Genomic DNA, 72089 nt, shown 5'->3' with positions numbered 1-72089 from the left:
CCTTTAATACCATCTGCTTCTACTTTCCAAATATTAAGCGGTACCCCATCAAATACATTTTGAAAGACCACGGGTGGATTCTCTGTTCCCTGACAGCGAAATCGCAGCTTGCGCCGGGGGGGGATAATCCGTTTCCCTGCACGGAATCGGGACCAGCGCTGGTTCCCAATTCCCCGGACAGTATGCCGCGCCACATATCACATACCTGCGGCCATTGCTGGAGGACCGCCCCGCTATTCTCCACCCCCGACCGGCCAAAGTCCTGACGCTGTGGATCTAACATGGTCCTGCCAATCAGGATACCAGCGTGGCGGCTGCGGACTCAGTCCGCGGCCACCCTGGTCGGGTGCTGGCCAATCGGAAGGCGGGGGGAGGGGGGGGGGGCTTATACACGGCCAGGCAGTTTTTGGGTGGGCAGTCAGGGTCGGGTGCACGGCCGATCGGGGGCGCCATGTTCAGGGTCCAGCTCCGTGGTCTGAGTCCGCCATAGAGCACACGCGGCCGCTGGAGGCCGCCGCCATGTGCGTGCCTGGCCTCCGACCCAGAAGTGCGGAGACCCGTATCGCTAGTTTTACGCTGGTTCACTGCTCACCCCCGGCAGAGCTAGGAATATGGGGCCCTTTCACAACAGTTTTTCTGCCATGAAAGTCCACAGTTTTTACGATGGCGTGGGGACATAGTCCCAAAAAACAGACAATCCAGCTCTACATATGAAACATCTACGGCATTACCTTTATCAGCCCTTGCTGTTTTTTCATCAGAGAACTCAATGAGATGACTCAGGCATGATTTGCCTTCAACAAAAACATGCTGGCTATGCCTTACTAACCCATGATTTTCCACGTGAGAATTAGTTTTTATGTCCTTGCTAATGGCTCCCAGTTATTTTCAGATGTTGATGTCAGTTAGGCTGATTATCCAGCATTTACCAGCTTTATTCCTCTCCCCATCCTGTCAGTAGAAAAACATTAATAGTGCAGAAAGAGGACATTCAGCCCATCGAGTCTGCTTCAGCCCTTGAAAAGAGCACCCTACTTAAGCCTAGGCCTCCATCCTATCCCCTTATGCCAGTAACACCACCTAACCTTTTGGACACCAAGGGGCAATTTAGCATGGCCAATCCACCTAACCCGCACATCTTTGGACTGTGGGAGGAAAGCGAAGCACCCGGAGGAAACCCATGCAAAGTGCAAACTCCACACACAGTCCTTTTCCTTACTTACTCTATCAAATGGAAACATAAAATGCTGCAAAAACTCAGCCACTCTGGAAGCACCTGTGGAGAGGGGAAAGAGTTAATGTCTCAAGTCCGCATCCTCAGAGCTCCAGCATCCGCAGCATTTTGCTTTTACATAACTAATTTTGAATCCTTCTATTAAGTGTCTCCTTGATATTCCCTGTTCACCAAAGAACAATCTCTAGTCTCCAGTTATCTGAAGTCCCTCATTCCTGGTACCACGCGAGTAAATCTCCTCTGCATCCTTGCCAAATCCTTTTTTAATTATATTTTTTAAATAGTTCAACTTGAATTTAAAAACCATAGTCTCAGTTGACTGCCACTCACCTTGATTGCACCCCTGTCCAAGATTAATGCTACAAAATAAAACTTTTTAGGACTTAATGCATAATTTATTTGGCATTAAGAGAATGATTTCAGACTGCAGCCTATTGTTAATTTGCACAAATCCTCCTGAGGCTAATTTTATACCTTTAAATCAAGCTTTCTTTATACCATTCAAAATTTACTGTCAGAATTAAACACTAAGGTATAGCTCCCAAACCAGCATCATGTGATCACGCCTATCACTGTCCCAAAGAGGATATTCGTGGTTGGATTAATCTGCCACTCATGCATTTTATTATATAGCAAAGTCATTCAGTTGAAACATCGGTCGCGATTTAACCAAACCGTTTCTAAGTGTGATAGCGAGCATGAACTGCTGCAAGCTTCCGAAGCTCGGCCCGGTGAGGGGAGTCACCGCTATAAGACATTAATAGGTCTGCTTAATGAGGCCCTTCGAGCTTCACACCGCAAATGATGGTCCCATCGGTTGATTTGCCAGGACCATACTCACTGCCCCCCCCCCCCCCCCCCCCCCCCCGCTGACAAGGGAGAGCAGCATTTAAACCGATCCTGCACAGCCAACCCCACTCAGCTCTCAACCATGCCGCCAAGAGGACCACCCCCATGATTCAGCGATGCCGACCTGGGCAGAGTACTGGACGTGGTAGAGGCCAGACCTGATGCTCTGTTCTCGCGAGGGTCTTGGAGGGTCAGCCACAGGGCAGCCAATGCAGCCTGGGAGGAGGTGGCAGCAGCCGTCAGCTAGGGCAGTGTGACCAGAAGCACCAGCAAGCAGTGCCGCAAGATCAACGACCTCCACTGGGCTGCACGTGTGAGTTGAGACCTGACCCCCCCCCCCCAGCCTCCCTGAACCCCATTGCGTCCCCCCCGAGCCCCAAGCCCTCCCCCTTCCCCTACCAGTCCCAGGTGAATGACACATGCGGCAAACTCTGTGTCCCCACAGAAGACGTTGGCCAACAACAGGCGGGAAAGTGCCCAGACGCGGCGGGATGCCAGACATTAGAGTCCTCATCTCGTACAAGGAACTGGCTCTGGAGGCTGCGGAGATGGCTAAGGACTGATCTGTAACCAATGTAGAGGATGGCGTACTGCACAGAGGTCAGGATCCACCGCCCCCCCCCCCCCCCCCCACCAAGATTTTTTTTAAATTTAGAGTACCTAATCAATTTTTCCAATTTAAGGGGCAATTTAGCGTGGCCAATCCATCTAACCTGCACATCTTTTCGGTTGTGGGGACGAAACCCATGCAAACACGGGGAGAATGTGCAAACTCCACACGGACAGTGACCCAGAGCCGGGATCGAACCTGGGACCTCGGTGCCGTGAGGCAACAGGGCTAACGCACCGTGTTGCTCAACCCCCACCAAGATGACCTGTCACGTGTGAGTTGTTAATGTCATACCGACTGCCCCATTGCTCCAACTGACCATGTGTTCATTCCCCCGCATGATCTTTATCCAATTGCGACGGCCCATCCGGGGTGGTTCCCCACTGCCTCCCATGAGAACACTTCAGAGGAGGGGACCAAGGCGACCACCATCGATGCATCATGTTTGTCATCCCCACCCTCCACCAGCGCAGAGACACACACCAAGGTAGTGGTCAGGTTTCTGGGGCACAATCTGGTGATGCACATCAGGTGGAGGCAGGAATGCCCAGGTGAGACAGCAGTCGGAGGTCTGCTGTATCCCAGGATCCAGCTGGGTCACTGTCAGATGCTGAATCTCTAGTTCAGGTTACCTGGAGCTGATGCAGATGCTATCGTGCGATGTGAGATACAGAAGGGGATGGTGGCTGATGTGTTGGGCAGGCTGGGTCGATGTGGACTGCACTTGATGCAGTGCAGCGAGAGACAGACCTCCAACACTTGATAAGATGCAGCATGATTTTATTTAATGTCTTAACTATTATACATGTTCAACTGTGGGTAGACACTATGCTGACTGGACTGGAGACCTATGTACTAGCCTGACCAGACTTACTAGCTACCGCATGGTGTTTGCACTGACTAGCTCACGAACTCTGACTGTCTCAGTGGCTGGGTCCAGAGAGAATGGGAAACTAGTGCCCTCTGGCTTTATAGTGGGAGTGTCCTGTCTGGTGATTGGCTGCTCTGTTCTGTGTGCTTACTGGTCATCCTGTGTGTCAATCACTGCCTGTCTGCACTGCATTATATACATGTATGTATATTATGACAGTGGCAACACTCACGCAGGCCCATAGCCAAGTGGAGGAGTTCCAGAGGCTACAGGCGCAGGACATGGTGCCAGAAATGCATGGCACTGAGGCCAACACTGCTCGGGTAGTGACCGTAGTGGAGAGCCTGGTGCAGGATGTCGGCAGCATGAGTGGAGGTTCCCAAGTTGTGGCTCAGTCGGTGATGGCCATGGCTGAGTGCCTCGACAGCATGTCCCAGTGACCAGTACCTGGCGGTACTTGATTAGGTGCTGCAGGGTTTGTCCCAGTCTCAGGTGGGCAATTGCCAGGGGAGGTCTCCCAGTCCCATGTGGGCATAGCCAAGGTTCTGTGGACATGTAAACTTCTCAGTGGACATAGCCGAGGTGTTGCAGGGCTTGTCCCGTCACTGGGGGATGTGTCCCAGTCACAGGTGGGCATTGCCGGGTGCTCCACAGAATGGCCCAATCACTGAGGAGCATCACTGAGGGCGACCATACTGTGCTGCAGATATTGGGGAGCAAAGATGGCTACTCACCTTCTCAGATCGCGGCCAGCTCCGCGTTTTTTTAAAAAAGTACTAATCAGTGTCCATGTGACCACTTGCTAGAGAGGCCGTTAGATCACATTGGGGCAGTTAGATAGGGGGTCTTTTCCGTTAATTGAATGGAGATTGGCCTCAAGTGGAGTTGACTGGTTTCCCGCCACGCTACTGTGGGACCCTGATTTCGCCAATGGGAATGGGTCAGTTAGATCGCAAACTAATTGGCGCCCGGCACGGTTCTCAATTTTGACTTCTCCTGTGATTTAATGGCCTCATCGCGCTCTCTCTTGTTTCTCTCCCCACGGTTACTGCCTGGCCTGCTGAGTTTTTCCACCATTTTCTGTTTTAAACTTCAAAATGTCAGCATCCAATTGAGTTCTATTCCCATTTGGTAATGAATCTATGCTTAAAATCTATTGCTGACTCTGCACGGAATGTAGTGCATGTTTTGAATATTGGAGCTCCCATCTGCAAGGCTTTGCCAGCAGTGTGCCTATTGGAAGTGACGCTGAGGCATAGAGGTAACTGTGACAGATTTGCAGGGCACACATATTTCTATAAAATTCTGAAACTATAGAACTCAAAAAGGTATTCCCCTGTGTCCAAGCACATGTGTAGATTTATTGTCATCGCCTCTGTTCCCCCTTTTATTGGTCTCCTCCCCAGCTCCCTCTGTTCTAACCTCAGTGATACCCATCACTGGCTCTCCCACTGTGGCAATCCCAATTAGCTTACCCCTCGGCCAAACCCTTTCCCATCCCGCTTTTAAATCCGACTGCATTCGTACTGAGCCCTACAGACTGACCAACAACCTGACATGCTCCATTTCCTCCCAAAACTATAATTTCTTTCACCAGCAACATTTTAATATCTGTGATCTCATCGACGATAAACCACTTGGCATCCTACTATATTGTGTTTCTACTATGGTTGATATGTTCCTCCCCTCTCACCCAAATCTCTCTGCCAATCTACCATATTGTGTTGCTTGCCCCCCCCCCCCCCCCCCCCCCCCTCCCACTCCTCAGCAAACACCCCCTTCCATCCATGTTCAAACATACGAATGAGGAGCAGGAGTAGGCCACTCGACCCCTCGAGCCTTCTCCACCGTTCAATAAGATCATGGCTGATCTCATTTCAACCTCAACTTCACATTCCTGCCTGCCCCCGATAACCTTTCACCCTCTTGCCTATCAAGAATCTACCTACTCCTGCTTTAAAAGTATTCAAAGACTCTGCCTCAACCACCTTTTGAGGAAGAGAGTTGCAAAGCCTCACAACCTCTTCTCAAGCTCTTCCTCTTCTCTTTCCGTCAGTGTGCAACCTCCTTTTACCTCTCTGATATTTCATTCAATAACTTTGACATATTTTATCCTCTGAGGTCTTTGTCAAAATCCTTTCCCCTCTTCCCTCAGTCTGTGCACCAAGATAGTCAATTTCAGTGACTTGAAACACCCACTTGATTCCCCTCTAACTACTTGGCTCTTTAATCTTACCCTTTCCCTGAATTGCTCCAAACACATTCAATAGCCTAACCATTTCTGAGATTTCTGGAGCAGCTTTGGTTATCTTGTATCGCTTTCTCATTTTCTTTGTCATCAACATCCCTTTAACTGTCTTTAACCCCACCATCTTTGCCCTTTAGGGCAGCATGGCAGCACAGTGGTTATCACAATTGCTTCACAGCTCCAGAGTTCCAGGTTCGATTCCCGGCTTGGGTCACTGTTTGTGCGGAGTCTGCACGTTCTCCCCGAGTCTGCGTGGGATTCCTCCGGGTGCTCCGGTTTCCTCCCACAGTCCAAAGATGTGTAGGTTAGGTGGATTGGCCATGCTAAATTGCCCTAAGTGTCCAAAAAGGTTAGCTGGGGTTACGGAGATAGGGTGGAGACGTCGGCTTAAGTAGGGTACTCTTTCCAAGAGCCAGTGCAGACTCGATGGGCCAAATGGCTCCTTCTGCACTGTAAATTCTTTGATTCGGTGATTCTATCATTCTTTACCTCTAAAAAACCTCCCACCTGTTCCTTCACTGCATCACATTTCATCCTCCATACCTGTCTCCTCTGGTCCTCCACTGGTCACGAAAATTGATGGATACAGTTCTACCCTCACCAGTTCCTTTCCATCACCATTCCTTCAACTGAGCCCAACTCATTTGCCACACCTCGTCCTGTCACTCCCAGAACCATGATAGGATTCTCCTTGTCCTCAGATTCCACCCTACCAGCCTCCAGATTAAAAGGATTATCCTCCTCCATTTCCATCAACTCCAGCATGATGCCACCACCAAACACATCTTCCTCTCCCCTCCCTGACTGTCAGCAGTCCGACGGAACTGTTCTCGTCACGGCTCCCTGGTATGCTCCTTTATCACCCCAATACCTCATTCCCTGCCCATGGCAGCTTCCCATGTAATCAAATGAGGTGTAACACCTGCCCCTTTATCTCTTCCCTCCTCACTATCCAACGCCCCAAACACTCTTTCCAGGTGAAGCAGCAATTTACGTGTGCTTCTTTCAATTTAGACGACTGTATTTGCTGCTCACGGTGTGGTCTCCTCTCAATGGGGAGACCAAATGCAGATTGGGCGGTCACCTTGCAGAACACTATCGCTCAGTCCACAAGCATGAGCCTGGCCTTTCGGTTGTTTACCATTGCACTTCATCATCTTGCTGTCATGCTCACATTTCTGCTCCCTCAATGTTCCAGTGAAGCTCAGCGCAAGCTGGCGGAATCTTCAGATCAGGCACCTTACAGCCTTCTAGACTCAACATTGAGTTCAACAACTTTGGACCATGAAATCTGCCTTCCATTTTGCATTTTCCCCCAGACTTGCTAGCCTGTATCTCATGGTGTTATTTTCAGACAATGCTAATCTTTATTCTACTAATAGCACCTACTCTGGACCAAAGCTTTGTGTCTTTAATACCATTGTTCCCACCCCCTTTGCCTTGTTTTCTATGACATTGTTGCCATGTAATCTCCCATGCTCTTAACCTATCACTGACCTTCTATTTTGTTTTACGTGCTCCTACCACTTTATTCAACAGCATAAAACCCATCATATCCCTACCTCTCTTCAGTCCCAAAGAAACTGGGCACTTTTTGTTTTTATATCACCAGCTCCTTTAACTGGCAATCATCTCTACGGTATCAGGCAGCAAGTCTGAAATGATGCATTGGATATGATAGTTTTCTCCAAATTGAACAGCAGGGAGACAAGACATAATTTAAAGATGCTCCTAATAGTCCACACACTTGCCAATAGCTCCATCCCTTCTTTGGCTACAACCTTTGTAATCTGTTCAATTTTGAGCTGAACTTCAATACCACCACCCTATCTCCTAGCAAGGGAACTTACTTCCATTTCTGCACTATTGCTCCATCCTTACTGTACCTCACTGCTTCAAAAATCCTGGTGCTTGGCTGTGTCACTTCTGAGCTCAACTTCTCCAACTCCCTGCTCCGCTAGCCACCCAACCTCCATAGTTTCAGCGCCTGATGAACATTTAATCAGCAGCTCGAAGAACAAATTTGTCTCATTGCTGTTTGTGGGGCTTTGTTGTGCATCAATTTGCTTCCACAATTTGAAAGAACCAAGTGACTATAGTCAAGAAAATGACATCAGCTTTGGAGTGCTTTCGGAGGTTCTGAGGAAGGCATATGAATGCAAGTTTTTTTTATTAACCTGCCCACAAAGCCTTACTGCCTGCTAATTTCTCCTTGTTAAAGTCCCCTGCGATGGTTTTCCAGGTTAAAGCAGCTAAACGAATGTCAGTTTTTGCTGTTCACAGTTAATATGAACATGGCTCAGCAGCAGCAAGAGGAAGAAGGCTCAAGCCCCGACTAGAGATTTGAGTGCATAATCTGGCTGGCACTTCAGTGTAGTGACAAGGGAATGCTGCACTGTTGGAGGTGACATCCTTTGGACAAGACATGAAAGCCTCGCCCCATCTGTTAGTTTTAGAAATAACAGAAAAATCCCACAGTCTGCTCACCCATTCACAGCACACATAGGTTGCAGGGTTTTGGCCCAGAGAATAGATATGCCGATGACACTGCCATCTTGTCATTAAGTGTGAGTAGCATTGAGAAACATTTTGAACTGGAGTATGGATGTCCACAGTGTTGTGAGTGGAGTGGGGTCTAATCTTTTCCCTCAACTTTATTTTGGATTACCTTTTTCTAAAAAAAATGAAATAGATTGGTTGGGTTGATAAATGTCCAGAATATCATGCAGATTTAATCTTGTACAAACTGTTAAGTAGATGTAAGACTGAGTTGAATTCAGTAGAATGCAAATATGTCATTTGTGTTACAGGCCCTCTCTAGCTTTAGTGTAAGGTCATGGTGTACTTGTGAATAATTCCAAAGTGCTGTTAGTTCTGAGAGGAACATTGGTAGATACGTATAAGGGCATTGATTTCCTTCCCCGTATGGAAAAGGCAACAACTTTCAAATGGCTCTCACATAGTTAAATGTCCCAAAATGCTTTATCAGGGGCATTATCAATTAAACTTTTTACATTGAGCTACATAAGGAGATATTAGGGCAATGATTAAAAGCTTGTTAAAGAGAAACATCTTAAGAAATGTTTTAAAGTAGGGAGGAGAGGTAACGAGTGGAGAATTCCAGAGATTGGGGCCTAGACAGCCAAAGACGCAGCTGGCAAACGTAGAGTGATTAAAATGGGCGAGAGGCCAGAATAGGAGGAGTGGAAATATTTTAGTGAGATGTACATCTGGAGGAGGTTACAGAGGTTGGAAAGGGCAAGGCCATGGGAGGAGTTGAAAACAAGGATGAGAATTTAAAATTGAGATGTTGCCTAACTGGGTTTCAGTCAGTAAGCACAGTGGTGATTGGCGAACAGGACTTGGAGGGAGTAAAGACATATGGACAGCGGAGGTTTGGATGACTTGAAGGTTATTGAGGACGAAGATGGAAGGACTGTCAGGAGAGCATTCGAATGGGCGAGCCTAGAAGCATCAAAGGCATGGCTGAGGGGTTCAGCAGTAGATAAATTGGCACGTGAGGTGGAGGTGGAGCACCGGGGATGGGGGCGAGGTTGGGGCGACTCAGGTAATGTTACAGAGGTAAAAGTAGGCAGTCTTGGAGACACATCTGATCGAAAGCTCACCTATGACACCAAGATTGCGAGCGATCCAATTCAGCCGCAAAATTGCCAGGGAGAGGAATGGAGTCAGTGGTTTGGGAACATGGTGAGAACCAAAGACAAATACCAGTCTTTCCAATATTTAGCCGAGTAAATTTCTGCTGATTCAGTGCTAGATACTGGACAAGAAATGGGTAAATTCATAGACACTGAAACAATGGGGGTGAGGTGGGTGGATTTTCCAGCCATTCTCACCAGCAGAATCGCTGACAGAACATCTCTCCTGTGGGTTTCTTTTTTTAAAAATTTAGAGTACCCAATCATTTTTTCCAATTAAGGGGCAATTTAGCGTGGCCAATCCACCTAGCCTGCACATTTTTGGGTTATGGAAGTGAAACCCACGCAAACACGGGGAGAATGTGCAAACTCCACACGGACAATGACCCAGAGCCGGGATCGAACCTGGGACCTTGGCGCCGTGAGGCCACAGTGCTAACCCACTGCACCACCGTGCTGCCACCCCCCGTGGGTTTCTGAGTGGGGGAGGGGGTGGGTGGCGGGGTGGGGTTGAAGCTCCACCAATACTTGAAGGATTGGGAAGCAGGAAGTTGACTTGAGAAGGTTAGTGAAGGGAAGGCAAGACACATCATTAGTACTGTCAGCTTCTTGTGCTTTCACAAAGTATTTTAATGCCCTTACTTACAGATGCCATTTCTCCAAGTGGGAATGTCACAGTGTGCACAGATAACCAATCTTTTCTCTGTTTCACCTCATGGGAGCTACCTTCGAGATAGAAGCTGCCATGGTTATAACTATTCAGATTCACCATACGGCCAACTCCAGATCGTCATTTGAGCGATATATCCTCATTAGCTCAATCAAGGCACCTCATCTAGTTCAGCACCAACACCCACATGGAAATAAGTAATTAGTGAGTTACCATTAAAGGGGCTTTTAATGGGTGAAGCCTTGAATGTCATTGAACATGAGGACTTGGAAGCCTATCATTCCAAGAGGGAGGTTCGAGATAAAACCAACATTAGCTGAGGAGGTTTAGTTGTCAAAATTACTATAAATATGAGCCATCAATTCCATATTCAGGTCATGGAGATGACTTCCATGAATATAGTTGAAATGACGGAAGAGTGGGAATATTCTGTTATGCCCGGATTGCAATATATTACAAGAAATTTCTCATGGTATACAGAAGGCCCCAGAGAAAGTGTTACTCCAAGATTCCTTTAGCAACCGCGGGGAGCCAGAAGGAGGTGCCAAGGACAGTGGTGACTTCTGGAATGGTAGCTACCACTGCTTCAATGGATATCCCGAGGGTCAACCTGAGCAGCACATTTCCATGAAACATCCCACAACTGGTTGTAAATATTGAGTCATCAACAACACTGACCAGTCATAAATAGCAAAACCATATGCTCTGCACAGAGTGGTCACAGTTGTTGGAGGCTCAGTCATTGAATAAGTGCAAGATTGAGATTGATCGGTTTCTACATATTAGAACATCAAGGGATTTGTGGATAGTGATAGAAAAGGGCATTGAAGTAGATCAGCCATGACCTAATTCAGTGGTGGAGCAGGTTTGAAGGTCTACTCCTGCATCTTATGTTCCTATTTCACTGGAAAGTGACAATGTATCTCCTTCACTGAAGCCTTCTCCAACGCCTACACTTGAGGGAGCTTCAGGTATAGTCTCAGCCCTTCTTGATATTGCAATTAAAATGCTACCAAAGTTTGGTCCCTCTGGCCTAACAACTGCTTTTAGACAAGTGGCTAATGCGACATGTTAATTGTCCCAGCTGCACGTGACTCTCAGGGAGCCCCTCATAGGAGTGATATAATTAGAGAAAGAACAATTTAACACAAATGCAGTTGTAGATAGGGATTTTTGTGTGTGACATAGTCTAGTGAACATTGTTTGATACAGTAAACATAGTTTGATCACACAAGAGTTCTTAATTTATTCCTGTGTAATACATAGTTAGGTAGAATTCACAGTCCATTGGACCAGTGTTTATGTTTATGTTTCACACTATTTAATTAATCTTACCCTGTCAGTGCATTCTTCCATTCCTCTTTTCCTCATATACTTATCCAACTTCTGCTTAAATACATCTATATTTTTCACAACCACTCTATATGGTAGGGAGTCCCATATTCTCAACTCTTCTCAATTTTTTATTGGATTTATTAGTAACTATCTTTTATTTATGACCCCTAGTTTTGGACTCCCTCAGCAATAGAAGCAGATTATCTCTGATTACCCTGTCAAACCTCTTCGCAATTTCAATAACCTTTATTGTCACCTCAGTCGTATCAGTCTTAGTTCTGTATCATACTTGTAAAATCTTTTTTGCACCTTCTCCAAAGTGTATTGATGAAGCCACAGAAAGTCCAGCTCGTTAAGAGTTTGACTATTCATTTCAGATGTATTTGTGTCATGGGACATGGGGCACAATCTACCGGCCGCGTTGCGCCTGAAAGGGAGAGCGACGAGGCTGGTAGGTGCCAAGGCCTCCCACAGCCTTCCCGACAGCCAGTGGGACGTACGAGATCTCCCCAGACCTCACAAGGTATCGCGATCAGGAACCTGCCCACAATGGGTGTGACCAAGTCTCACACTCCTAAGTAGGTTTAAAACCCACTTAAGTGTGCTGACCCGGGATCTATTAGGCTCCCGTCATCCACCGGCCTCCCCAGCGACTCCCCAGCTGGGCGCCGTTTCATACTGGTCCACACAAACATGGACCAGGCGGGAAGGCACCTTGGGGCCTCCCGGGCTATCGGACGGCCTGGACGTCAGGGACAGGGCAGGGTGGCCCCCTGACCCTCCACCTAGAACATGAGCGCATTGGCACTGCCACCCTGGAAAGGTGAAAGTGCTCAGGTGGCACTGCAAAGCTGGCAAGAGCACTGTTAGCGTGCCAGAGTGGCAGTGCTAATGTGACTAGGTGCCATGGTGGCACTGCCAAGGATCAGGGCCTGAGGGACCATGCTTATCAAAGGAGGGGTGAGAGGGTATCAAGGGTGGGGGGGTGCAGGGCAGGAATGAAGGGGCCTCTGGAAGGTTAAGGGAGTAAAGGGTGGGGGTCCTGGAATGGAAGGGGGCTGAAAGGGTGCTTGGGAAGGTATGAAAAGGGCGGGCCCTCAGCGACCCTATAGCGGCTGTCAGCACTTGTGGAGTGTGGGGTAATGCCCGTCAGTATGGGAGGGTGACATTGCCCAATGATGGGGGCGGGGGGGGATCCCACATGTCAACTTAGAGATTGGGGCACCTTTTCAAAATGGTGGCCCGATACCTGAGGAGCCGGTATGGCCATCAAGTTCAGCTCTCCAGTGATAAAAATTATTGTGGGCTTGACCGGGAAGAAACACCCCAGGGCCCAGAAAAGTGCCCACGTGTGGTTAGATAGCGGTGGGAACTCGCTGACAGAGCCAGCGGGAAACTCCCAGAAAAATACACCATTAATGAAAGTTAGATGGCGTGATTTATTGCCCGGCCCGACGAGGCCGTCACCGCTATAAAATGTTAATTGGTCCACTTACCGAGGTCCCATGGGATTCATGCCGCAATTCATACTTCGTCGGCTGATTCACCCGGGACCATGCTCACGAGTCCCTTGCTGACAAGTGAAAGCAGCCCTTAAACTGCTCCTGCACAACCAATCCACAACTGCACAACTCAGCTCGCAGCCGTGCCTCCACGGAGACCAGCCCTATACTTCGGTGATGCTGACGATTGCTAGTCATGGTTGCGGCCAGTCAGGAGGTCCTGTTCCCCCGAGGGTCCAGCAGGGTCAGTCACAGGGCATTCAGTGCCTCCTGGTACAAAGTGGCAGCAGCTGTAAGCTCGGAAAGCATGACGGGAAGAACTGGGGTAGGTGTTGGCACATATGTTCACTAATAAAAACTGTTGACCTCGAACATTATGATGCCTCTGCCACCTTCTTCCGCAATGTGGGCCTAGCAGCAATCCTATGCCTCAGCTCCCCGTACATAGAGGTCCTGCGTGCCTCTTCTCGTCACACCCCCCCGCTCTCCCCCCCCTCCCCCGAAACCCACTTCCCCCATCCCAGGCACAGGTGCAGCAGATGGGTGTGAGCAAACACTCAACAGACAGGCAGGGGTCAGACTATAGTATTGATTGAGGAGCACCAGCACTTAGCTCTCTGTGGATTATCATCATTCCCCCTCCCCCTGCCCTTGACAGTGACCCGCTGACAGTGCCGACACCGTCCCTTCGCCCTGGTGTGATGTTACACAGACCCTGTGAGGGTGAGAATGGGAGGTGAGGGGTTTGGGGAATGGGGAGGAAGGGGGAAGGATGAGGGAGGGGGAAGGGTGCATGATGGGTTGTGGGGAGGGAAGTGACGGATGAGGCCAAGTCCTATGTGAAGTGGGCAAGGATGAGGGCTTCCCTAGTCCTTGGGCCTGCTGGACCACCGCTTCTGCAGCTGGCCCTCTCTCCTGCAGCCAGGCCTGTGAGTTCTCCACGGGCTGGTCCTCCAGTCCCTCCTGGTGCAGTGCCTCTTCGTCCCCAGCCTCATCCTCGTCCTCCTTCTCAGAGGTGTCCACATGTTCCTCCCCCTCCACCTGCCCCGCTGCTATGCCAGGTTGTGGAGGACACAGCAGACCACCACAAAGCGGGCAATCCTCCGTGTACTGCAGTGCACCACCAGATTAGGTGAGACATCTGAAGGAGTCCAATGCATCGTTCAATGACAGCCTGGGCGACCTCGTGGGCCTCATTGAGTTGGGTCCCCGCTTCAGTCACCGGCCGCTGTAATGGCGTCATTAGCCGGGTTCCCAGCAAGTAGCCCTTATCCCCCAGGAGCCAACCGATCATCCTGGGATGGTGCTCGAAGAGGCCGGGGATGTCCGACTGTCCAGGATGTGGCAGTCATGCACACTCCCTGGGAAATGTGCACACATGTGCATGATCTTCATGTGGTGGTCGTACATGAGCTGTGAGTTGTTAGTTGTGTTCACTTAAATAAACCTGAGTTCATTTTATCCTATCGTGTGCTCCTGTGTCTCTTTCATTGAATTCTACACACCATACCTCAGGTGAGGGGCAAGGTTGAAAACAACCTCAGCCGGTACAGGAATTGAACCCACGCTGCTGGCCTTGCTCTGCATCACAAACCAGCTGTCTAGCCAAGTGAGCTAAACCAGCCCCCAAATTTAAAAACACAATCTGATGGACTGACTTTAGCGACGCATTCACTGCATTTTTAAGAAACACAGATCCTGGTCCCCTAAATTTTCTCCATGAAAAACAAATTAAAATCATCCAGTCTATCCTCATCAAGTCACACTTCGAGCCCTGAAATTATTCAAGTCAAAAATGGCGAAAGAACGCCCTCAAATATCCTTGCAATATTCACCATCTTCATGCAATGGTGAACTGCTAACTGACTAATGAGTCACTTATGTATGCAAGCAAAACACGCCATTCAATAATCACAAAACAAGCTAAGTCTCTTTACCGCACAGAAAGTGCAGGTAATATATACAAGTTTCACGAGGTTATCGGCACTGAATTTTTGAAAAATAGCACCAGAGTTATCAAGCAGCTACATTCCATCTCGCAACAAAAATATTTTGTACTATCCTGGTATTGGTGGAATGATTAGAGATTAAGACAGCCAGGATGCTGTAGAAAATGGTACTCAGTGGCACTAATTTGATGAATTTATAGTCAAATATACATTCATAGCCCTCAGTCACCCCTACTTGCAGGGTATTTGTACCATTTACAATGGTTCCTATTGTGATATTAAATTCATTGTTTTTAAATCAGACTTTATTGTGCTCATCTATCACTGATGCTCCCTCACATTATCATTACCCTGATAAAATTCCGTGCTCTGCACTCTGATCTTCAATAAGTGGCTACCTCAAGTGATATTCTTTATTCAATTATGTTCTGAGTTGAGCTTGGTGTTCTGCAACGGAAACAATTTAATCCACCTCAAAACATACCTGGGGAAATTACTACTGGATAAAGGCACATGATCTGATTATAATCTTACTGTGGTGGTTTTATCCATTTGCCTTTGAAGGGGATGAAGCAGATGTGTGAGCGGTCAAATAAATGCTAAAGAGCTTTGGTTGGAAAGCTTATCTTAAAGAAAAATAGAGCTTGGTTAATTAAAAAAAAGGTGAATTTGAACAGTTTACTGATGTTCAAACTCCTGTCAAGGTAAAAGAACACTGAATCAGAAAGGCCTGAGCAACAGAATATGTTCTGTATCCAAATAAATCTTTAAAGGAATAAGATATCGGAGCACCAGACAAATTTTTAAGTGCTTCTTCCTCCAAGAATTCTCTGGAAATTCGTTAGTCCCACATAAGAGGTGTTGGATGCCTCAGTCTACCTCGTTGACCTGTCTTATTAACATACTAACATTTATTCTACCATCACCGACTGCACAATGCCTTAGACACCTTCATTGCAGCCGACGTCATGCACCAGGCTCTCTACTGCGACCCCCCACCCTAGCAGTGTTGGCCTCCGTGCCACGCGGTGCTGCCGACATCTCCAGCATCTGTAGCCTCTGGGACTCCTTCAAGCGGCTATGGATTTGTAAGAGTGAGGCTGACATCTCCCTCTGAATGTCCCAGCTGCACCCTATCATCTCAATCAGCTCCGAGTACCTCTTTACCACAGGCCCAGCATCAGGCTGGGGCCCAGCAATCCTGTGATCCAGCAGACCTCTGACTGCTGTCTTAAATGGGGGTTCCTGCCTCCATCTGACGTGCTTCACCAGCAGTGTGGTGCTTGGAATGATCTGCATAAGCAATTCTATATGTTAACATGTCAGACCTCCAACCAGCAGGTGGCAATAGAGATGTGTCACATGATACTGCAGCCTCGAGGAGTCTTCGGTTTTGAAGTCATAGTGGATAGTTGTTTAGTGTTAGCTCTCACATTCTAGTTATTAACAGTTCATAGTTTAGTAGTAGTGGTATTGTTTTCCTTTCCACGTTATTGTAATTTAGTAAATCTTTAGCTAGTCACAATCTAGGTGTTCTCTGGTGCACTGACTTAATCATTGCAATGTTCTACTGCAGCAAAATTGGTGCCGCACCCGCACCAATTCAGTGACTGTTAAGGGGCTAGCATCGGTGCCATGTGGAACACAATCGATTCCAATGAGAAACAGTGCGGGATTTGCCGGACTCGCGATTGACACTCAGGCTGACAAGCTGCAGCTGCATATACACACTTCACTCCCCACACACACTATCCAGCCAACAAGATGACATCAAGGAGGGCGGTCCCAAGATTCATCAACGCCGAGCTGGAGACCCTCCTGGATGCCATGGAGGAGAGGCAAGCGACCCTATACCTCGGCCCTGGAAGTAGGCTACCAGCCTGTGCCATACGCCATGCCTGGGTGTAGGTGGCAGAGGCCGTCATCGCCATGGGCAACACCATCCAGATCAGCCTGCAGTGCAGGAAGTAACTGCAAAACCTCCTCAGGGCGGTCAGCGTGCGTCAGCATCACTGTGCCCCTGTCACTAACCCCTGTCCCACAAACCTGCAACCCAACCTCACACCCCCCCCTAGAGGGCAGCCAAACCCCCACCCTGCACCAGTTGTCAGCACCCATACCGGTCACCATGGCCGGGTACCCTGGCCACTAAAGCCACCAGCTACCCACCCCCTGGGATGCATGCAGTGGACTGTCGAACACTGTGCATTTTCTGTTTCCGCCTCCCAGGAGAAGGTCACCCATAACCACCAGGAGCAGGAAAAGACTGGAGGGGGACCGCCAGACCTGCGGCCCATCAATGCAGCAGAGCAGAGGACCCTGAATATGGTTGGTGGGCCCGAGGGAAGGGCAGTCGCCGGGGTGGAGATCAGCATCAGGCGAGGAAGGGAGACTCCACCGACTAGCGGATCCCCATGACACGTGTGTGTTCCCCCCCAACACCGCCCCCACAACGCCCTCAACCCCACCCTCACCCCCACACCACCTTCACCCTCAGCCCCACCGTCACCACCACCACCTTCACCCCCACCCTTAACAGCACCGCCATACCACCCACACTCCCACCCTCACCCACAACCCCACCCTCACCACCAACCTCACCACCCCCCACTACCATCCTCACGAACCCCGACACCATCCTCACCCCCGACCTCAAACCCACCCTCCCCCCCACACCACCTTCACCCTCAGCCCCACCGTCACCACCACCACCTTCACCCCCACCCTTAACAGCACCGCCATACCACCCACACTCCCACCCTCACCAGCACCCCACTCTCACTGTCCAGCCCACCCTCACCCTCATCACCACCCCCACGCCACCCTCACCCACAACCCCACTCTCACCACCAACCTCACCAAGCCCGACACCACCCTCACCCCCACCCTCAACACCACCGCCATACCGCCCACACTCCCACCCTCACCAGCATCCCACTCTCACCGTCGACCCCACCCTCACCACCACCCCCATATCATCCTCACCCACACCACCAACCTCACCCCCTCCACCACCACCCTCACCAACCCCAACACCACCCCCACCCTCACCCCCGCTCCCCCCCCCCTCCCCCCCCGCCACCCCTGCCCCACCCCCGGTCCACGGTCTAATCATGCTTTTTGTCTAGTGTCTTGCAGGACCTCTGCTGATGGGGCGGGTCATCTGGTGTTTCTGCCCCAGCCAGTGCCACAGCTGGATTCTCCCCGTGAGCTGAGCAGCGATGAGGAGGGTAGCTTGGACAGGGGCCCTGGACCCAAAATCCAGGACACCCCGGAGCGCGAGTCTGATGTTGATACAGATTTGTCATCACAACTGTGTCCAGCACCCTCCACCATCCCAGAGACTCTCACCTTGGTTGAGGACTTAAATGAAGAGGCTCCTGGGACACTCTCTGGTGCGCACCACTCAGCTGGTCCGGTATATCAAGTGAAGGTAGGAACACCCGAGGGGGTCGATGGTCGGAGGGCGGGCCAACCTCTGGGACTAGCTGCCGTCCAGATGGGTTTTGGGCTTCTGGAATGGACATTCCCATCGATCGTGTAGATACAGTCACATTGGGGTTGTCAGCGGGCATCCAGTACCTGCAGGTGCAGTTGGAGGAGTCCATTTGCGTGCAGGAGCAGGAGACGGTGCCGACCATGCTTGCTACCCAGGCCAACCACGCATGGGTCACATCCATGGTGGAGGCATTGGGAGCGAGGGTTTTGGGTATGCATCAGCATTTCCAAGGCCTGAGGCATTCTGTACATGCATGCACAAGCGTGGCCAAGGCCTCGAACAGGGTTGCTGACTCACAGGCAACCATGTGCCAGAACCACCTGGAAATTGCAGCGGTAATTCTGAGCATGGCCCAGTCACAGCGGGCATGGCTGAAAATGTCGGCGGCATTGCCCAGGTGCTGGCCGATGTGGCGTAGACATAGAGGGAGTTGACCCAGTCCCAGAGAGGGATTGCACCGTCACTGGCTGATGTGACACAGACACAGAAGATGGTTGTGTGACAGTTGAGGAGTATTTATCTGAGATCTTCCTGAGTAGTCGAGGTTGTAAGCTACTAGACAAGATCTTGCGAATATCTAAAGTAAGACTCGCTATACGGGAGTTCTAATTATAGTATACACAATGTGCCTTGCGTTCACTACCTTCAGTGTACAGGTTAGACTATGGCTTAGATTACTATCTTTTCCTTAACAGTAACTTTTCCTTTGGGGCAGCATGGTAGCTTTGTGGATAGCACAATTGCTTCACAGCTCCAGGGTCCCAGGTTCGATTCCAGCTTGGGTCACTGTGCGGCGTCTGCACATCCTCCCCATGTGTGCGTGGGTTTTCTCCGGGTGCTCCGGTTTCCTCCCACAGTCCAAAGATATGCAGGTTAGGTGGATTGCCATGATAAATTGCCCTTCGTGTACAAAATTGCCCTTAGTGTTGGGTGGGGTACTGGGTTATGGGGATAGGGTGGAGGTGTTGACCTTGGGTAGGGTGCTCTTTCCAAGTGTTCTTTCGGTGCAGACTCGATGAGCCAAATGGCCATCTTCAGCACTGTACATTCTATGATAATCTATGATTTTAAAAATAAATTTAGAGTACCCAATCAATTTTTTCCAATTAAGGGGCAATTTAGCATGGCCAATCCATCTAGCCTGCACATCTTTGGGTTGTGGGGGCGAAACCCACGCAAACACGGGGAGAATGTGCAAACTCCACATGGACAGTGACCCAGAGCCGAGATCGAACCTGGGACCTCAGCGCCATGGGGTAACAGAGCTAACCCACTGCGCCACCGTGCTGCTGATAATCTATGATTAACGTCGAATAAATATTTCTAATTCCTGAGAGCTCAGCATGGGCAAGTGACCCTTCAGATAGCCTTAAAGGGTGAGAATATGATGAGTCTTAGTTAAATGTCACTCGTATTTATTAAAATAGAGACGGATCTGTATGTTAAAATATATACGCAATTTATTTAAAGAAAAAGGGTAATACAAGTATTTTGATAAATGATAGTTTGACAATTACAGCCTATGACCTTCTTAATTACATAATTGCTTAAACTACTAACATTTCATACTTACAACGACTAGTAGTTCTCGGAGTTCGATACTCAATCAAGAGCAGAACTCTACGAGTCGAGATAGCAGTTTAAACACCCAGTGATATCCTAAACAGCTCTCCAAGCGAAACACTAACTTTTGCAGCTTTTGCTTAAATATTTCTATTGTTTTTACACTCAGGGAAAGCTAGGAAGTTTGAGGGGAGTTTTAGCATAGCCTCTGCTTCTGAAAAACAAGTTAACTCCCCACAGTTATTTTGAGACAAAGAACAGTCTCTCTCTTGGTTGGCAAGGCCTTAGTTTCAGGGAGGTCCAGCAGGGACCTGTTCCTAAAGTTAGGAAGTTGATACCTCCGGTAGCTATCTCCAGAAAATCACCAGCCTCCCTTCTTGGCAGGGTCTCTTGCCAAGCAGTAGCCCCCAAAATGGCAAGGCCACTCTACAAGTGATATTCTCCCTTAGTTGGCAGAGCTTATTTCCAGACAAGTTCACTGCATCTGGACTCTTACAAAGATAATACATATTAAAAATTATTATTGCGATAAGTAATGGTTTGCAATAGATAATGGACTTCATCAGTCATCAGTTTTTAATATAGGGTTAAATACATGATTTAATATAGCATCAGCTCTGATCAGTTTTTAATATAGAGTGAATATATGATTTAATATAAAATCAGTTCTGATCAGCCTTTAATATAGGTGGATACCGCCACAGTTGCACAGTCAATGGGTGATGTAGTGCAGTCCCAGATGGCGATGGTCCACTCCCTGTGCTCCATGACCACAAGCATACAGACCCTGGTCGAGACCAGAGCGGATCTCCAGGACTGGCAGCGCCAGGTGTTGGAGGAGCCTCAGAGGATAGCTCCGCTCGCAACTCCACCCCATGGAGTAGCCTGGAGGTCATCAGGCACCCCAAGGGAGGAGGAGGTGATGGGGCCCGTGCCGGTGACTCCCGCAGAGGAGGAGGCAGAACACCTCGTACTCCCCCCTCCTGTGCCTGGTGCATTGGTGGGCAGCGGGCAGAACAGGGCACCACCATGCTACCTGGGACACCCGAGCAGCAGCCGGGCCCATTCAGACGGGAATCAGAGCAGGCCGCCTCCAGTCCTGATATATCGTCTGAGGATCCAGCTAGGCGTACCGTTAGGGGCCCGTAAGGTCAGGAGGTTAGACACCAGTTAGGTTGGCACAGGTACAGGGTACAGTTTAGTGATCGGGGCTATGCATGTATCTGTAAATATTTGTGCACGTTAAACACCTGTTAACACTGTTACAACCTGCCTTGGTGCTTTGTCAGATGGGTGTGAGAGTTGTGTTGATCTGGGCCAGAGAGAAGGAGGTGGGGATGAATGGGTGGACATTGTGGGTGGGCTGCCTTCCCCACACTTCCCCCCATGACCGTCCCCACCACCGTAACCCCAGAGAACCGATGGGACCGTGTGATGGAATGGCCAGCTCGCATGCAGGAATCATCCAGGTGGATGGTGGAAAGTGTTACCGTGAGCAGGCGCCAGATATTGTTAAACGATGCGAAGCAGCAGAGCTCATCCCAGAGCGGGCTGTCATCATCCTCCATCCCATGGAGCAGACCCGCTGTTACTGCCAACCCAGTGCCCGTACGCAGGTACGTATCACGGTAGAGTTTGCAGACAGGGGGGTGGCCAGGGTTGGGGGGAGGAGGTGTGGGGGAGTGGATTGCGGTGTCCGTGCCCCTGGCCAGTCCCCACCCCTCTCCCGCCCGTGTCGGTGAACCTGGCGACAATCAGAGGGTCCCATGCGCTTTGGGCCTGGCGCACACGACGTGCGGCTTCACCTGCCTGCCTGCGCCCGATGTCCTACCCATCCTCGCCCTCCCTCCAATTCCTCCTCATCGGAGGAGCCTGGCCTTCATCCTCCTCTTTCTCCAGCACGCCACCCCTCTGCTGCGCAATGTTGTGGAGGATGCAGCAGGCCACCACAATACGGGCGGCCCTCTCAGCATCATACTGGAGGGCCCCTCCAGAGCGGTCCAAGCACCTGAACCGCATCTTCAGGATGCTAAAGCACCGCTCGATCACTCTCCTGGTCGCTGCATGGGTGTATTTACAGTGGATCTCTGCATCGGTCTGTGGCCTACGGTAGGCATCATCAGCCGTGATCACCCAGGAGCCAGCGCCCCAGCCGGGGGGGCCATCTCAAACCTATCAGGAATCGTTGAGTGTGCCAGGATGAAGGTGTCTTGCACACTGCCCGGGTATCGGGCACAGACGTGCATGATGTGCAGCTGATGGTCACCGGTTGGCACTGTGGATTCTGCTCTTCATGTTGCCACCCCAATCCTGCACTCCAGCACCACTGGCCGCTTTGGTGCCACGCACCGTAGTGGGCCTCTGGCCCTGGAGCCCATCCCTGCTGACAGGAGTACCGTCGGCTGGCACTGCCCTTGCCAGCAGTACACTCTGCGGGGCTATAGTGGGCATTGCCCTGGGTGGGCCACCTCATGCCCCTCCAGTGGGTGGTGGAGGGTATGGCGGAGGGTGGGGTATGGTGATGCGGGCACCCATACAGCTGGTGTCACTCTGCAGAACGAGTGGCCAAGTTGGGTGGTCAGTGTGCAGCAAGATGGCTACCTTGCAGGCGGTGGTAATGGCGGTCCATGACTGGATACCACCCGAGTCCTGTGGGGGGGGAGGTCACCCCGGCCACACAGCCCATTCCGCCTTCACATCTTTGAGTCGTGGCCAGATAGACAGTTCGTGTAAGGAGCAGCCATGATTCTATTTAATATTGTCTTATTTTTCTTGGTTTTCTGGAGTTGTGTCTAACTACTGTATCTCTAGCTTGAGGACATATGTAATACAATTTTTAGAGCATTTTAATTACTGATGAGGATTAGAAAACATTACACAATTCTCTTGATAGCCAGACCAGTTGATGTAGTAGGAGGTAGACAACAATCCTTTATACTTTGTTCTTGAAACGGGCAACTGCAAAAAACAACTTGACAGTGTTTCGGGTGAATATTGATCCCTGGATTGCTGGTTCAGTCTTACACTATCTTCGCTGTCATTCTGGAAAACCTAAAGAAAAGCAGTGAATCATTAATGTAACATCTGTTTCAACCATTCAGCCACCTTTTCTTTAAACTGATGGTGAACTCCAGTGAAATCAAACGTAAACATGAGATTCTCTAAACATGTTAATCTAGAGACAGCTGTAGATTTGCAGGGTATTCCTATTGAACAGATGCATATTCTAGGTTGGTTCTATAACTGGGCAACAAATGGCAAATTAAGCTGAAGATTGATAAAGCTAATTTGTCAATTGCACAAACGGAAACATAAATTATGTGTTGTACATATACAGCGGAATCTAGCAGAGGGCAATCGGGAAAGTAACTCCCTTTCATTGTTCAGGCAATATGGTTGATATACCCAGGGAATCTAAAAGAGTTTCTGCATCCCTCAAACCAAATTTGCAGTGCTCCCCTCCAATGTGTTCACCATGCCATAAAAATAATGTTGGGTCTTTTGAAGAGAAAGATTGATTCATGGTTTGAGAGGGATAAGCTTTCACAACAGCCACTGAAGGCTCACGCATATGGAAATGCTCCCTTCTTCTAGAACATATTACCAGTATCCTCTTTATTTTCTTTCAGTGGTTTGGTACAGAGAATTAAGATTGTGAGATCTCAGCAGATGGGGAGTGGGGAGGGGATTCTGCAATCCCAAAGTAAAACCATTAAATCAAGGAAAACATAGATGTGGATGAGGATTGAGCTGCAAACTGTAATGTTCAGCTTCAATACCCCTTGAAATCTGCAAAGCTTCACAAAGTCAAGGCATCATAATAGCCCTAGTGTTTTTTTTTAAACTTTTTCACTCAATCCCACAGTGGGTGATATAACATTTGTATTTTGCTTCTGGGACCTCGGCTAAAATCCAGCTAAAACAGCTGCAAAATCTCCATTTCTCAATGACCATTAAGGGATTTAATACTAGTTTCATCAACACAATCCACAACAGAGATGAGCTTGCTGCACAAAACTAATCTCGCTACCCGCAATTTACTACTGAGACAGAAATGAAATCATGCTTTCCCTATGAACAATGCAGCTGAACAATAAACTGAGGCGATCTATCAACCATAATGTCTTGTGTCAAATTTACAAATGTTCAGAGTTCGACTGTGTGAGAAGCTTCTGATTTATCATGAGATGATAGAAATTATTGGGCAGCACGATGGCACAGTGGTTAGCATTGCTGCCTACGGCGCTGAGGACCCGGGTTCGAATCCCGGCCCTGGGTCACTGTCCGTGTGGAATTTGCACATTCTCCTCGTGTCTGCGTGGGTTTCACCCCCACAACCCAAAGATGTGCAGGATAGGTAGATTGGCCACACTAAATTGCCCCTTAATTGGAAAAAATAATTGGGTACTCTAAATTTATTTTTAAAAAATGATAGAAATTATTTTAAGTACTTGGCAGCCACACAATCTATGGGAGCATTTCCCTTCGTTCCTCTTCTTTTTTTGCTTCATTATCTATACATTTGTAGTACCAACACACTGCTGTGTTATTCTGTGCAGCCATAAGTCCTGAATTCCCTGGACAATGCGCAACCTATTGCTTCCACTTAAGTGTCTTCTACATAGAACTTTTGGGAATAACAGTAGCTTCCGACAGTGAGAAGGAACACTTTTGCTTATTGACAAATGTGGACAGCGATTTCCAGATGTTGCTTTCTGTGTCAATGAAGGAAACAAATAGATTGATTTTAAGTTGCACAAGAGGAAATATATTTGGCTGGATTCTCTGGTCTCCCAACCGCGTGTTTCCTGGCCGCGCGCCGTTCAATGGCGCTGGGATTCTATCTTCCTGTTGCTTGTCAATGGATTTTCCCATTGTAACTACCTCACGTAGCCAGGAAGCCTGTGGATGGGGGTACACTGCCAGTGGGGAAGTGAATCCTGACGACCGGAGAATTCTGGAGACTGCTTTGTTATTGATAACTCTCACACAGGATGTGAAATTGATCTTGTGATCCACTGTTCTACATATTGGGCTTTATTCAGTGACACATGACACACTTACTCATTAGGAATAAGGACCAAAATAATGGAAAGCAATGGCCGGATGGACTTTTCTTGATTCATTCTATCTTTATGTTTGATTTGGGTGCAATGTTTTCACCATAGAGGCATTATTTTGACTCTGACCGACAAGTTGAGCTAAACGTCTGAAGAAAATGCATGAAATTATTCCCTGATCTTCAAAGCAATTGAGCAAAACTTAAGGTATCAACTTAGCACAAAATAAATGTAAGCAAAATGGAGCAGTTCTTGCAATAGCGGTGAGTGGCACTTCATTATTGTCCTGAAATGATCCTAACGACACCCTCCTCCTTTAAGCAGCAAGGCTTACTGTGATCTATCGAAGCATGCATGTTGCTTGCAGACTAGATTTAATTTTTTCTACTCGTTGGCCAGTTCATGTAGATGCTGGCAGTGAAGAGTTGCATTTTTTTTCCTGAGCTGTGTAAAACGGTTATTGGAGAAGCAATCGCAATTTTTCATGTGTTGGGGGCATTTGCAAGACATTATTGGAACATCTATTTTGGTTAAATCCCTGGGGCCAAGGGTTGAGCGTGAATGTACATATGTGGATCAGTTCTGCTGAACATGGTGATCTATGACCAAGGAGACGGGAGAGCATTAATTATACTAGGAAAAAGGTTGAAATAAAAGATGAAACGTGTATAGAAACTGCAAGGTTTTCTACATTCCATTGAATGTTTGTTTTTAGATCTATTAAACCAGCAGCTTCAACCTGTGCTGACTGGTATGAGCAAATAATTCTTAAACTTGCCCATCTGCTGTTAATATGCAGGACATAGCACATGCTGGAGAGGGCTTTGTGTTGCTGTGCTATATTGAATGATTGTGAATGCAAAACATGAGCAGAGTACTTTTTCCTCCACCTCCACTTGCATCAGACATTGCTGGGTGGTTAATGTACGCTGGTAGAATTTCAATTAAAAAAAACATTTGATTCAGCCACTGAATCCTGTCCCATCTTGTGGCAGAGTCCGGAAATGACTGTTACGTCAAATCCAACACTGCTGGTTCCCTGCAAAATCCAGGAGGTGTGTTACATTCTTTCTGAGACAGAACTTCCCAAGTAGCAAATGTTTTGTTGTGCTCTTGACGTAGCATAAGCTGCTTCCTTGATGTGCACTCTGACAAAGGAAGGTTCAGACTTGGAGATAGCTTTAACACATTTATTAAACTGTTAACAATTCTCCTACCTGGATTCGACTCTCCTGTAATCCTGCTATAGCTACTCAGACTGACAAACCAGTCTGCTACAATCCACGTGGTAGGTGTGATGTGTTTCAAATCAACCCTGTGTCTGAACTCACTGAGTGTCTCCACTGGAAAGAGGAAGATCATGTGTGCTGTGTCCTTTTATATGGGTTGGTGTAATGCCCTCCTGTGGTAGTGTCACCTCTGTGTGTATCTTGAATGCCAATTGGTCGTGTCCTATCTTACTGACCTATTGGTTGAATGTCTGTGTGTCATGTCTCTGGTGCTCCCTCTAGTGTCTATCTAGTCTATGTGTATTTACATTAACCTCTTGTGTATTTACAGTGATGCATATCACCACATCCCCCTTTTTTTGTGTTACATATTTTCTGTACAGTGTTAAAGAAAATTGAACAAAAACAGGTAGAGAAGTGATGCTATGTTCAAGTTATGATAACAGTGATCATTAAACAATAAGTCCAAATCATATGCATGAGTCCAAAATTCATTAATTATTAGGGTTGAGTGTCTTTCTTGTTTGGTTGGTGAGGTGGTGATGTTGATGGTGACATTGCTTTGTAAACGCCGTCAGTGTCCCTCTGCGTAAGGAACCAAGAAATGGTCACATCACTTTGTTGTCTGATGTGGACTCTTTCCTTCTTTCGATGCTTGTGGTAGCGATGTATGCAATCTGTGTCGTCCTGCCATGGTATGTCATTGTACTGAGCTGAGCAGTAACAGTGTCCCTCATTTGCAGAGTTGTACCATGTCGTACCAGTCGTAGTTCCATTGTTGTTGTCTTTGTCATGCTTGCTGTCGATGTTGTTGCCTCTGGTACGCTTCTTGTTATTGTCTTTGATGTTGTTGTTGAGTTGGTTGGTTTTGATGTCATGTTTGCTGCGCTCCAGGATCACACTCTATGGATAATATGAGTCCTTCACACAGTTACTCGTGTCAGCGTGCTTTGTGGCATCTGCTGTTTCCTTGAGAATGCCATCACTGAGTTCTCGGCACTCCCCACCTGGAGTCAAGTCCGGCTTACTTGAATCAGCTTTGGCTTGTCGATGCTCCCCGTCTGGAGTCTGGTCTCTTTCACCTGAGTCAGTTTTGGCTTGTTGATGCTCCCCGTCTGGAGCCATTTCTGGTTCACCTGTGTCAGCTTTGGTTTCTTGATGCTCCACATCCGGAGTCATTTCAGGTTCACTTGCATCTTCTGAGGTTTCTTGATGTTCCACGTCCGGAGTCAAAACATTCAGGAATGCATTTGCTTGTGGAGAGGCTCGAGCGGATGAGGTTTGAAGTAACGTGGTGTCACTGGAGTCACCAGTAGTCTCACTGTGATTGTCGAGTGCTTCTGTACATTCTAGCTGAGGTCTGTTACGTTGCACATCTGGTAAGGGAAGTGGGATGCCGCCGTCACTTGTCGCACATACAGTGGGTAGAGCCTCAGTGTGTTCTTGTCGTTCACTTGAGCTGGGTAGACTGTCAGAGTCTTCTTCTTGTTCACTGGAGCGTGGTAGACTGTCATAGTCTTCTTGCTGTGCACCTGAGCATGGCAGACTGTCATAGTCTTTCTGTTGTTCACTTGAGCGTGGCAGACCTGTATCATCTGCTGGTGGTTGCTCAGAGGAGGTTGCTAGATCCTCATGGTCTGGTCATGCAAGGAGTCTTGCATTGCTTCTATCGTGGAGGTTGTCCACGAGCTCGCTATGGAGTCTTTCATCGCTTTCTGTGTGGAGGCTGGGACCCTTCGTGGTGCGTGGACCACTCTCTGTGTGGCAGCAGGCCGCTCTCTGTGGGCTTGTACCGCTCTCTGTCTCTTGACGTCAGGCCGCAGCATCATCCTGCACTCATGAGTCGGGATTTCCCATATGCTGGGCTGAAGATTCCCCAATCCGAAGAACTCGTCGTCGGGGTCTTCAATGTACAACACGTCTAGTTGCGGTTCAGATTTGGTACTGGGATAGCCACCTCCCAAGGTGAAATCTTTGTCTGAGTCGTAGTCTTCCAAGACCATATCATCATGTTTTGTGTCAGAGCTGGCATTGGGCTCGTGATGTCCAAAGAAGAATTCAAGGTCTGAGTCATAGTCTTCAAGGACTGTATCATCTCTTTGGGCAGTGCTAACTGCTTGTTGCAGGGTTCTACAGAGGTTACTTTCAGCTACTGGTCGAATTTCAGGCATTGTGCTGTCGTTCCAGGTGAAAGAATCAGGTTTTACGGCTTTAAAACATTTTTTCCGTGTTTTGGGACATTTCCCCTTTAAGTGAGCGTGGTCCGTGACAACTGACATCACGAAGCGCATGACGTAGGTCGTAGGAAGCGATTGCGCATGCACATCTCGCTGTTCCTTTACTTGGGGCCTTTTTCGCAAACGGACCTTCCCATTCTGTGCGCTCTTCGCGCAACTGCGCATATGCAGCTCCTTTACCAAGATGGTCGCCAATCAAAACTGCAGATTTCTTCAATGGAAAGCCTACCTTCGCCTCGTGGTGAGTTTTGGCGCTTCTATTTCTGTTTTTTCTTGTATGTTCCTCGCAGAATTCTTGGAATTTGTCCAGGACTGCCTGGAAATCGCTCTTGTTTTGCCCCTTGAGTATTTGAAGGTCTGGAAGATTTCAGCTGCTTCTGGACCCACGATGGTAAATAGAAGCTTTATTTTTTCTGCATCCGCCACGCCATCTAGGTCGGACGCTACCAGGTAGATCTCAAATTTCTGCCTGAACCAACGCCAGTTTTCACTGAGATTGCCTTGGTACCTGAGCTGCTATGGAGCCGGAATCTTGAACATCTTGCCTGGCTGCTGTTGCTGGTTGTCACTGTCTGCTGAGTTGTAACTATGTGGATTTAAATGGTCAGTCCTGTATACCTTGTTTTGTTATGCTCTTGACGTAGCATAAGCTGCTTCCTTGATGTGCACTTTGACAAAGGAAGGTTCAGACTTGGAGATAGCTTTATCATGTTTATTAAACTGTTAACAATTCTCCTACTTGGATTCGACTCTCCTGTAATCCTGCTATAGCTACTGAGACTGGTAAACCAGTCTGCTACAATCCACATGGTGGGTGTGATGTGTTTCAAATCAACCCTGTGTACTCACTGAGAGTCTCCACTGGAAAGAGGAAGATCATGTGTGCTGTGTCCTTTTATATGGGTTGGTGTAAAGCCCTCCTGTGGCAGTGTCACCTCTGTGTGTATCTTGAATGCCCATTGGTCGTGTCCTATCTTACTGACCTATTGGTTGAATGTCTGTGTGTCATGTCTCTGGTGCTCCCTCTAGTGTCTATCTAGTCTACGTGTATTTACATTAACCCCTTTCTGTATTTACAGTGATGCATATCACCACAGCAAATACACGATAATAGTCATCTCCGTGGTTTCAACAGGCGGAGTGACAATTGACAATCATCCTGTTCATGTTGTAGAGCTGGAAGTGACACTTATTGTCCCTCTGTAGCTTTGCTTTAATTTGCATAAAAAGGTAGACTATTATAGTTCTCATTATGTGGAAATAATTTAAGATCGAGCAGGAAATTAAAAAACAAGAGCATTTCCATGCAGAAAATAACAGTATCTGGAACATTGTGTTTTGAGAGAAGTGTAAATGATTCAGAAATATGGCACATTGTCATATGATGCTCACTGAGGTCTATATAACATAAAATAAATATGGAAATGTGTTCCAGGCAGGTAAATTTTGTGATTCTGATCGCAGATCCTCTCAAGATCTACTTTGTTGTACTGCCTCAGAACTACAATTCTATTACCAACATGCAATATACTTCCAATAGCTCTCCAACCTATATTTGTTCTAATCAAATTGTGTACATTATATGTATCTGGAGCATCTAATTTATTTAGGCATTAGTGCTATTACGCAGAATATTGTTCATATGCAGTCATAAACTCCTTTTACTCCAAACATATACAAATGTTACAACCAGCCGTTGAAATAGAGGGTTATTATTATTACTCAGGGACATTGTAGGTATTTAAGTAAGATATTAATCTGGCCATAATCCACGGTGTTTTATTGACATTCTCATCCATCTTTACCTTTGGGCATTTCCTTCTTCAAATTGCTATATTAAGACATAAACTTTGGGCCTGTGTATTGCGTTCTTGTCAAAAAAGTAATAATTCTGAAACAGATAATTCATAAAACTTCTGTACCCATGGTAGTCTAACAACATTAGTTATACTCTGCACATAGAAAAGTCTCAGATTGCCCAACATTTAGGGGTAATATGGATGCCTACGGGTTGTTGAAGGCATGTGCACAGCAGCCAAAGCACAATAGATCTAACTACAGCTTATGAATCTGTAACCAAACAGAATAGTCACTTTCATTGGATATTGGAAATGAAAGTCATCAATTCATAAGTGAAGGCAAAGCCCCCAAGGTTAGTTCAAATCAAGCTTTCACACTCTGTGTTGTAAATTCAATTTAAAGCAGATGTTTTAATAAAACCTGAGTTTACTGAACGGTGCACAGTGCACCTTACTGAAGGGCAGCATGGTAGTACAGTAGTTAGCACTACTGCCTCACAGTGCCAGGGACCTGGGTTTGATTCCCACCTCGGGTGACTGTCTGTTTGGAGTTTGCCCATTCTCCCCGTTTCTGCGTGGGTTTGCTCCAGGTGCTCCAGTTTCATCCCACAGTCCAAAGATAAGTGGAGTGGCCATGCTAAAATTGTCCCTAAGTGTCCAAAGGTTGGGTGGTGTTACGTGGATAAGGTGAAGGATGGGTCCCAGCTAGAGTGGTCTTTCGAAGGATTGGTGCAGACTTGATGGGCCAAATGGCTTCCTTATGCACTGGAGGGATTCTATGATTCTATGAAGTCTAATTTTCCCCATAGTCTGCTTATTTTAGAGTTAATATTATTTGTTTTCACACTAACAAGACCCACATAAATGGCACGCAGAATTTAAATATTAATTCACCAGTACATTATGATTTGTAACAAAACATTATACCTAACAAAACATTATACGTAACATTATACCTAAGGAATGCCGAGCACCCGATTCAGCTGTAGCTGGATTCGAGAAAATATAGCCGTAGTGAATGAGTGGCAGCAATGTGACAGAGGGGATCTGAAGTCAAACAGTGACAATGAATGGCTGATAATAGGGTGCCAGTGATCTTACTAAGAGCAGAATTCATCCGTGCTAAATTCTGAGACTTCCACAGTTCTTCCCTGAAGGGGCAGTGAGTGATTTAGAGAAACCCCATGGAGCTCCTCACTACAAAAATCTTTGGCTTAATTTCACAACCTCCATTTACTGTCATTTTCTGTTCACATGGTCCTTACACAGTAGGAAAGGCTGTACTCTGTTCCAAATATCTATTGCCATTGCTGGACTGAGATCTACAGGATGTAATAAACAGATGGTGGGTTAATTTAACACTGTTTCAGTCAGAGCTAATTGCACCCTTAGAGTTTTACAGGCTCTTTTAACCTAATGGACTTCACCAATGTATAATTGGTCCCCTCAACCCATTCAAAACATATGTTCATTTTATGCCCTCTGCCAGGACCTAATATGTCAGGACTAAATTTATTCTCTAAACTTACCCATCAATCTGGGCAGCACGGTAGCATAGTGGTTAGTATAGTTGCTTCACAGCTCCAGGGTCCCAGGTTCAATTCCCGGCTTAGGTCACTGTATGTGCGGAGTCTGCACATTCTCCCCGTGTCTGTGTGGGTTTCCTCCGGGTACTCCGGTTTCCTCCCACAGTCCAATGTGCAGGTTATGTGGATTAGCCATGTTAAATTGCCCTTAGTGTCCAAAAAAGGTTGGGCGGGGTTACTGAGTTACGGGGATAGAGTGATGGTGTGGGCTTGCGTAGGGTGCTCTGTCCAAGAGCCAGTGCAGACCCGATGGGCCGAATGGCCTCCTTCTGCACTGTAAATTCTATGAAATCTAAAACATGTAAAAATCCAGGGGTGGGCTTCCTCCGGTGCTCCGGTTTCCTCCCACAGTCCAAAGACGTGCAGGGTAGGTGGACTGGCCATGATAAAATTGCCCTTAGTAACTAAAAAGGTCAGGTGACTATTGGGTTACGGGGATAGGGCGGAGGTGATAGCTTAAGTGGGTCGGTGCAGACTCGATGGGCCAAACGGCCTCCTTCTGCACTGTATGTTCTATGGGCCGGAATTCTCCAGCAGTTAGGGTTCACCTTTCCCACCGGCAGCACAACCCACCCCTAGGTTTCCTGATGGTGTGGTATGGCTTCAATGGAAAATCTCATTGACAAGTGGAGGGAAGACAGAATCCTGCTGCCTGCAAACGGCACGCCACCAGGAAACACACGGCTGGGGAACCGGAGATTCCAGCCCCTGATTTTTAAAAATTCTTTCATGGAATGTAGGAATTGTTGCAAGGACATTGGTTGCTTAGGGATCCCCTGAGCTAGGGTTCGTCACAGGTGGTCAATTCTTCAAATGATCTCCCAGCACAACCTCAGAATGGCTGACCAAACCATTCTACTATGTCTTTGAGATATGTTTCTTTATACACCTTTATGACTGGCGCAGATGCAATGGGCTGAAGGGTCTTTCCTGTGCTATAGACCCCTCTATGTCACTATGACAATGACCGTCCTGACTCTGGCCCTTGGCATATCTGGCAATACCTTAAATTATTACTATTCAGGACCACCACCATGTGGCTATAACCTGCCCTCAGCAGGAGGCGTGTCACCAGGTCATGCCAGCAATGGCTGTGATCACTGTGCCTTGGAAGAAGATTATTCACACATCCCGAGTGGCAATTGTCTAGTTCAGGATTTCCCAAACTTTTACAGTCCCGGAATCCCGCTTGACCTCAAAATAGCATCAGGGCACCCCAAACATTCTTATCATGTCAATGACACATTTTAATCGTCTCACATGAATACCCTCCCAAACTCCTTTCCATGAATACCCTGACAAAGCCCCTCCCATGAACCCCCTTGCCAAAGCTCCCTAAAAACCCTCTCACAAATCCCCCTTAAAAATCACCTCTAAAGCCCTCCATTGAATTCCTGTTGAAATTCCCATGAGTCCCCTATGAAAGCCCCCCATGAATCCCCTATCAAACCGCCCATGAATCCTGCTATCAATGGCCCCCATGAGTCCCCTATCAAAGCCCCCCCATGAATCCCCTCTAAAGCCCCCCTTACATAGCATTTAACTTATTTGCCAGGATTTACATTTTTTTAAATGCGTTCTCAGAGTGTGGTCGACACTGCCAAGGTAAGCGTACTTACCTCTGCCACAACCACCATCCCTGAACCACATAGGCCGATGCTTCACTCGCTCGGATGGTTTTCTGCCCAGCAACAGAAAAAAAACAAGAAATCAAATTGGAGAATAAGAGCCCTGCCTATCTGAGCATTGGCTACTTGCCTGTGCCTCTTCCACAGCTTTATTCACAGCTGGGTGTCCCTGGAGAGCGGGCGTATGGTGCCCACGGGCACTCTCAATGTCTTCCGTGTTCAGTGGGCACCGCAGGGGTTGGATTGCTTTATCGACCCCTTTTCTCATATCATGAGTTGATATTGATAAGCTTCCATTCCATTCCTCTTTGCTATTTTTGAGTGGCAGAGCCCTCAGTTAATTTCTGTTATTCTATTTAATTGATTTGATCCTAAAATAAAGCATTGGCTACTGATAGGCTCACTAGGCAGCCTATCAGAGGCCAATTCCCAGAGAGAAGGGTGGGCTGATTGGTCAATTTAATTTTTTGTTCTTCGTTGATTTGTGGCTGTTTCTCTTTCTCGAATCTTTGCTTTTTCAGCTGACTTACGCACGCACTTTGGTTCACGCGCAATTTTTCCAGGTTGCTGCAAAAAAAATGCCGTTTTGTAACATGGCTGCTGGAATTTCCAAGGACCTCCTGGTGCCCTGTTAAGGAACACCAGGGTTCTGTGGGCCCCAGTTTGGAAACCCTTGATCTAGTTCAGTTACTGTAGACGGGTATCTGTGGCAAACCACCACCTCAGGCACCTGCCCTGACATGTCTGTGTGCATGTGCGTCTATTTAGTTGAAACTGCCTTTATTGTCACAAGTCCAACATGAGCCTCAGCGATGTCATCAGTAAAAAATTCTCCTCCATAGCTCCATCCTCTTAGCACCACGTGACAAACGCTGCCCACAGGAATCCACCACGACCAGCTTGCATCATTCATTTGAAAGAAGCTAAAGCACAGTTAGGTAATTAAAAGCAATAAATACAATACAATTTAAATAATGCATTGGCATGCAGTTCTCATATGAGATTTATCCACCACTGAAGAAACAATGCAAAAATAGGCCATTACAAATTTTCAAAATTCAAGTGGGACAAAAGAAAAAGTAAGAAATGTTGGGCGAGATTCTCGCGACTCCCTGTGATGTGTTCCTAGGTGGTGGGAGGTGGCCACTATTGGCCAGCGGGAGAGGGGCTGGGGGGATTTCTGGCCCTGCCACTGTTAATGGTTTTCCCATTGACTCCACAATACACGCCGGGAAATCCGCAGCGGGGCTGTACCATCAGCGGGGCTGGAAGATCCCACCAGTGCGGAGCCGGAAGATTTCGCCTATTATTAACACAAAGTAAAATATAAGAAGTGTAATTACAAGTAGAATTGAGTTAACTGAGGCCCAAGGGCCAGATTGCAAAGTCCTAGTGGTCATTCCTTCCTAATGAAAAGTAACAACAGTGGGAAGAGTTTTACGGTCCCTCCCTCCGGCAAGATCTCCTGGTATCACCAAAGTCAATGGATCTTTGAATGGCTCCCTGCATTTTCCAGCCCCGCCTCCATCACAACAGCTCCATAAAACTCCGCCTGGTGTTTGTCAAAATGACTTCATGCACTAAGTATCCCATCAATACCGATGCTCTGAAATCAAAAATCTCTCGTCATCCCAAAGGAAAAATCAAATATCTGGAGGAGTGAGATTTCAAATGGAGGACACCAATTGTGAAGTCCAAAAGCAGATGTAGAGGAAGGGGGGCATTAGTTAGAAGGAAAACAAAAGAGCGAAATAGAAATTAATGGCATTATCTAGTGTAGGTAAGAGGTTATTCATGAAGGCCCCACCTTCACAACCTTGACCCTCGCCTGAGCTGTGGTGACCCTCAGGTTAAATCACCACCAGTCAGCTCTCTCCCCTCAAAAGGGGAAAGCAGCCTATGGTCATCTGGGACTATAGCAACTTTACCTAGATAAGTTGTCAAGGCATTTGAGTACCACTTGCTGCATGAAGGACCACCAATGTGAACTTAATAATAATAATAATCTTTCTGAATGTCACAAGTAGGCTTACATTAACACTCCAATGAAGTTGCAACAGGAGAAAAAGTAGCAGAGAGACAGTGACTAATATCGTGCCTTATTGTTTTATGGAGAAAATAAGGCAAGGGGGCACACAAAAGAATAAAAGGAAAGGCAGTATGAAAGGTAATGTTTTATAAATACACCAGACAGTTAAGGGAGGGAAAGGCATCAAAAAGCCCATCACATGTACATAGGAAGGGGTGAGGAGTTCCAAAGAGCAATCTAAGAAGTACCTGGCCTCCTGTATTTTCCATTGGTCTCAGAAAATATCTAGCGGGTGCTGAGCTGGCAACGGAGGGGGGTTCGGGCGGGTGGGTGGCCTCTGCAGCAACAACTTTGAGGGGTAAATGCAAGTGGCAGCATTGCAGGTATTCTGTGGATTCTATTGTATTTAGTGGTATGTGTCAGAGGGTGAGAAATTGAATGGCCCTGGAGAAAGTGCAAACTCTAATGAAGCTGATGGTGTTTGTCTTAAAGTGCATAGGCTGGTGTGATGATGCAGACCAAACAAGAGTTGAAACCCAGAGAGAAAGTGCAGCACAGTGCACAAATATGTAAAATGCTTGATCAGGGACTTCACCCAAATTATTTCAAAATATTGAGGCTCATTCTGACAGCTAACTATTATTGCAATACATGTTAGAGTGATGTGATGAGATTATATTTACATCCAGTGGGTAATTATATAAACAAGCGATTATGTAAGCAATGGATCATGTCTCAGGGAAACAAGTTAAGATTTAAAAAATACATTTCTTTTCCTTCCCCTTCCTCTCTTCAGCACGGTTTCCACTCCTCTTCCAATCACATTCATGCTGATGTATTTGCATCGAAGGGTAGTTCAGAATCTGAACCAAATGCTCCTTATCCTGTGTCAGTCTGGACACTGGGTGAAAGCAGGTTATTCAGATGCAACTAAACTTGATTCTGTGCTCACACACACACTGACATACACATATTCACACACTCTCACACACATACATTTACACACACACAGTCACATGCACCCATGCTCACACTCTCACACACACACTCACATAGTCACACGCAGATACTCATCATCACACACACACGGACGCGCACACTCATGCACACACAGCCAAACACACACATTCACAGTCACACACTCACGCGAACACACTCACATGCACATACAGTAACACGAACACACACACACACTCAGTCACACACACATTGTAACACACAGTAGGCTTTTCACAGTAACTTTATTTGAAGCCTACTTGTGACAATAAGCGATTTTCATTTCATTTCACAGTCACGTACACAAACTCACACATTCAAACACACTGTGAGGGTACTTCCTATTTAATCCCATATTTCCCCTTTCTTTTATTTTGCCATTATTATTTTTGATCCATGGGTGATTAGTGGACATGTGTCTTTAAATCAAGAGTGAATGAGGAAATACAGGAGAGGACACTGCTAGTCTCTGCTAATTTGAACAGGACACCTCAGACCTTTTAACACCAGAGAGAGAGATGGGGTGGGATTCAGTTTGATTGACTGGCTGGTGGCCAATAAATTGGCCAAAAGGCAGTACTCCGCCCGCTAACAGGTGATGATTGGATTCTATCCCAGTGGGGTGGTTCTCATGGACCTCGGGGAGAATTTGAGTCCCAGAGACAAAAGGACAAGGACCTGCTTTCTCTCCCTCCTCCATGTTTCTCCAGAAAGACTGTGAGTGCTGTATTCCTGGAGTTGCAGAGACCTGAGGGAATCTACAGTAAAAGCTTGAACTGAGAGCAAAGAAGTTTGAAAAGGAGAAAAGTGCTAAAAATCACCATCTGAAACTTTTTTCCTTTTACTTATGATCATTACCCCTTTGTTCCCCTCTGTGTTTGCCTGTGTTGTGTCGAGGGTGAGACAAGTTAAAATGGGACTGTGGTGAATCACAGTAGCATAATTCACACTGTATTACACATGTTGTACTATGTCTCTGTAAGCTCGGCACACGAGCAGTTGCGCTGCTCTGCCACTAGGGGGAGATGCACTGGGAGTGTACGGGGGTTTGTACTGGGCTCCACCCTTGGCTCCATCCACGGCTCCTCCCCCTAACCGGAAGTATAAAGGTTGATGCTGAGAGCCTGCCTGCCAGTTCATCTGGAGTTCATCTTGTCACAGGCAGGCTCTGTTGTAAGATGATTAAAACCACTGTTCACTTCTAACCACGTGTCGCGTGAATTGATGGTCTCATCAGGGGCATTAGGAATTAGATTATAGTTAACCAGTTATATTTGCTGCATATTTCAATCGAGTACTTGTTATAAAGTAATTGTGTTTAAACTTACAAAACCACTGCTTGCTTTAAGGAAGGCAACTTCCTGGGAGCAGAGGAAATTACAGAAGTGCCCTGATCATAGGAAGGAATATTTGAAATTCAGTTGCCCACATGGATACAATTTCTAAGATATCCAAGAGATGACTTACTGCAGTGAGAAGTCTTACAACACCTCACAACACATGGTCACACACACGCATACGCACTCTCAAATTAACTCGCATAGAGACACTTATATACACACACACTCACATACATTCAGACATGCTTATACTCACACACACTCACACATACATACACGCACATGCTCACACACACATTATCTCACACGCACACAGACAAATATGAACTTCCTATCAATATCTGAAAGAAAGAAACCTCAAGATTTCATCTTCTAAATTATTTACTGTAATAGCCTTAAATCACTATTGACTAAATATTTTTGATTGCAATTCATACTTCATTACCGCCTTACCACCCTTCCCCATCCCCCCACCCACCCACCTTCTTCTCATTATCACAACCAAAAACTCCACTGTCAGGGATACGTTACATTGTCCGTCTTGACGACCTCCTTGGAAGTTGTTCTTCCTCCTCCTCGGGGAGAGGAGTCGTGGCGGCCTCGTCGAGTGTGTCCATCTCCGACTCTGATGACTGGATGATGGGGTCTGGAGAAATTGCTCGGGGCTGGGGTGTGGGTATCCTTCCCGTCTGGGCTATCCCAGCTTGAGGCGGTCTTGCTTCGCCTGCCTCCAGGTGTGTTTCCGCTGCCCTTATTTGGTCAAGGTGTTTCTTCAGCACCTTACTTCCTATCGAAACATCATAGGATATGGGCCCTGTTTGGGACTCTACCGTGCCTTTGACCCACGTTGGTCCATTCCCATAATTCTCGACCCAAACCGGTGCCCCCACCTGGAAATGTCTCTGCTGCTGACTATTATCATGCCCCCTGCATTGGGCCTCCTGTTGTTTCTCCACTTTCCCCGTTAAATTTGGGAAAAGGAGACTCAGCCTCGTTCGCAGCCGCCTTCCCGTTGAGTTCAGCTGGCGGTATGCCCGTTGTGGAATGCGGTGTGGTCCTGTAATCAAACAGCCAGCGGGAAAGCTTTGTGTCCATTGACGCTGCCGGCTGCTTCTTGAGTCCCGCTTTAAGTGTCTGGACCGCTCTCTCTGCCAGGCCGTTGGTCGCTGGATGGTAAGGGGCTGTTTTGATGTGACGGACTCCTTTTTCCTTCAGGAATTTTCCAAATTCCCCACTTGTGAATGCCGTTCCGTTGTCCGACACCAATACCTCCGGAAGTCCATGTGTTGCAAATGAGACCCTGAGCTTTTCAATTGTCGATGCTGTGCTGTGCACGCGTGGGTTCGAATCCCAACCCCGTTGCCACTGTAGTAATCCACGGGAGGCAGGAGTTCCGTCACACCAATATTTATTTACAATAACGATATTACAGGAGCAGCTACAAACAATGCTGCTAGCAGTCCAGTCAACTTAAGACTGGCTCACAAAGCCTACACAGGTGACTATATGGGCCCCCTCAATCAGCTATCATTGAGGGAGCTCATACTCCAATTGGCCAACCAATAAAGCCAATTGGAGTTCATTACAATCTTCTTTAAGGGAAGAATGTTGGAGTTGCACCAAGAAACCTCCAGACGTGAAAATTGCCCATTAAATGGCTCCATTTCAATGTTTACCTCCTGATGTGGAGATGCCGGCGTTGGACTGGGGTGAGCACAGTAAGAAGTCTTACAACACCAGGTTAAAGTCCAACAGGTTTGTTTCAAACACGAGCTTTCGGAGCACGGCTCCTTCTTCAGGTGAATGGAAAGCCTTTCCATTCACCTGAAGAAGGAGCCGTGCTCCGAAAGCTCGTGTTTGAAACAAACCTGTTGGACTTTAACCTGGTGTTGTAAGACTTCTTACTGTGCTCACCTCCTGATGATCAAAGACCAACACTGGTTGATTGGCACCCATGGGAAATACAGTTTGAACTTAAACGGTTATGGAATCTTAAGGTATTTCTAAGGCTATAATAGAGTGGACATATTTGTGTTTTAGCAATCTTTATAAATTGGCACCATGCTTGGCTCATCTGTATGGTGGGGGGGGGGGGGGCACAAAGAAGACTAGAAAAGCAATAGTGAAAGGAGATCCAATAGTTAGGTAAACAGATGTTTACGCAGGCACATACGTTGAAGTTATTACAATCAAGAACTCTCCCCCTAAACCACAAAAGATCGAGAACTCACGAAGAAATCTCCCTCTACACCAAAAAGGTTCGAGAAATTATGTGGTACACAGGAGCTCCCTTGTCCCTGACTCCTAGACAGACTTAGGTGGGTGCTATTCAGATCAAACTAATTTTTCAAGTTAATCACTGGTATAACCCATATCTTCCTAGAAGATTTCATTTACTTACCACTTAAAAGCACTACACACGGGTCAGGCTTTTTAAGTAGAATAAATAAACTTTACAATTGGAATTAATAGCAATTCTTTCAGGATATTAACTCAAATAAAGTTTATTTTCAAAGTTAAAAGATTAAAATTATATATTTTTTAAAAGGATGTAACAGATCTTTTTCTTTCGATGTAATGGGCTAGTAGTAAGACCTTCAGATCTTTCTTGTCAATCATAAGTATTTCAGTCTCTGGTCTTCCGATATATTTTCTGGGCTGCTTGGTTTTTCTTTCTTCCTCCTGCTCTTTATTTGTTTCTTCATGACATTGTTCTTTATAGCCGCTGCCACTTTATTTGCTTTGAGGAGCCGTTCACCCAGCCTCCGCATGCTGTTGGCTTTTTTTCTTCTGCTCCGGTCATCGGCTACCTTCCTCTCTGGCTGCCTTTGTTCAACTGACTGCTGTCAGCAGACCCAACTGCTCTTAACTGCCGTTATTTTAAAAAATAACTGCCACCGCGAGCACGAGCGTGTACCTCCCGCATGCGCTGCCAATTGCCGCCTTTCTTTAAACAGCAACAGCTCCCGTGGGTCCCAGCAATAATAAAAAAATAAAATTTTCATACACAACAAAAACTCCCACTGGGGTCGATTCTACACGCAGCCACAGATAAAAATAGTGGCTAACCATCTTTTCTTTCTCCCCTGCAACATGGACAAAGATTTCACACGATTTTTAATTGAATGGCCTCGAGGCACTGACTGGTAACGTCCTGTTCCTCAAAAGGCACTAGCACAATTTGGTCATCTGCCCCCTTCGCCCAACATTGGTTCCTCAAACAAAAATCCTAAATCCTCCCAGGACAATACCCATAACTCAAATGCCACATTTTTCTATTTTTTATTGCAACGTGGATACGGGATCGAACCAGGGTCAAAGACATCAATGAACAACTGCAGGGCACCAGGAATTGTTGTTCACATCAATACCAGTGACATGGGTAGAAAGAGCAAAGTGGTCCTGCAGTCATAATTCAGGGAACTAGGTGGGAATTTCTGTAATCCAAGGCACAGGAAGCATCCTGGAGTTCCCACATATCACAGATTAATGGAGGTTAGAGTGGCCCTGACATTTCTTTAATTATTAATCAATCTTGTTGCTGCTAATAAACCTTAACAATATTAATAAATCCTACTGTTATGAAACTGGAATATTTAGGAAGAGTGTGAAGGCATTGGAAGGGTGCAGAAATGTTTCACAAGAATGGTTGCAAGATATGTTAGACAAGTTGGGACTGTTTTCCCTGAAGGAGAATGTTGAGAGGGGATTTGACAGAGATATTCAAAATCATGAAGATGTAACTAGTAGAGTTTAACATTTAACTAGTAGAGTTGATCAGGAAGAACCACTGGATGTGGTTTATTTCGATTTTCAGAAGGCTTTCAACAGGGTTTCACATAGCAGATTAATATTTAAATTTAAAGTGCATGGGATTACAGGTAGTGTCTTGAGATGGATAAAAAGCTGGTTAGCACACAGGAAGCCAAAAGTTGGAATAAATTGGTATTTTTCGATTGGCAGGCAGTGACCAGTGAAATGCCCCAGGGATCTGTGCTAGCACCCCAACTGTTCGCATTGTATATTAATGATTTGGACGAGGGAACTAAAGGTATTATCTCCAAATTTGCAGATGATATAAAGTTGGGTGGGAGGATGAGCTCTGAGGAGGATGCAAAAATGCTTTAGCGGAATTTGGACAGGCTGAGTGGGCATCTGCATGGTTGATGCAGTATAATGTGGATAAATGTGAGGTTATCTACTTCAGTAGCTTAAATAGGAATGCATTATTTGAATGGGTGTAAATTGAGAGAGGTGGATACCAAGTAAGACCTTGGTGTCCTCGTACATCAGGCGCTGAATGTAAGCATGCAGGTACTGCAGGCAGTAAAGAAGGCAAATGGTATGTTAGCCTACATAGTGAGAGGATTTGAGTACAGGAATAAAGATATTTTACTGCAACTGTATAGGGCATTGGTGAGGCCACACCTGGAGATTTGTGTACAGTTTTGGTTTATCTGAGGAAGAATGTCTTGCTGTGGAGGGAGTGCAGCAAAGATTTACCAGGCTGATTCCTGAGATGGCGGGACTATCATATGAGGAGAGACTAAATCGGTTCGGATTATATTAATTGGAGTTTAGAAGAGTGAGAGGGGATCTCAAAGAAACCTACAAATTCTACCATGATTAGGCAGGGTAGATTCCGAAAGAATGTTCCCAATGGTGGGGGAGTCCAGAACTAGGGGTCATAGTTTGAGGATAAGGGGTGAACATTTTCGGACTGAGGTGAGGAGAGATTTCTTCACCCAAAGAGTTGTGAATCTTTGGAAGTCGTTACTGTAGAAAGTAGTTGAGGCCAAAATGTTGTGTAATTTCAAGAAGGAATTAGATATAGTTCTTGGGGCTAAAGAGATCAAGGGATATGTGAGGAAGGTGGGATCAGGGGGTTGAACTTGTTTTTTAGAATTTAGAGTACCCAATTATTTATTTTTTTTCCAATTAAGGGGACATGGGGAGAATGTGCAAACTCCACATGGACAGTGACCCAGGGCCGGGATTCGAACCCGGGTCCTCAGCGCTGTAGACCCAGTGCTAACCACTGCACAACCGTGCTGCCCAGGGGAGTTGAGCAGGCTTGATGGGCCAAATGGCCTCCACCCGCTTCTATTTTCTATGTTTCCATGAAATGTCTGGACTGAGTAGCTGGAGAGCAATTGGTGATATCGCTGGAAGGATCACAAACCAGAGGGGAAAGTTTTAAGGTAACTGGTAAAAGAAGCAATCCCGATATGAGAAGAAAACATGTTAATGCGGCCAGTTGTTAGGATCTGGAATGCACTGATTGAGAATGTTGGTGGAGGATGGATCAATAGAGGCATTCAAGAGGGAATTGGATTATTATCTGAAAAAAGGGAAATGTACACGGTTATATGGACAAGGCAGGGCAGCTGCACCTTCAGAGAGCTGGTACAGATATATCCAGCTGAATGGCCTCATTCTGTGCTGTCACCATTCCGTGATTCTATGATTGAAACCAGAAGGGTATTACTAGGATATTACACCAGGATCACCTCAAAAACATGCGGACTAATCTATATAAACCTTAAACTTGGAGAATTGCTTTCGCTTGCAAATAGCTGAATTGACTCTTTGGGTGCTGTAAAACCGTAACTGAATTAGGAAATCCGAGGGCTCACTCAACAGGAGAAAATAATTTCCATCTGAATAGCTATGTAAGTCAAAGTCTTAGAACTAATAAAGCTAAATGAATATGGAGTTCGCTCAAACTGTAAAGCTTCACTGGATTTGCGTTTGTCAAATGTCAAGCTCTTTTGGTGCATTTCTCCATCTGTCAATGTTACCTGCTCCCTCGCTGTAAATAATTGCTTTGCATTCTTCAATCCGTAAATCCAACATTGTTTGGTGTCTTTTACCATTCTTTAAGTTTCAGTTTCCTTCCCAATCAGACTGGTTAATGGTGCATAGGAAGCTCCTCTTGATTGTTACACTTCAGCTTCAATGGAATGGTTACAATTAGAGATATTACTTCAGGCATTACCAGCCATTTCCTAATCTGTCAACTACCTGGACCAAATGTTGCCCAATCTCACCTTTGGGGCCTTGCTTCTTGATGTGCAAATAGTACAATCGAGGAGAAATAATCCCATTGCTACAAGAACCAAACGTTTACTGAAACCTGAAGCGAATTAAACAAGAGTAAATGTAGGGTAAGAATAGAATTGTAGTAAAAAGCTAGTGCAGCACATCAACTGTGCTTGGAAGAATGAAGTGGAACAAAATTAACTTCATTTTTGAACATGCTGCAAAGTTCATGATGCATTTTGATCTTTTCAAAGAAATAAAACACTGTCACAATTTTTAAAATACTGCCACCTCTGAAGCAAGCTCTTGTGTAAAATAAAGAACTTTCATTTATATCATGACCTGTCATGACCTTGAGACATTCCAAAATGCTTTGTAGCCAATGCTGTACTTTTGAAATGTGATTCAGCGACTGCAGTGAGCCCGGCACGGATCCGGACGGGCCGGGCAAATAGTGGGAAAGGCCAAAATCAAGAATCGCGCAGGAGGCTAACCTTTTTGCGATTCATCCGGTCTGCTTCCAATAGCAAGTTCCAGATCCCTCCCAGAAATGGTGAGAATGCCATAAATCTTCATTTGCATTCATTTCAATCTCATTAACGAGATTGAAGTCAAAGGCAGCGGCCTACCGAAAATTACATGGGTATTGTTTATTACTCTTTTTCAAAAACATGAAGCCAACACAATAGCTTCTGAGGGGAAGTGAGGAGGTGAGTAGCCATTTTCATTTTCCGGCTTGCAGCTCAAGGGCACCGGAGCTTTTGCCCGGTTCTCAGAGGTGCATGGGTTGGGCGGGGGGGCGGGGGGGGGGGGGGGGGGTGATGGTGGTTGGGGGAGTGCCTTCAGGGGTGTTGGGCTTGGTAGGGGGGGCTGCTGAAGAGTTCCAGGACGGTGACGCCTCTGGGCCGGACGGGGTGGGTGGGGGGGGGGGGGGGAGGTGAGTGGCTTTGCTTCTGTGAGGCCTTCAAGCCACCTTTAAATATTGTAGAGACCCATAACCGGGGCAACCTGTCTGTCCTACCAATCACTTCCAGTACAGAGCACTGCTGCAGCTTATCTCCTGAAAATCAATTTCACTCCCTTTGACTGTGAGCAGCCTCTAGCTTCACAGCTAAAGGCTATCTCAAATGAGGAATTAGCCTAGTTAGCTGTGAAAACACTTCACTCTCCTGAACTCTCAAGTGCCTCCTCGAAGGCACAGGTGCCATGTCTCAGGATGACTGGTCCAGCAGCCTTTGATGTCTAAACAATGCACTTGAAGTCCAGGAACATCAGCACCATAGAGACAGCAACCAACAAACAAACACTAGAGCAGTGCTTCACCACTGATAATCCTCTCGCGGCCAAAGGATAAATGTGTGGATGAGTGGAGGATAGCCGAACCTCGTCTCCGTAATGTTGCTGGCAGAGGTATGGGACCTAGGGGCAGAACCAGGTTTGCCAGCACAACTGGCTCACTGGATGCACTCTGACAGAAAGGAGGACAGTCATGAGAAGGGTGGGGGAGTTTGAGGGATTTGAGAGTCCCGGGATGGAAGCCTTAACTGATTGTCGGTCTCTCTCCTTCTCGAATCCCTTCCAGATAAAACAATGTTTGCTGGTGCAGATCCCACAGAGTCTGCCCTCGCTGTTCTGGTGGCAGCAGAGGTGGGCAAATGCCGGAAAAGGCAGCAATGTAGACCCAGAATGGGAGGCCAGCGATGGCCCAAGGTGTACAGTCGCTGTTGATCAATCTATGGGCTGACGGATAGCATATGCTGCAGAAGACTGCGTCTCAGCAGAGAGACAGTGCGACACCTGTGCCTCGTGGACATAACATCCCCTGGAGGAGGAGGACACCCGCTCCCGGTAACCGTGAAGATCACAGCAGCCCTCAACTTCTGTGCCACTGGGTCAATCCGGGGCTCGAGCGGGGACATGTGTGGCATCTCGCAGGCATCCACACCCACAGGTGCATCCAGGAGGTGATGGAAGCTCTGTATGCCTCGGCATCAGACTATATCACGTTCAAACTGGCCCGGGCTGCAAAACGTGCTGCCATTGTCGGGGTGCCCAGACCCAGGTCGCCATTGATGGCAAGCATGTTGCCCTGCGAGCACCAGGGCATCAGGAAGTGCCCTGTTTTAACAGGAAGGGGTACAGGTTGTGTACAACCACTGCCTCAGAATCACGCACGTGTGTGCCCGTTACCCTGGGCGTGTGTATGACAACTACATCATGGGGCATGCGAAGATCCCGGGTGTCTTCGAGGACCACTCCAAGATGACGGGTTGGCTCTAGGGGACAAGGGATACCCGCAAAGGTCATGGTTGATCATGGTTACAACGAGAATCACCCGTGCTGTCATTGAGCAGTGCATCGGGCTGCTGAAAATCTGGTTCCGATGCCTGGACTGCTCTGCTGGTGCCCTGCAGGACACTCCCAGAAGGTGTCCTGCTTTTTGGTGGTCTGCTGTGCCGCCATATTCTGGCACAGCAGCAGGGCAACATGCTGGAGGAGCAGGAGACAGATTTGGGGAACTGGAGGATGTTCTCGAGGAGGAGCCGGAAGATGGGCAGGCTGCGGTGAAGATCTGGCATGCAAGGAGGAACAGGGAGGACCTCATCATCTCCAAATTCTCCGAAGACGAGGCCATGTCTGTCAGCTTGAAACCCACTATTTCCCTCCTACATCCTCCCCTTTTTCCTCCCCCTTCCCCTACAATTCCCCCTCATCAAACTGCCCCTTCCCAACCACTCTGTTCCCCCCTCAACGGTTTGTGTAATATCACTCTAGGGTGATGGGCCTGTGGCGGTACGGTCAGTGGGTCACTATACAAGGTAGGAGAGTGATGACAACCCACTGTGATGAAAGCTCTGGGTGCTCATCAGGATCTGTTAGCTTTGCAGCTGTATAAATACAGTGGGCCAGTGTGGTACCGGCTAGCGAGGGAAAGAGAAGTGGACTACTGGTGCTATGTATGTATTGTAAATAAAGTTACTCTCTGTTTGACTCTACAAACTTGTGCTGGCATCTTTGTGGCCATCACAAAAGATTGCCTCTGCCAATGTTGCCATATGGGTTGCTTCATACAAAGTACCTCCCCTCATCAATTTTGAATGCTTCTGCTCCATTAATATGTACCTGATGCCCAGTCCTGTATCCACTTTCCTGCCAGCATTTCTATTGTGTCATTTAGCTGTCCCTCCAATGTTTTACCCTGCACAGCAAGTTAAAGATGGCTATTTGCAGATGAGAGCTATCCTCTGCAAGCTTGGCTTACGACTCCTCTCAGGGGCCCATGCTTGGTTGCAGAACTGTGTCAAATCAGACCAGTTACTATCAGTAATATCACCAGTTTTATTGGCACTTTCTCCTGGGCACCAACTGCATCAGCTCAAATGCCCACATTAATATTTGCATTGACGAACACTGCAGGATCACCAGCCACAATAACAATTCTGTGCACAAAGATTTCAAAGACCACGAGAGTGCTATTGACTTGCTGAATGATCTACATATAATCTGCTCTCCTCTCTCCTTTTCAACAATGTAAGATCACCATGTTCCAATAAAGCCTTTGAGACTCAAAGTCCTGCTAATGAGTGGACCTCTTAATCCGGGGAGAAGAGAGGTGCCACATCTGATGCACCTCTTACAGACAGTACCACATTGATATTTTGGTATGGAGGTCAGCATCTTTTGCTGGGTGCAGGCAGATATTGTGTGTCACACACTTGCAGTGCATTATCAAACTTTCTTTGTTCATAATGTATGGCAATGTGTCTGGGCTTCTTCAGAAAACCTCTATCAGGCCTGACATTTCTGTTGTAATCACGGGAGCTATGGAATAACACACTGCTCTGTGCTAACCTCCTTGGATGATACGCTACTCAAACTCTCAAAGGCTCAGAAGCATCTATTTTTCAGCTCTGTTTTTACTTTTAAGCTTTTTTCTTTCCTTTGTGTTACTCTTTTTTTTGCTTCTCCCAAAGCAGTTTCCAATCCATATTCCCAACAACCTGAATCTTCTATTTTCTATGAATGCGTCTGATGTGTTGGGTAAGCTGGGTCTGCGAGGACTGCGTTTACTGCAGCAGTGAGAGAGACAGGCTTCCAACACTTGAAGAAATGCAACTCGATTTTATTGAACTCTTAACTCTCATACATACTTTAACTGTGGGTTGACACTATGCTGACTTGACTGGAGACCTGAGGCTAACCTGACCAGACTATCTTATTACCACATGATGTATGTTCTAATTGCTGCTCACGGGCTCTGACTGACTCAGAGGCTGGATCCCGAGAGAGCGGGAAAACTGGTGTCCTCTGGCTTTATAGTGGTTGTGTCTTGTCTGGTGATTGGCTGCTGTGTTCTGTGTGTTCATTGGTCATCCTGTATGTCAATCACTGCCTGTCTTTGCACCATCATATACCTGTGTGTATATCATGACAGCGTCTATCACCAAGACCTTGGTGGTGATTGTCACTTTAAGACCTGCGTTAAGGAGTGAGGGTCACATGGTCTGAATAACCAATTAACACCTAGAAGGAGGGGACCTCTCTAAAGGGAGGAGATTCCCCCATTGGAAAGAGTGTACTATGGACTAACATGATGCATGCAGCTACTGAAGAAACCATGTACATAATGTTTGTTCAACTTAAGGAATCTCCAGGGTCCCATCTTCACAACCCAATATTCACCTCCTTAACATCACACTCATCCATGTCTTCCTTGCCTCTAGACTTAATTATTCTAAAGCGCTCCTGGCTGATCTCTCCCACTCTACCATCTGTAAACTTGAGGTCATCCGCACCTTTGTTGTCCGAGTCCTTGATTGCTCCAAGTCCCATACATCTATCACCCCTCTGCTCGATAACAGACATTGGCTCCCAGTCTAACAGCATTTCCATTTTAAAGCTCTCATCCTTGTTTTTAAGTCCTTCCCTAGCCTTGTCCCCCACTATCTCTGCAAACTCCTCCAGCTCCACAATCTTCCAAGATATTGTGGCTCATTTAATTGTGGACTCTTGAGCATGCCCAATTTAATTCTTTCATTGTCGGCCATATATTCAGCTGGCAGGGCCTTAAGCTCTGGAATTTTTTCTTTAGATCTCTTCACTTCACTTCTTCCCTTCCCTTCCTCCTTTAATACACTCCTTAAAACTTCCTTCTTTGATGATGGCCGTGATTTACCGGACACATTCCACCAGAATCGGAGCGGGACATGGCGGGTAGATCCCGGGAGAGGCCTTCCCCAGGATTCCTGATGGCCGTTACACCTCACGAGATCTGGTTCGATCAATGGGCGGAACCCAATCTCGCATGCCAACAACATAGATTTAATAAACTATCAGTGATTCTCCCAAAGTTTTCTCAGAGTTGTATTTCATTTGTTCTTTTATGAGCTCCTGTTAAAAAGTCACAACTAAAAAAAACCATCTGCTTTTTCGATTGCAAGGCCTTTCTTTTAGAAAACCTCTAATTACTAATTGCACCAGCCAAATTATCATGTGAAACAGAATAGCTTTCTGTGAATCTAGGATGGATTTGAAGCTGGTCAGTATTCCTCTTTGTGCCAGGAGATTAATATAAATTTTAAAAGCACCTTGGTTACCGGGATAGATTGGAGAGGTTGGGACTGTTCACCTTGAAGAGAAGGAGGCAAAGAGGAGGTTTGATAGAGAATTTCAAAATCATGAGGGGGCTGGACAAGTAGATAGGGAGAAGCTGTTCCCGCTTGTAAAAGGATCGAGAACAAGATGACACAGATTTAAAGTGATTTGCAAAAGAAGCAAATGTGATGTGAGAAAAAACTTTTTCACACAGTGAGTGGTTAGGGTCTGGAGTGCACTGTGTGGATGTTTGGCGGTGGTGGCAGGTTCAATCAAGGCACTCAAGAGAGAATTCGGTGAGTATTTGAATAAAAACAATGTACAAGACTATGGGGAAAAGGCAGGAAAACGGCACTAAGTCATAATGTCTATTTGGAGAGCCAGTGCAGACAGACAGGATGGGCCGAATGGCCTCTTTCTGTACTGTAATTCGGTGATCCTGTGACCCAAATAAGCTCAAAAGGTCTGGGAACGCACTTTCAAGAAGCTAAGGGGTGACTTGATCAAGAATTATAAAATGATGGAAGGGGGTAAATTGTTTTTGTGTCGGTAGTTAGCTTCAAGTTACGTTGAGGTAGAACTATTTTAGATATTAGGACCATTGTTCTTTTCCCAGACGACAGAGAGTTGAAGGAACATACTTGCATAGTCACAGAACATGTGAGTATAAGAGCCAGGAGCAGGAGTTGGCAATTCAGCCCCTCGAACTCGCTCCGTCATTCAATATGATCAAGGTTGACCTCTCGGTCTCAACTCCGCTTTCCTGCCCATTCTTCATACCCCTTAAACCCAATACTAAGTAAAAAATCTGTCTACCTCCTCTTTAAATGTACTTAATGTCCTTCAATCCAGCGCACTCTGGGGTAATGAATTCCACAGATTCACAACGCTTTGAGAGAAGTAATTTCTTCTCATCTTTGTTTTAAATTTTCTCCCCCTTATCCGAAAACTATCAAAGCCTTTAAATTTATTCTATCTTTCTGTACTTCTAGTGAGCACTGATTTACTGAGTGGGAGCTGGTTGGGTCAAAGATCAAAGCTAATACAGGATGTCATTAATCAGACTGTTACCTGGAGAGATCAGCGATAAAATCATTTCTCTTGATTAGGCTAGGTTTTTATTTGTATCCTCACCTCTTGTCAGAAATGACATAGCTTTTGGATGGAATGATCAACCCTTATGAAATTGGTTAAGGGTCACTTTAAATGTAAGTTGCGACAAGAGGGGGCTGGACAAGTAGATAGGGAGAAGCTGTTACCACTTGTAAAAGGATCGAGAACGACATGACACAGATTAAAAGTGATTTGCAAAAGAAGCAAATGTGATGTGAGAAAAAACCTTTTCACACAGTGAGTGGTTGGGGTCTGGAGTGCACTGTGTGGATGTGTGGCGGTGGTGGCAGGTTCAATCAAGGTATTCAAGAGAGAATTCAGTGAGTATTTGAATACAAAAAAGGTACAAGAGTTTGGGGAAAAGGCAGGAAAACGGCACTAAGTCATAATGTCTATTTGGAGAGCCAAGATCGGTGGGGTCATTGCTGTTGAGAGTGGGGGTTCTTTAAAAGTGGTGTATGAAATAAAAGAATGGAGTTCAATGCACACCTCTGATCTTCTAGTTTGGGACCCCTTGTGGCCCATGGAGGGAGTGCAGTGCAGGTAAACAAATGGGCAGCAGCGAGAGAAGACTCCCAAATTCCTACACATGGGGTGCAATAGAATTACGGGTCATACAGCATCCAAGAAAGACAATAAAATGGGTTGTGGGACAATCACCATAAAATTCAGGATGGTTGGTCACGCTGCTTTCGGATAGTGGGTGGGTGTGTGCATATTGCGATACGCAAGGAATCCCAGTTTTGTGGGACAGACTGGATAGATCAATAGGTCTTTTCCACTCCATCATTCTTCACATGTTGTCCGTGTGTCATTAAGTTTGTACATTATCATTCAAAATACCTATTGATGTTTCACGTTAAATGCTGAATTAAGACAACAAAATTTAAATGTGTATTTGTAAACATTTCATTCCAGTAATTATGAGAGAGACCAGTATATTCCAGTCATTGCCAAGGTAATGCTGGGTGAGAGAGGAAAATATTGCAGGAGCAAAAAAAGAGTTTCCCACCACTGTAACAATAGCCACCCTCAATGGCGGTCCTCTTTACCTCTTATGCCACGTCGGGAACAATAGTTGAATACATTAGAACATCACGAATTTTCATTTTATTCATTCAAGGGATGTGGGCATTGCTGGCTAGGCAATCCGTAATTGCCCTTGAGAAGGTGGTGGTGAGCTGCCTTTGTGAACAGCTGCAGTCCATGTGGTGTAGGTGTACCCACTGTGCTGTTAGGGAGGGAGTTCCAGGATTTTAACCCAGCGACAGTGAGGAACTGCGATATATTTCCAAGTCAGGATGGTGAGTAGATTGGAGGGGAAACTGGCAGGTGGTGGTGTTCCCATGTTTCTGCTGTTCCTGTTCTTCTCGGTGACAGTGGTCGTGGGTTTGGGAGTTGCTGTCTAAGGAGGCATGGTGAGTTCCTGCAATGCATCTTTTGATGGTGCACAGAGCTGCTGCTGAGCCTCAGTGGTGTAGGGGTGAATGTTTGTGAGTGTGATGCCAATCAAACGGGCTGTTTTGTGCTGAATGGTGTCGGGCTTCTTAAGTGATGGAGCTACAGTCATCCAGGCAAGGACAGAGTATTCCAACAGATTCCTGTCTTTTGCCTTGTAGACTGTGAACAGGCTTTAGGGGTCAGGAAGTAAGTTCGTCACCACAAAAACACCAGCAGAAACACAATCATGCTAATATGTGCGAGATACCCAGGAAGCTGCTGAAGCTCCTCCATCTTATGTAGATCATAGATCCCGAACATCTTCGAGGGACCACGCAACATCCAGGGTTGGCTCCTCAGTGCCAAAGGCTGCCCGCAATGGATGTAGCTGATGATGCCGTTCCAACGGCCACAAATTCCAGCTGAGGCGAGGTACAACGATGCTCATTCCACTGCCACACGGACATTGGTGGAGCATTGGTATCTTGAAGATGCAATTCTGATGCCTCAACAGATCTGGTGGAGCACTTCGCAGTCCAGTATATTCAACAATGTGTCTCAACAGATACCAAGATGGAGGAGCTGCATGTCTCTGAGAAGGAGGAGGACATTGAGAAGGATGAGGGTGAGGAGGTTGAGGAAGCCAACGCTGCAGGGGAAGAAGCCATAGCATGGACCAGATTCAGCAGGCAGGCATGGGGGGCGCTCAGATTCCAGGGGGATGATGGTGAGTAGCAGTGCTTATCCTGTTCGACCAGTGCCGTCCACGATGAGCCCACATAACCACCAACGTGGCTAATCTTCTCAACTATCCTCTTTATTCTGAGATTGAGTATTTACACATTCATATCACTACTTTGATGGACGATGAAGCCTCGGGGAATGTGCCCTTGTTGAGATGAGGTTCCAACTGCAGGAGGTAGTTCCAGCATCACACAGCAGAAAGTTCTGCCTCTTCAAGCATCACTCCAGCACCACAGTCACCGAGGAAGCCTGCAAGAGGCAAGGGTTGCACTGTGGTCCTCAGCGGAATCACGGCAGTCTGACAAAGCACTTCAAGGAGATCCATCTCCAGCAGTGGAAAAATGCCGCTTCTGTCACTTTGATGGTGATACTGTGAGGCTAGACTTAGGCCAAGGCATTTGAGGATGTTCAACAGCTGGCAACGCTTGTTTAAAGCACATAAAGCACTGAGTCCTCAGTGTTACCTTAATCTCCATCACACCAAGACCCTCCACTCTCAGTTAGAGATGCAGGGCTCCAGTCAGCCGGAACTTTTAATAGACATAGATCATTTCACAGTGACCATCTTCGCACATTTGCCTGTCAGCCATGAAAAAGCTTCCTTTCTGACACCAGCTTGGTCAGACCAGGCCCTTGTGACCCCAAAAATGCAGACGCACCATGGAACCCTTAAAAACTCACTTTGTTGATAATAAACAACAATCAGATACATCACATCCTTGCTCCTAGTCTGTTTCTACCCTGAGTATTGTCTTCACATCGAGCTAATATATGAGCTTCAAGGCCATGCTCAATGGCTCCATTGACTGCAACATATCTCCATATGGATGTAGTATCGCTGAGCTCAGCGAGTGTTTAGGGGAGGAGAGGCTAAGCAGAATAAATGGATGGCGCTGCATCCATTCTTCTTGACAGTAGCCTCGTGGACGATACGCAGACACTTCCAAGGGTAAAGTTGCAGCTTTTAACGCCAGGACAAAATTGTTCCCATGAGGGACAGAACACCAGCACATTGCAGTGACATATTTGTCTGCTTAGCAGGAGTACACTTGCAGAGGTAAGACTGGCAGGAATACACATGGCCTCTGAGGATGGCTTTATTGATGACAAGTTCACACAGATAACAGAGAGCATGGAGTTCAAGGAGAGGTTACCCTTCTCCATGCGCATCTACATCTCTCTTTCTATACCACACCTTCTCCTTTCTACAATGCAGACCAGTCAGGGGACTCTACAAGCCTCCAGCTTGCACAATTGAAGACCACTTGAATCTGCAATGCATGTGAATGAGATAACTTGCACAAGCAGACTTTACATTGAGGGTGCGGTTACACTGATTTCAGTAATGAACTGAACTGAGAAGACAAACACTGACTGGAGATTTCTGGCTGGTCACGCCGGTAGGATCTTTCGAACTCTCCAATGGTGCACCCCCACCCCCCGGGTTTCATGGCAGCAAGGGATGCATTCAAAGACATCGGCAGGACCACAAGCAACTATTGTGCTCCTAATAATTCTTGGTCTTCCTAACCTGACCGCTCCAGCTTAGTGCATCTCCGATATCCACAATGGAGGTGGCCGTAGCCTGCTGACTGCTACCCTTGCTGTCTGTGATGGCAGGCGCCCTTTGGAGGGCGTCACTCGGTTATGGGTGTCCTGCTGTGGTGCAGGTGCACCCTCCTCAGCCTGTGGAGCTGGAGGTGATGGGATCATAGGTAGAGGGGATTGGAATCAGCTGGACACTCCTGGAGTCACCTGGGTGGATGGTCCCAGGATGTTCAATTGCTGGTCCTTCTGGAGAAGGAGCACCTGGAGTGAGATCTAGGTGCCCTGGCCTGATCTCACATAGCTACTGGTGGATGCCACCGATTCTTACAGCGATGGAATGCAACTCCTGCAGCAACACAGGCATAATGCTCTGGGCCACGGTCTTCATGGCAGCTGCCATCCTATCAATGTTGACCTCAATGCGCTTTCGCTGCTATTACCTCAGAATGAATATGGACGGACTCCACATTCCTGCGGAATGCAGCTGACAACCCTCTCTGACATTCCCATATCTGTTGCTGCTGCTCCACCATCTACATTCGGACCGAGCCCACAAGCCCATCATCTAACTGGGACTCAGTAGAGTCCTAGCCTCCAGCAGTCCCCTGAGTGCCAGAGACCTTGGGTGTCCTTGTCTCCATGAGCTGTACAGCAAAATCTGTGCCTTGCTCACCAGATTGTGAGTGCTCTAACGGGCCTTCCACAGGTGAGTTCTTAAAATCTTCAGCTGCAGTATCTTTGGGCTGAAGATGAAGGACTGACTTCCAGTGTCCCTGAGGCATTTGGCTATGTGCCTTTTATTGCCCATCCCTAGTTTCTATTGAGAAGGTGGTGCTGAGCTGCCTTCTTGAACCGCCGCAGTCCCTGCGGTGTAGGTACATCCCCGGTGCTGTTAGGGAGGGAATTTCGGGATTTTGACCCAGCAACAGTGAAGGATCGGCAATATGCTTCTAAATCATAGAACATAGAACATAGAACAGTACAGCACAGAACAGGCCCTTCGGCCCTCAATGTTGTGCCGAGCCATGATCACCCTACTCAAACCCACGTATCCACCCTATACCCGTAACCCAACAACCTCCCCCTTAACCCTACTTTTATTAGGACACTACGGGCAATTTAGCATGGCCAATCCACCTAACCCGCACATCTTTGGACTGTGGGAGGAAACCGGAGCACCCGGAGGAAACCCACGCACACAGGGGGAGGACGTGCAGACTCCACACAGACAGTGACCCAGCCGGGAATCGAACCTGGGAACCTGGAGCTGTGAAGCATTTATGCTAACCACCATGCTACCGTGCTGCCCCGAAATCAGGATGGTGAATGACGTGGAGGGAAAGCTCCAGGTGCTGGGGTTTCCAGGTATCTGCTGCCCTGTCCTTCCAGATGGTAATGGTCACGAGTTTGGAAGGTGCTGCCGAAAGGACCCTTGGTGAGTTCCTGCAGCGCATCTTACAGATAATGATGATGTCCCTTCTGCTGGCAGTGTATGAGTTCCCTGCAGACTGTCATCCTGTGAACATGTGAGGAGCTGGTGAGAGTGCGAGCTGAGAGGGAATGGGAAGGTTGACTTACCCTGGGCTGTGCGGATTAAATCATTCATCCATTTGCGGCACTGATTCACTGTTCTCCTGCGGGCTAAGTTGACACTCACTTCCCACAGACACCTCCTCCCAAGCTGACTCAGTGACTTTGTTGGTGTTGTGTTCGGTGTTCGATGTCTGGCAAGGAATCCACAGAACTGCTTGTGACTTGTCCAAACCAGGATCTTTATTAATACACATGTGGTCAGATACAAAGCAAGTTATCATGGAGTTTCTTTGTACTCCCCAGGAACTACCCCTATGCACGACTGTCCTCATGTACGTCGTACAACCTTGTGTGGATCACCGGATCGGCCCTGACTCATATCTGAGTGCCTTGTCGCATGACCACTGTCTTGAGACCGCATGGTGGATCTGTACCGCCACCTGCTGGTTGGAGATCGCACCACAAACTATATACGATATTGTCTGCTGGCATATCACCACAGTAGGGGACCTCCGCCGGTCATCCCCAGGGTCGGGAAGGTCACAACCAGCCTCAGCAGATGTTGACCCAGCGAGGCGTCACCAAACTTGTTGACTGCACTCTTCCTGCTTTTGGGGGCTATTTCTCACCTGGTGCAGTCCTGGGCTCCAAACATTGAAAAATCTATGCGCAGGTGAGGTTTAAATGTGGCACCCGCCGCAATGATCCACTGAGGCCACAGCGGGGTGGGCGAATCACAGGCTGCTCACAGCAAAGTGGCGGGTTTCTAGATGATCCATATTTAATGAGGTGAGAGGCGGACAATTAGATGTGAAAACACACCATTATGGCCAGTGAGGGAAAAGTCGCTTTTCCCAGCTGCCATCCCACGTACACTGTGGAGGAGCAAATCCCACCCAGAGTTTCTGAAAATTTACTTTTTAAAAAAAAAGAGAAGCATCTGTATTTGATCAGACTTAGGTTCTCATAGACAGTTCAGTAGGGCAGAACAGCAGCAAAATAAAATTTAAAGGGATTAAACAAATATGTAAGATTGCTTTCCTGATTCAAGCATTATCAAAGTCAGCTTATCTCCCTCATTGCTGAATCAGAAAGTTGTATCTACAAGCTTCATCTCACACTTTACCTCATAGTCAGATGATAGGCAGCAATCATTGCAGTGCATCTTCTTTCAAAACATTTTTTTCTCAGCCAGCACCATGACAAAGCAGATTAACTTTCCTGCATCTCATTCCTCCAACAAAAGACAATCTAACCATCTCCCCTGGACATTCAATGACATCATCATAATTGAACACCAACATCAACATCCTGGGGGGTTACCATTGACCAGAAACTGAATTGGACCAGCCATATAAACACTGTGGTTAGAAAAACAGGACAGATTCCATGGCACAAATCCGGAGTGCCACCGAATACTCTCCACTTGCCTGGCGAGTGCAGCTCCAACAACACTCAAGAAGCTCAATAGCATCCAGGACAATGCAACCCACTTGATTGGCACCCCATCCCCCACCTAAAACATTTACTCCCTCCACCACTGACGCACAGTAGCAGCCGTGTGTACCATCGACAAGATGCACTGCACAAACTCACCAAGGTTCCTTTGACAACATCTTCCAAACCTGTGACCTCTGCCACTTCAAAGGACAAGGATAGCAAATACACAGGAACGCCCTCAACTGGAAGTTCCCTCCAAGGCCTCACAGGTCCAGGGTCCCAGGTTCAATTCCTGGCTTGGCTCACTGTCTGTGCAGGGTCTGCACGTTCTCCCCGTGCGTGCGTGGGTTTCCTCCGGGTGCTCCGGTTTCCTCCCACAGTCCAAGGATATGCAGGTTAGGTGGATTGGCCAAGCTAAATTGCTCTTTGTGCCCAAAATTGCCCTTAGTGTTGGGTGGGGTTACTGGGTTATGGGGATAGGGTGGAGGTGTGGGCTTGGGTAGGGTGCTCCTTCGGTGAGAGCCGGTACAGACTGGATGGGCCGAATTGCCTCCTTCTGCACTGTAAATTCTATGATTCTGGCGACACCTGCCTCCCACAAATTAATTTTTAAAAACTGCTGTTTGCAAATCATATCCTATGACAATTGATTATTGTAATTGCTTGTACAGCAACTATAATTCAAGACAATCAATTGGGAGTGAAACACTTTAGGATAGCGTGAGGATATGATAAGAGGCTATGAAAATGTAGCCTCTTTATACTCTGTCCTTTTAATTTCAAATCGGTAGCAGTTCGGAAGGTCATCTGCTTTCCTGGCTCGTTTCAGAGTTAAAATCACTTAGGAAAGGAAATGGTTTGACAAACTGGTACTGTGTTTAAACAGAAGATATTGATCTAGAGCTGCACACAGCTTATAGCATCAACCAAGAATTATTACGCCAAATCTCACAAAACAGATCATGCACGTATGTGATTAATATGCATCGATAGTAGAACATCACAGTTAGTTATTGAGCTGAGAGCACACAAATCTCAACACAGCAATGAAAAAGAATCACAAATCTTCTTTTCATCTACATATAGATATTCATTCTGTCCATTATTCTTTTTTATATATAGTTTTACTTGCTCCTTTGAAACGGGTGGATGGTTTCATGAACACTGATTGCCCTCCAGTAACTTGAGCAAATGACCATTCTTCATTCAAAAACATAATACTGCAGGTGCTGGAAATTCCTAAGTAGGGCAGCATGGCAGCACAGTGCTTAGCACTGTTGCTTCACAGCTCCTGGGTCCCAGGTTCAATTCCCGGCTTGGATCGCTACCTATGCAGAGTCTGTACGTTCTCCCCGTGTCTGCGTGGGCTTCCTCCGGGGTTCTGGTTTCCTCCCACAGTCCAAAGGTGTGCGGGTTAGGTGGATTGGCCATGCTAAGAGTGTCCTTATTGTCCAAACATGTTAGGTGGGGTTACTGGGTTACGGGGTGATGAACCATCAACTGAACGCGAGACGAGTTGCTGTACAAAAGTTAGGCTTTAATAAGCTAGATGTTAGCCCTGCGGTCGACTATAGTAAATGGACGACCGCCGGGCGTACTGGGTATTTATACGTCGCCCTGGAGGCGGGGTTAGCTCAGCCTATCGACCAATCGGGGAGCCGTCACATGACTGGTCTCAACCAATCGGTCGAGAGGCACATGACCGACCAGGGCCAATGGTAAGCCGGTGTTCTGCACCAATGGCAGCTATGTTAATCATACCACCACACGGGGATAGGGTGGAGGTGTGGGCTTAAGTAGGGTGCTCTTTTCAAGGGCCGGTGCCAACTCGATGGGTTGAATGGCCTCCTTCTGCACTGTAAATTCTAAGATTCTATGAACTATTGGCCAGAGACAGTCGTTTGGATTCTCCGTTTGGGAGAAAATGGGCAAACGTCTCCGTTTGAGAAACTAAGGGAAATGACACAGTCCCATGTCGAGCTGGTTGGGTATTTACCAGCATTTGCAGCGCCAGGAACGACCCTGCTATTAAATGGGACTCTGCTTAATTTTTTGGGCCTCGGCAAGGTTGCCCCACCAATGCCGCACTTATTCCCATTTCGTGCACTGGCGAGCAGAGCACCCGTGGGCCTGATTCCTGGCATGAACAGGATGCCACCTTGGCATCCTGGCAGTGCCATAGTGGCATATGGGTGGCACTGCCAGGGTGCCAGGGTACCACCCTACCCAAAGCCTGATCAACCAGGCACACCCGATTGCCTGGGAGGCCCCCACAAGTGCTGGTACGCCTGGTTCACATTGCAAGAGCATATTCAAGAGAGCCTGACTGCACATTTGAATATGCAAATCTGAACCCGCCCATTCTGGGTTCTTGTTAGGTCTCATGAGGTTTAAAGGCCTCGTCACATTCCAAGTCGGGGCGCAATGAGATCGGTCGGTCGCGGTCTAAGTACTAATGCCGGGACTGAATTGCTTGCAATTCGCACCCTTGTTGGGGTGCTATTCAGTAAGTGAGTCCAGGACATGCAAGTTGGCCAGCACTCTGGTGCCGCGAATTCCAAGCAATTCCCGGCCCTGCGGTCGTTCAAACTGCAGGGGCCTGAGTTAGCGCCAAAGAGCCTGCTAGCTGGAGCTGTTTTTAAGCGCTCCACTTTCCACATACTCCCATCAAGATGGCTCAGAGAAGACCTGTCCCCTCCAAGGTCAGGAGTCCAAGGTGGACCCACAGCTCCATGCCAGTGAGGAGCGGGGGGTATACCCTCCTCCCCAGCATGGGCCGGAGTCTCAAGCTTCCCGCCTGAACACTGCCTGGGAGGCAGCGATGGCACAGGCCGTCAGCATTGCCAGTCTCACCAGGAGGAGAGAGCTGGTGGGAGTCACTGGTGAGTCCACTGCACCGAGAGGGGCAGAGAACCAGGTGTCCACTGGTTGGGATGGGCTCTGCTGATGCCCTGCTTCCTTTGGAATGGGGCAGTGCTTCTAAGGAGTGCCAAAACCTGGTGGGCTCCTTATTGAGCTTGGCCATGGATGATACAGCTTGAGGATGTCTACAGGGGCGGTCCGTGTAGGTTCCCAGATCACCAGAGTCCTCTGAGCTTTTAAAGAACACAGGCAGCACTCGGTAGTGTGAGCAGGTGGGAGCCTGTAAGGGGCCACCCAAAGGGGTGAGTTATAAAGACAGGTTGCAGGAATGACCAAGCCTCGATCCCTACGCCACCGGGGGACCGGAGCTTCGGAATGGGCGCTGATTCCGTTTTCTGCCTGACGTTGTATTCTCCACTGTCCACCACCAGTAGCGGAGTTCCTGATGTGGCAGAGGATGTAGCCCATTAACTCTATTTCTCTCTGCACAGCTGCTGCCTGACTTGCTGAGTATTTCCAGCATTTTCTGCTTTAATGCCATTCATTACCTGCTATTAGTTGAGAGTCAAGAGGTCAAATCCAGTCATGTTCTCATCCAGACTCCACAAGTGGAATTTGCAAAATGAGTAAAGGTTGGCCGTGGTGAAGTCAGGGAGCGGTTTAAATGTGCAGAATACAAATGGTGGCTGTTAGGAATAAAATTGGGCGGAGGGCAGACATGAATAAAATTGGGCGGAGGGCAGACATTCAACCAAAATCAAGAGGTGGAGGAGGTGACACTGTCAAGTACTGCAGAGACAAAGGAGGATACAGAACACAAATTTGTCACAATCAAAAGGAATGTTGTTCGTAATTATAGCCGGGGCAGAATTGGGGGGGCCGGGGGGGGAGAATCGCGGGGGTGCCGGGCGAGTCTTGCCACGCCGCCCCGGCACCCGCACGCGATTCTCCCCCCCCCCCCCCAAAACGGCGTGCCGTGATTTACGGCAGGCCGCTCGGAGAATCGCCGCTCGCCATATGTAATGTGCGAGCAGTGATTCTCCGGCCCGGATGGGCCGAGCGGCCTGGCCAATACGATATGTTCACGCCGGCGCCAACCACACCTGGTTGCTGCCGCCGTGAACATCGCGCAAACGCTGCGGGGGCGGCCTCTGGGGGGGGAGGGAGGATCGAGCACCGGGGGGGGGGGGGGCGTTCAGAAGGGGTCTGGCCCGCGATTGGTGCCTACCGATCGGCGAGCCCGCGTCTATGAAGGACGCACTCCTTTCCTCCGCAGCCCCGCAAGACCACTCATCCATTTCTTGCGGGGCACCCGCGGGGAGGACGGCAACCACGCATGCACGGGTTGGCGCCGGCCAACCTGCGCATGCGCGGGTGAAAGTATTGCCACATAATTTACGCTTTTACGCGATGCCAAGGCCCGGTGCGCGTAAATGACGCGGCGCTGCTCCTAGCCCCCCGGGGGTGGGAGAATAGGGGGCGAGGAGCAACCTCCAACGCCGGAGTGAAACACTCCGGTTTTCACTCCGGCGTCGGCACTTAGGGCGCGATTCTCCGCTCCCACGCCGGGTGGGAGAATTGCGGGAGGGCCACTCTGGCACCCCCCGTGATTCTCCCACCCCCCCCCAAAATGGCGTGTCGCGTTTTGCGACACGCCGCTTGGAGAATCGTGGGCCACCGTTTTTCACGGCGACCCGCGATTCTCCGACCCGGATGGGCCAAGCGGCCTGCCATTCCCGACCGGTTCACGCCGGCGGCAACCACACCTGGTCTCTCCCAGCATGAACATGGCGCCAAAAGCTGGTTTGTGGCTTATGGGGGGGCGGAGAGGGGAGTGAGCACCACGACCGTGCTCGGTTGGGGACTGGCCCGCGATCGGTGCCCACCGATCGTTGGGCCGGCGTCTCAAAGGGACGCACTCTTTCCCCTCCGCCGCCCCGCAAGATCAAGCCGCCACGTCTTGTGGGGCAGCTGAGGGGAAGACGGCAACCGCGTATGCACGGGTTGGCGCCGGCCAACCTGCACATGCGCGGCTGATGTCATTAGGCGCGCCGGCCACGTCATTCTCGGCGTGCCGGGCCTTGACGTCAGCGACAGGGCCCCACGGCTGATATTTACGGCATGGCACTGCTAGCCCCCCGGAGGGGGGAGAATATGGGGCGAGGAGCGGCCTCCGATGCCGTCGTGAACCTCTCAGGGTTTCACGACAGCGTCGGGCCTTGCGGAGAATTCCGCCCTTAGTCTCCCGATGGGAGAATCCCGCCCGGGGTTTGAACAAGATGCAAGGTGGAGTCAAGCAAGAGGTTTTGGGATCGATAAGCATGGAATTCAGGAGCGATAACATGTTCAAGGACTTTGGAATGGCAAGGGAAGTTAGCAACGTCACAGAAACTTTGAGAAACAGAAGTAAAGATAGATAGATAGAACAGTACAGCACAGAACAGGCCCTTCGGCCCTCAATGTTGTGCCGAGCCACGATCACCCTACTCAAACCCACATATCCACCCTATACCCGTAACTCAACAACCCCCCCCCCATTACCTTACTTTTTTTATTAGGACACTACGGGCAATCCACCTAACCCGCACATCTTTGGACTGTGGGAGGAAACCGGAGCACCCGGAGGAAACCCACACACACAGGGCGAGGACGTGCAGACTCCACACAGACAGTGACCCAGCCGGGAATCGAACCTGGGACCCTGGAGCTGTGAAGCATTTATGCTAACCACCATGCTACCCTGCTGCCCCATAAAGTGATGGCATATTTGAGTGACACAACAACACATGTGGCGCAGTTATGATAATTAAGTTGAACCCATTCCTATCTCATATTAAATGGATAATATGGCTAAATTACACCTTGCTGAAAAAGAATTGGAAGGTCACAAAACATTGACAGGGAAACAGTGCCATTGGCTACTGACCGTGTTTTTCCCTCCTCCCAGCAACTCAGTTTTGCTTAATTCCAGATGCACTCTGCATGTCATTCAATTCACACCAGCCTGTCATCCAAACGTCGAAAAATACGTGGCATTATTCAAATGCTGCAGTTTCATCATTTTCAGCCTTAATTCTCCGCTTCTGCTCGTTCAATCATGATTGCAATCAAAGCCTCAGCGATTTACAGACTTCATTCCCGAGTCCACTTATTCAAATCCACTGACATTTCCTTATTCACTCTTCCTGCCAAGCTTCATTCTGAATGGCTGCCAACTGCCCAGTCGAGCATGCAAAATAAGGCTGTGTGTGAAGAAATGACTAGTGACAAATCTGGCATCATGTTCTCAAAGCATTGCCGCATAATTAGCAAAGTTTCATTTAAAAGAACTGATGTTTGCTGGAAGCTTCCAGTTGAGCATGGCTCCTCGCACTGCAGAGGCACCTATGTTCGCTTGTGACATGGAGTTCCTGTGCTGGAATTCATTCCTTCCTTAATCTGATTTAAAACCTTCCTAAACATTGCGCATTATTCGACTTGAATCCATGATAGTAATTTATTATTTGAATTTAAATAATTAGGTGTTAAATTTTTGCACCTTATCTAGACTAATGTATTTTGTTCTTAAGTGGGTTATTATAGCTAGCAATCATATTAGCAGTCAATTTATATCCTCAGTTTATTAAGCACACAAACAGATAGGTTTTATAATTTTGCTCTGCTTGTGATCTTATTTGTTTGAAGAGGGCTGAAAAGCAATAAGACAATACTCCTATGGTAAACGTGATGTATCGAGAACCAAAACAGTAACATGCTAGGTTTCTGCAGAGAGAAAAACAACTATTTCATTTGCAGACAGTAGCAATATGCTTATCATCCACGTTTTACCCTTTCTTCCTGGGGCTAAATCCTTAATGCTGTAGCACACGCTATTAGGATGTAATTGATTTAGCTATGCTGCGTAAAAGCAGCCTCTGCCATCACGACAAAGAGGGTTATGTCGGTGGACAGATGCAGCATGCCTCCCTTTGGTCACATTGTGTTCAAATTACACCGAAATAAATTTTAGCAAGGGGAAGTAATTCTCAATCTTCTTTCCTCGGTCATGTGTAACTCTGGTGGAATAATTGCTTAAAGGTGCAGAAGTAACAAGGCTTTGCTTTCAACATTATCGAAAGGTATCGTAGGTTTTGTTAAGAAGGGCTAGCTGAGGCAGAGGGCAAGAATTACGTAGCATTTATATACAGGAACATTCCATTCGGCCACTGGCTTATTGCTGTTTAAGCTTCACATGAGTGCCCGAACACTTTATTCATTTCACCCTATCAGCATATTCTTCAATTCCTTTCCCCTTCATCTTCATTACCTTTAAATGCTATTCACCTCAACCGTTTGGGAGTGAATATAAAGAACACTACACCAGCTAAGTTGGAAATTCTTGGTAGTCAGCTTTCGTTATGTTATTTTATGTTAAATGTGAAGGGCTGAAAATTCAACCTTTGGGTTACAAGTCCCGAGTCACCTCCACTTGTTCCTTTGGAGGTGGGAAAATTTGATGCCCTCACCTCATTTACCTGAGTGTTGTGCCTCACTGTGCATCTGCCTCACTGCTAGCTTTCCTTTCACATTGCCAGCTGCCTCTGCACTCAGCAGTGGCTGATCATCCCAGGGTGCAGCCGACCTGCTCTTCTTAAAGACAATCTGTCCCCCACAAAACAAAGCTGCATTTAAAAACATTGTTGGAATTTGGGAAATGGCACACCAGACCACACAGCGTGTTCTGGGTGGGAATCTGGCACTGAATGCATTACTTGTGGAGGTAGCCATGTTTCCATGTTGGGAGAGGGGCGGGGAATGCAGGAGACACTCAGAGGGGAGTTGGAGCAGGTGACCAGTGAGATCAACTCCCGGAGTCTGTTCCCGAGGATCTGGTAGTAGCGCCACAAGAAGTCTAATGACCTCTTGTGAGCCGACTTGTGACAATAATAACGATTATTATAATTCGACCAAAATCTGAACTTGCCAGAAACTATTCTTGTCAGTCCCATGGTTGTTGAATTCCTCCATTCATTAGACCCCTCTGGAATATATGTCACCCAAATGCCAACTCTGGCAACTGGCTTTTGGATGAACACAACTCGTCATGTGTGTTATAGTCATTCACATTTTAAAATGTTTTTCTTGGAACATGGGCGTCACTGGTAAAGCCAGATTTTGTTGCCCATCTCTAATTGCTCTTTAACTGAACATTTCAGAGAGCAGTGAAGAGTCAATTGGGTCATTGCTTTGGGTCTGGAGTCACATGTAAGCCTGCCCAGATAAGCATGGCAGATTTACTTCCCTAATGGACATCAGTGAACCTGATGGATTTTTACAACAATCGATGGTAGTTGTCATGATCACCGTTACCCAATCTAGTTTTATATTCCAGATTGATTAATTGAATTAATTAATTGAAAGAGGTGGGCTGTGGAGTCAGGGAGGATGGACACGGCACACCATTGCTGCAGCTGGCAAGGCAGCCATGCAGCTGCGCATGCCACTGACAGCCCACTGTGAACTTAGGGCCACAGGTCATATGGGTGTCCCTCTAGGCCACCTCCAAGATGCCCTCTGGCCTCAGCCATCCCATCAGCGGAATGGCGTGCTCTAGCGCAACCAGTGCCATCTTGTTGGCTGAGATGAGGGTGTGTACGGAGTCAGCTTGTCAGTCTCCCGAGTGTCCATCACAGACCCGGCGAATCCTGCAGCATTTCTCATTGGAATCAATTGTGTTCCATATAGTGCCGGTGCTAGCTCCTCAGCGGTCACTGAATCGATTCAGGTGCGGACGCCTGTTTTCTTGTCATGGAAGTCCACGAATCCTGCCCCGGTGCCAACACTTAGGGCATAAATCTCCGGCCGTGTTTGGCTCTCGCTTGAGCTCAACGTGGCTGGAAATTGCCAGGGGAGACCTCCCGATAGCCTCCGCGCCTGCCGGGATTCACTCGCGAGATGTCGGAGACGGAACCCTACCCCAAATGGGCGGGACCAAATGTCGCTTGCGGAAGTGGGTCTTAAACCTACTTACGACCTACCTGCCTGGGATCCAGCGGCCTCCTGCAGTTCCTTGGCTTCCCCAGAAAGGCTGCAGCCAGTCGCCAATCAGGGCTGGTGCACACAAATGCCGACCAGGCTGAAGGGCATCTGGAGTGTCTCCCGGGCCACCATAGAGCCCAGGGTGGTCAGGGTAAGTCAAGGATGACTCCCTGGCCATCCCGGCACTACCAAGGTGCCCGGATAGCACAACCAAGCGAGCTGGAGCACTGCCTGGGAGCCAGAGTGGAAGGGTGCCCAAGTGCCAAAGGCCAGGGCGAGGGGGTCCATGCCCATGAAATGGGAGTGGAGGGGGGGTTTGAAAGGTGGGAGAGTACAGGGCAGGTAAGTAGGGGCCTCCGCGAGGTTGGGTGAGTGATAGGTGGGGGTCCCAGAAGGAAGGTGGTTCTGTGAGGTGGTTTTGGGGGGCCTGAACGGGGGGGGGGGGGGGGGGGGGGATCCCCAGGGACCCCATAGTGGCGTGTCCTCACTTGGGTTGTATGGGTAGTGTCCATGTGTGTAGGGGTAACATTGCCCATGGGTGGAGGGTGTGGCGGACCCACAAACTCACCTAGAGATCAGGGCACACTTTCAAATTGGTGGCCCGATCGTTGGTGGAGAGCAGTTCGGATGGCAGCCCTCGACAAAGGACCCAAGAGACCCCTGAACTCGAGTCCCGGGTAATACAGATTTCCCATCACAGCTGCTCCAACACCATTCATCATCTCAGTGACACTCATCTTGGTTGGGTAGTTTAGTGAAGAGTATCCTGGGACACCCTCTGTTGTGCACCACACAGCTGCTCCGGTACAACAGGTGGAGGAGGTAGGAACTCCCGAGGCAGCGTACGATCGGAAAGTGGGCGAACCCCAGGGTTTACCTGCCATCCAGACGGGTTTCGGGCTTCTGGAAGGGACAGTCCAACCGATTGCAGAGATGCAACCACAGAGCCAGGGACTACATAAGGGTTTGCCGGTGATCATCCAGCACCTGCTGGAGACCAACCGTGTGCAGGAAGAGGAGGTGATGCCAACAGCTGTACAGGCATGGAGCTGTCTGGGGGTGGGGGGAGGGAGTGCCTGCCTGGGTCCCATTTCCTGCATATCCTTGCCCTCCCCCTCATCCTCTTCATCGGCGAGGTCTGCTGGTTCATCCTTCTCCTCCAGCACATCGCCCCTCTGCTGCGCGATGTTGTGAAGGACAGAGCAGGCCGCCATGATGCGGAAGACCCTCTCAGCGTCATACTGGAGGGCCCGTCCAGAGCAGCCCAGACACCAGAACTGCATCTTCAGGAGGCCAAAGCACTGCTTAGTCATGCTCCTGGTTGCTGTATTGACGCCATTGTAGCGGGTCTCTGTGTCGGTCTGTGGCTTCCGGATAGGTGGCATCAGCCACAACTGCAGTGGATAACCCCTGTCGCCCAGGAACCAATCTCCTAGCCGGGGGGTGGGGCTGCGCGCATCGCAAAAATGTCCGGACTCGCCGAGTGTGCCAGGATGAAGGCGTCGTGCACACTGCCCGGGAATACTCATCTGATGGTCGAAGATCAGCTGCATGTTCATCGAGTGGAACCCCTTTCGGTTTGTGTAGAAGGTCTGTCACCTGCAGGTGCTCATAGGAACACATGGATCCCGTCGATCCCCTCCTGGGTCCGGATTTGTTGCTGATGACAGCGGACCCCACTGCCCGGGCATCCTGGTGGGCTCGGTCAACATTGAAATGGATGTATTGTGCTGACCGGGCATAAAAGGCCTTTGTGACGGTGCAGATGCTCCTGTGTACCGAGCTCTGTGAGATCCTGGACAGGCCCTCATTCAGAGCCTGGAAGGAGCCCAAGGCGTATAGGTTCAGGGCAACTGTCACCTTGACGGCCACCTGGAGCGGGTGTCCTCCCCCATGCCCCTGTCATGATCTGGCAGACATGTTGCACTGTCTCCCTGGTTAGCCGGCGTGTTTGATAGTATGCCCGGTCCAGCAGGTCCTCAAATGACAGGCGCTGCCGGTACACATGAGGCCTCATGCAGTGCCTCCTTTTCACCTCCTCCTCCTCGGCCTGTTGGGCGGCCGGCTCTCCATCCTGGGCAACTGCTTCCTGTTCCTCTGCAGCACACAATGCAGCGGCACGCTCCTCTGCTGCATGCTCTGATGCTGCAGCTTCCTCCATCTCGAACAGCTCCAGCTCGTACAGCAGTGCATCCCCCAGGGCTGTGGCGACTAGCAGGAAGGCTACCATTGCTGCTTGATATCCAATATCCATTGTCTGCAGGGGGGTGAAAGGACGACATTGTAGCATGGTGCATACCCCCATGCTCAACCAAGTCTAAAGGACTACAAGGTGCCGCCGGTTGGCACTGCAGACTCTGCCCCCGTATATCCGCCCCATCCCCGCACCCCGACCCCGTCGGTGCCCAGCACTGTGGGGGAGTCTGGCCCTGGTGACCGTCCCTGCTGCCAGGAGTATCATCACCTGGCGCTGCACTTGCCAGTGGTACGCTCCGCGGCTTCCATCCCGGTGCCCCCCGTGGGGCTAGAGTGGGTGTTGTCCTGGGTGTGCTGCCTGATTCCCTGCCAGCGGGACATTCCTTCTCCGCGCCGGCCATCGCGGAGTTTCACATCGGCCGTCGCGGAGGGAAAGAGTGCCCCCACGGCACAGGCCCGCCCACGGATCGGTGGGCCCCGATCGCAGGCCAGGCCACCGTGTGGACACCCCCCCAGGGCCAGATAGCCCCCCCCCCCTCGAGGACTCCGCAGGCCGCCCGCAGAGCCAGATCCCGCCGGTAAGGGCCTGTCGTGATTTACGCCGGCGGGACTGGCCAAAAACGGATGGCCGCTCGGCCCATCGCGGTAGAATCGCTGCGGGGGGCCGCTGCTAACTGCCGCCGACCAGCGTGCCGCAATTCCCACCCCCGCCAAATTCCCGCCGCCGGAGAATTCAGCAGCCGGCATCAGGGCGGGATTCACGTCGCCCCCTACCGATTCTCCGACCCGACGGGGGGGGTCGGAGAATCCTGCCCCACATGTCCCTAAAGTAATTATTGACAGTGATCCCCTATATTAAATGTCAGAAGCTTTGCTGGCATTCGAAGTCCAGTCCCTGTTCACTTCTCCGTGATTTATTGACAATAACACTTTTGCTTTTACAATGCATCACTGTAAGATGAAATCTGAGCACAGTCTACAAAATATGAGTTGAAAATACTTCTGTCTTTATCCCAGGTCTTTAAATCCATGGGAACAACCTAGTTAAAGTCACATGCCAATAAAAGGCTTACAACAGGACATGGTATTGCTTCTCATTAATCTCTTCTACTAGCTTTGAATAATCTTCATCGGCCAACACATGCATCTTTTGGCAGGATTTTTAACTTTTGAAAAGTAGGGTGAGCAGACTGTCTATGTAACTTTAAAACAATTTGCTTTCTCTCTGTGATTCTGTTGGGTGGCACGGTAGCACAGTGGTTAGAATTATTGCTTCACAGTACAGGAACCCGGCTTCGATTCCCAGCTTGGGTCACTGTCTTTGTGGAGTCTGCACGTTCTCCCTTGTCTGCTTGGGTTTCCTCCGGGTGCTCCCGTTTCCTCCCACAAGTCCCGAAAGCTGTGCTGTTTGGTAAATTGGACATTCAGAATTATCCTTCCGTGTACCCGAACAGGCGCTGGAGTGTGGCGACTCGGGGATTTTCACAGTAATTTCATTGCAATGTTAATGTAAGCCTACTTGTGACACTAATAAAGATTATTATTATCACTGATTAACATTAATATGTATCCGAACTTCTGACAAGCAACATCAGATTCTGTTAAGGGAACAAATAACGTCCTGACTTTCCAAAAATCACTGTCTTATCATGTACCTCTGTCATCGGAGGTTTACTCAACATCATAAGTATCTCTCGAGAGATCAGAGCCGGGGTTCTCCGACCTCCCAGCCGTGCGTTTCTCCGCAGCGGGAGGCAGCGCACTGTTTGCTGGCGATGGCATTGTCTCTTCCTGCTGCTTTCAATGGGAATTCCTATTGAAAGCCACCCGAGGCCACTAGGAAACCTATGGGCCGCGTGGGGTGCGCTGCCAGTGGACGAGAGAATCCTGTTGCCAGCAAATGGCTGGAGAATTCTGGCCCAGTACTTATTAAGTGCCTTGCTTTGTAACAATAATTACAACACTCAGTAGTCACCTCAATGAGCTGTCATCATGAAACCTAAAGCAAGTAATACTTTTATATCCCTTAACCTTACCTTGATCCTCACTACTTAGTGAATCAAGATTGCATTTCTACAACCTGTCCCACATACTGTTGGAAGTGCAAGCATCATCTAGTACCGCATGTGAAAGGGGTCTGTTATCAGCACATTCATGACAGGGAAAAAAACTCTTTGTGGCCAGTATAATTTGTTCAGATTCATCATTAACTTCATCCCCTTCTTTAGAATTCTCCTCACCAAGAACACAATGAGCACACGGCCACTTCATTTCTGGCAATTCATCATAAAATGATGCTTTGAATCACACCTGAATCAACTCTTAAGTGTTTCTTGGACATTCCTGGAGTTAATCCGTCCATCATTTTTGTTCCAATTCTTTCTTCTATAATAGCCAGATCTGCTAAAATGTTTTAATCTACATTCTAACTGCCTTTAATCCTTCCATTGTAATGACACCTGCGTCCAGTACGTGGACTATTTCAAAATCGGGCCATCATTTTCTAATCTTTCCGCCGCCATTGAATGTCCCATTTGTTCCATGAAAGTTAAATGCAATGTGTAATGAACTCCAATTGGCTTTATTGGTTGGCCAATTGGAGTATGAGCTCCCTCAATGATAGCTCATTGAAGGGGCCAATATAATCACCTGTGTAGGCTTTGTGAGCCAGTCTTAAGTTGACTGGATTGCCAGCAGCACTGTTTGTAGCTGCTCCTGTAATATCGTTATTGTAAAAAAATATTGGTGTGGTGACGGAACTCCTGCCTCCCGTGGATTACTACAGTGGTGACGGGGTAAACTACGAATTTTGCGGAGACCAGCTGCTGCACTCGGAGGGTAAGCCTTGCCATTTTTAAAATGCCGTTTTTTTTGGGAGGTTAGAGGCATTCGACCCTGCTATTGAGGACTGGTCCCAGTATGTGGAGAGAATGTGTTACTTCTTCTGGGCAAATGATATACTGACGGACGAAAGGAGACGGCTTATCCTGCTGTCGGCATGTGGACCCTCCGCTTTCGCCATTACACGTAGTCTGACTTATCCCGATGCGCCGGACACGAAAACTTTCCAAGAAGTAACGGAATTGGTGAAAGAGCACTACGACCCAAAACCACCCCTCATTTTGCGTAGGTACAGATTCTACACAGCGAAGCGGGAAGACAGGGAGTCAGTCACAAATTTCTTGTCCCGCCTGAGAAGGCTGGCGGAAAAATGTGAGTTCGGCCCGACGCTAAATGAAATGCTTCGGGACCGGTTAGTGTGTGGTATAAACGACCTCACAATACAGAAACGCCTGTTGGCGGAAATGGAGCTAGACTGCAGGCAGGCGTTACAGCTCGCACTGTCCCTAGAAAAGGCAGCAAGTGGGACGCAGGAACTACAGGGCACGCCAATGGAGGTAGATACCTGTGAGAGGGACTACCACAACGGGTCCTGCTACCAGATAGCCGCTCTCAGGAAAAACCTGAGGAATAGAGGGAAAAAGGAAAACACCAGAACTGCCCCCAAGTCTGCCAGGACTAACTGGAGACAGAGGGAAGTACCGGCTGAGGATCCCCCAACAGAGAAGGACCGTTTCTGGCACCAGACAGAGTGGGGTAACAGCGACAGAAACCCTAGAAGGAGGTGGCAAAAGAGGAATAGCAGGTGGGGATGCAGGGAAGTA

At 48.0% G+C, this 72089-nt stretch overlaps 1 long non-coding RNA gene across 1 annotated transcript; it reads right to left on the bottom strand.

The window, feature by feature from the left end:
* Positions 1 to 22041: 22041 nt before the first annotated feature.
* On the bottom strand, positions 22042 to 63572 carry LOC119953384. Its single transcript, XR_005458012.1, has 3 exons — positions 63137 to 63572; positions 33520 to 33581; positions 22042 to 23040 (listed from the first exon to the last, which is right to left on the bottom strand). It is a non-coding gene; the product is annotated as an uncharacterized LOC119953384 (long non-coding RNA).
* Positions 63573 to 72089: the final 8517 nt, after the last annotated feature.

Source organism: Scyliorhinus canicula, chromosome 18 (genome assembly GCF_902713615.1).
Source record: "Scyliorhinus canicula chromosome 18, sScyCan1.1, whole genome shotgun sequence".
Lineage (NCBI taxonomy): Eukaryota > Metazoa > Chordata > Chondrichthyes > Carcharhiniformes > Scyliorhinidae > Scyliorhinus > Scyliorhinus canicula.
This window is presented reverse-complemented; position numbering and strand designations above follow the sequence as displayed.